The 56208-nt window shown below is 50.4% G+C and overlaps 1 protein-coding gene across 1 annotated transcript; it reads left to right on the top strand.

The window, feature by feature from the left end:
* The first annotated feature begins 2227 nt into the window (after positions 1–2227).
* On the top strand, positions 2228–54752 carry USH1C (USH1 protein network component harmonin). Its single transcript, XM_061201508.1, has 21 exons — positions 2228–2357; positions 13444–13511; positions 14974–15117; positions 15255–15393; positions 19100–19208; positions 19335–19359; positions 19553–19610; positions 19909–20003; positions 21732–21816; positions 22762–22821; positions 22982–23038; positions 23343–23485; positions 24545–24610; positions 24985–25109; positions 28218–28291; positions 46642–46683; positions 47217–47270; positions 47605–47704; positions 50510–50616; positions 51976–52031; positions 54395–54752. Exons 1-21 carry the CDS (start codon positions 2322–2324, stop codon positions 54405–54407), a joined length of 1656 nt encoding a protein of 551 aa, XP_061057491.1. The 5' UTR covers positions 2228–2321; the 3' UTR covers positions 54408–54752.
* Positions 54753–56208: the final 1456 nt, after the last annotated feature.

The following is a 56208-nucleotide window of genomic DNA, read 5'->3' as shown; positions in this document are numbered from 1 at the left end:
AGCCATGGGGTTAGATGAGAAGATGAAGAGGAAAGAGCAAAGGATGGAGCCTTAAAGAACACTGGTTAAGGAATGGGTGAAGGCAGGGCTGTCTTAGAGGAAGCTAGAAAAAGAACACTCATAATGTAATAGGGAAGGACAAATCTGACTCTGGCAAATCTGATATTGAAGCTGTTTCTTTTACTTTAACCTTTGTATTCTTTTGCTTTTGCTACAAGTTAAGAATGTTGCCAATTGCCTGAAATATACAGGATAGCCCATTCTCAAGGCTCTGACCTTTAAAGGTATAACACTTTCCCATTCATGTAGAAATAAAAAGTTTCAGAACAGAGAATAACATTTGTCTTGTTGGACCTTTATAGGAACATTGTGACCCAGACCTACCTGGACAGCTATACGAACAAAGAATTCAGGCACCAAGAAGTTTGCAACCTCACCCCTTCCCCTTTCAGTATAAAAGAAGCCTGAATTCTAACTCGGGGAAGATGGTTCTTTGGGACACTAGTCCACCATGTTCTTGGTCTGCTGGCTTTAAAAATAAAGTTGCTGGGGAGGGGGAAGGGTAAGCTGGGACGAAGTGAGAGAGCAGCATGGACATATATACACTACCACATGTAAAACAGATAGCTAGTGGGAAGCAGCCGCATAGCACAGGGAGATCAGCTCAGTGCTTTGTGACCACCTAGAGGGGTGGGATAAGGAGGGTCGGAGGGAGGCGCAAGAGGGAGGGGATATGGGGGTATATGTATGCATATAGCTTATTCACTTTGTTATACAGCAGAAACTAACACAACACTGTAAAGCAATTATACTCCAATAAAGATGTTTAAAAAATAAATAAAAATAAAAATAAAAAATGAAGTTGCTGTTCCTTGCCCCAACAACTCGTCTCTCAATTTATTGGTCTGTTGTGCAGTGAGTAGTTCGAACTTGGACTCAGTAACAATGGGAAAGGAGAACCAGGACTCAGTTTTGTCCCTAAAACCAAGAAGGAAGCATTTAAAGAAGAGAGTCTGCAGGAGGCAGTGGTCATGTAAAAGAAGGATTGGGGTGCCAGTGGATGGCATTCCCCTCATAAGGGCATTTGCTGCTCTGCCTGGATTCTATATACGAAATAAACAGCCATATGACATAGTTACGAAATGCAGAAAATCAACAAAGTAAGTTGGAGGGGAATATATTTTGTGTGTCTTTCCTGGGCCTCTGAAAATCTCACAATTCTTTTATCTCTGACTTAACTAGTTAATACGAAGGGGAGAACATGGATGATATTTTAAGGTTCTTCTCCAGGAAGGATTTATATCTTAAACTAGGCAATAATTTAGCCCAAATAAAAATAGTCTGCTGACAAAACTTCAGCTATTGGTGGTGGGCTGCAGAGGAGGGGGTCTTTAGGTGCCTCTGAAGTTACAGTTGTTCACTGATTTGGGCTGCTGTCCACCTCCTGTCCCCTGTCCCTTGACATGGTGCAAAGGGGGCAGGCCCTCACCCTGAGTTAAATCCAAGAACAAGCCCCATAATTAAAAGTGCCCACTCTTTCCATTCACGTCTGTTTTTATCACCCCTCTCCTGGCCCCCTCTTTCCTCTCAGTCTGTCCCCGGTTTGGTTCATCATTATCTTTGCACCCCAGCACTAGACCTAGGAGTCAAGCAAACTTTGGTTGAATTGAATCAAATGAACCAGATGGGGCCTGGGCCCTGGGTAAAGGTCAGCTGTAAATCAGGATGTCCTTGCCAGGCCCTTCTATGCTTCAGTGTGTGTGTGTCTGTGTGTGTGATTGGAGGGGAGCTAGGGAACGTGGGATGGGAAGTCAGTTAAGAAGGGGCACTCCCACCCACTGGTTCAGGCTCTTGTGGGCCACAATAAGACCCAGCCCCAAGGAATTCACAAAGAGAAGATTTCTTCCAAGTGGGAAAAACCCACGGAGGAATGCACACTGAAGGTGAGATGCCTGGCAAAGGGTGACAGACAGCTTCCTGAGATCCTTTCCCTCAACTGCGTGAGTTTGGGAGCCATTCCAAGAGCAGCGCCAGCCTCAAGTCCAACCACCGCTGCCACCATCACTGACACACACTCCAGTCCGTTTGCTCCAGGGCGTCAGTGAGAGGCGACGCGATTCAGGACATGGGCCTCCTGCCTCCCCGCGGCCCCGCCCCGCCCCGCCCCGCCCCGCCCCGCCCGTCCCGTCCCGTCCCAGGCCCCGCCCCCTCCCTCCCAGGCCCCGCCTGTCAGGGTCGCCGCCTCTGCCGGCTCGGGGCAACCAAGCGCCGGGCACCCGAAGGAGCTAGTTGTGTAGCAAGCGGTTTGATCTGGCCCAGCCATGGACCGGAAGGTGGCCCGAGAATTCCGGCACAAGGTCAGAGCTGCTAGGGGCCCCTCAAGCGCCCCGGACCCCGGAGTCCGGGGCGGAGTGGGTGGGAAGTGGACACCCTCGGCACCACCCCTCGCTTTCCCAGCAGGGCCTGGGGCTTTGGGTGGGCTGGGACCCCGAGGGTCATTTGGTTGCCAGCAGGGATCCCCAGTAAAATGAGGGAGGTGCAGTGGGACTCTAGGTATAAGAACCACTAAACTGATCTCCTTAAAGTGTCCTTTCTCTTTCTGCGCTCCAGGTTTGGGACTTCTCCGGGGTTAGAATTTCTTCCAGTCTTGGTCTGAGACAGGCTATTTCTCTGAGATAGCCCATAGCGAGCAAACCCCCTCCCTGCTGGTGCTCCCAGCTCTGGGCTGTTGGAACGTGTGGAGAGGGTTTGGGGTAGCGTCTGAGAGGTGAGGACTGGTAGAGAGGGGAAGTGGGTGCTTCCTTCTGTCTTTTGACCTCAAAATTCCAGTTCAAAGCACTCCAGGCAGCCCCCTCCCCACTTAAGGGCATTTCTGACGGCCTGAGAAGTAGCTGAGGACCTGGGGCTGGCCAGGGGGCAGTGGGAGGAAGGAAGGAGGCCCAGGCAGTCAGCCAGAGCCTTCGGTAGCTCTCGCCTGGTGTGTCCCAGTTAGGGGCCTCATTGGTGGCCCGGGATCCTCAGAGACCATCACGGAAAGCTACTGGATTTCACCCAGGCTTTCCAGAACTGTTTCCAGAGCTGTGCAGGAGTCACTGAGGCCCTGAGGTCAAAGAGGACCATTTGAAGAGACCCAGTGGACCACCCCACCAGGCCTGAGGATGCCTCAGAGCCCAAGGATAAAGGCAGGGGTGTCTGGAGCTACCCATAGGCCCTGCCTGAGGGATGGGTGACAGTACCTTGAGGCCTGCCCAGAGGGTCAGTGTCTTTAGACCAAGCCAACCCCCTTCCCAGGCCTGAGGGGGCAGAGGTCAGGTAGGCAAGGTCAGGATGCTTAGCCCCTCTCTCACCACACAGAGGCCCAGGGGAGCCCAAGGAGCCAGCCAGTGTGGAGGCCACAGGAGCTAAAAGCCAGGGGCTTGGGGCTAGGGGCCGACAGTCAGTTGTCCATTTAAGAAACATGTTTTGAGCACCCACTCTGTGCCAGACCCAGCCTGTGTCCTCAAATTGCTGGTCATGTGGGTGGGAGGCAGACCCTACACTAATAACTACCCACAACTGGGTGCTGAGTGTTGGAATCAAGGTTTGGTGGGGGGGACAGAGAGAGCAGCTCATACTGGTGGAAGTCTTCTGAAAATGAGGCCTTGGGATCCCAGGGGTGAGAGATAACCGTAAGTTCAAGCAGGAGTTTGGGGGCTGGCAGATAGCAAGGGGAGTGTGAGACAGTGTTCACCGGTGCATCCTGTTGCAAAGGGACGTGAGGGGAGAAATTTCAGCCGCTGAGGCCGTTTGGTGAGTGTAGATTTCAGGCAACCCACGTTGAAAGAGCACAACTGCCCGTCCCCCACCCCAAGATGACTCAGGCTTGAATTTCAGTTTCCTGCCCCTGGGCTGAAAATAATGTTGGGTCCTCTTTTGTCTTCTCCTCATGGGGTACTTTTCTCTGCCTCTTTGAGAGAATTATATCTGGGGTCCCTGGTGTCTGACTCAGCCCCTGGGTTAGCCCCTATTCCTCTTCCACAGGCCCCATGGGCTCCAAAGGGCCTCAAGCCTCTGTGTTTCCACTGCCCTGCTCTTCCGCATCACAAAAGTCATTACCTATTAATGCCCCTGTGTGAGCAGGCAGGGCATGCTGGGCAAGGCCGGGGCTGGACTTTGTGCCCTGTTGCTTCGGAGGCAGCAGCAACCTTCCCCTCCCAGGGTGCAGGCAGCAGCAACCTTCCCCTCCCAGGGTGGAGATCATCTAGGAACTGTGGAGAGAGGATGAAGCAGCAGAGGAGAGACCTTGCCTGTTGATTGCTTTCTACCATGTCCCTTCCTTAGCGTTTCAGAGCAAATTTACCCCTTGGGAATGGTTTGTAATCTAAATAAATTCTTAGTCATTGGAGGTAACATTTTAAAGGTAGTGTGTTGTCATGGAAAGTGCTGTGTGACCTGGAGCAAGTTATTAACCTCTCTGTGCCTCAGTTCTCCAATTTGTTAAATAGGGATAACAATAATATTTAACTAGTAAGTTCATTGTGAGTACTAGATGAGATCTACACATGTGTAGGAAGCTTAAATAGACCCTTTTACTTAGTGAAGCCTCAACAAATGTCCACTGTTGTCTATTGTCTGGAGTTAGGTAGAACTGGGGTCAAATCTCGATCCTGTCACTCAATGCCAGTGAGACCTTGGGCAAGCCACTTAATCTCGCCGAGCTTTAGTTTCCTTAGCTTTGCGATGAGGTTCGTAGTGCTTACCCCACAGGACAGTTAGGATTAAATAGGAATTCAAATACTGGCTGCTCTGGTCATTTGGTAACCATTTGGTAAATGACCACACTGTTCCCAGCTGATACCTGCAGAGCATCCTGTTGGATGAGCCAACAGTCTCCAGGCCATTGAGCAGGGACTGTTGGGCTTGTGCAGTTTCCCCAAGACCATCAGCAGACCAGCAGTACTTGCATGCCCTTCCCGGTCACAGCCTCGGAGTCAGGATACCAAGGTGAGGGGAGGGGGCATCAGAGACTAAGACTTCTACCCCAGAGAACCAGCTTTTCATAAGAAGGCTGCCCCTATGCTCACTGCATCTGCATGTTGCAGGAACTCGGTTACTCATTTGCTCAAAAAGTATTTATTGACTGTTCAGCAATCATGCATTTATGGGCATCTATACTGTACCCTGCCCAAAGCTAGGCATCTGGCAGAAGAGGTTGGGGGGATAAATAAGAAGATCAGAAAGAGCCTCTACATTCTAGGGATTTGCTAATCATTCATTCAGTCATTCATTCATGCATGCAATAAATATTGACTGAGCTACTAATATATGCTGGGCAGTACCATTGAATAACAAAACAAAATCTCTGCCCTCTTAGAGAGCACTTTCTAGTGGGGAAGACAGACAGTTAACAAGTAAACCAAAGTATCATATATGAAAGTATCATATAATGCCAAGTAGTAATGAATGCTATGAAAAAAATAAACTGGGGTGAGGGGATAAAGAGTGACGAGATAGTACTTTTTATAGGATAGTCAGGAAAACCTCTCTGAAGAAGTGATATTTGAGCAAAGACATAAAAGAAATGAGGGAAGGAGCCATGGGGATATATGTAGAAGAGCATTCCAGGAAGAGGGAACAGCAAGTCCAAAGGCCCTGAGGCAAGCATTTGCTTGCCTTCTTTAGGAACAGCAAGTAGGATGGTGTTTCCGAGAAGAATTATGGAATGAAGAGTGGTAGGGCGTGGATCAGAGGGGTGGTGGAGCCCTGATAGGCCATACTCAGGATTTTGGGTTTTGTTCTAAGTGAGAGAAGCCAGCTGGGGAGTGACGTGACTGAATTACATTTTAAAAGAATTGCTCTGACTGCTGGTGGAGAACAGACTGAGAGGGCCAAGGGTAGAAAAGGGACCCTCACTTAGGAGGCTTCTGAAGTAGCCCAGGGCACAGGGAGGGGAGCGGGGGTTGGACCAGGTGGAGTGGCCAGACCGAGGATACATGTTCAATGTAGACCTGACAGGCTTTGCTGATGGGATTGGCTGTGGGTGTGGAGAAAAAGGTATCAAGGGTGAGACTATGTGTTGGGAGGAGGAGCAGGTTGGTGGGGCAGAGCGGGAGGTGGTGGAAACCAAGAGTTCCATTTTGAATGTTTTATGTTTGAGATGCCTTTTAGATCTCCAAGTACAGAGGTGATTAAGAATGCCCTCTTGCACTGTTGGTGGGAATGTAAATTGATACAGCCACTATGGAGAAGAGTATGGAAGTTCCTTAAAAAACTAAGAATAGAACTACCATATGTCCCAGCAATCCCACTCCTGGGCATATACCCTGAGAAAACCATAATTCAAAAAGAGTCATGTACCAAAATGTTCATTGCAGCTCTATTTACAATAGCCAGGACATGGAAGCAACCTAAGTGTCCATCGACAGATGAATGGATAAAGATGAGTGGCACATATATACAATGGAATATTACTCAGCCATGAAAAGAAATGAAATTGAGTTATTTGTAGTGAGGTGGGTGGACCTAAAGCCTGTCATACAGAGTGAAGTAAGTCAGAAAGAGAAAAACAAATACCGTATGCTAACACATATATACGGAATCTAAAAAAAAAAAGATAGTTCTGAAGAACCTAGGAGCAGGACATGAATAAAGACGCAGACGTAGAGAATGGACTTGAGGACATGAGGAGGGGGAAGGGTAAGCTGGGACGAAGTGAGAGAGTGGCATGGACTTATATATACTACCAAATGTAAAATAGATAGCTAGTGGGAAGCAGCCGCATAGTACAGGGAGATCAGCTCGGTGCTTTGTGACCACCTAGAGGGGTGGGATAGGGAGGGTGGGAGGGAGACGCAAGAGGGAGGAGATATGGGGATATATGTATATGTATAGCTGATTCACTTTGTTATAAAGCAGAAACTAACACACCATTGTGAAGCAATTATACTCCAATAAAGATGTTTAAAAATATATATATATTAAAAAAAAAAAAAAAAAGGTCAGTAGCTGCAGGAGTGTGAAAATCAGGGGAGAGGTCTGTGCTAGGATAAGCCTCAGTGAATCCTTGGGGAATACATGGTATTTAAACCCCAGAGACTGATGAGGTCACTTAGGGACACAGGGCAGATAGAAGACCCAGAACAGAGCCCGGAGCACCCCAATCTGTAGAGGAGAGGAAGAGGAGAAGAAACAGCAAGGAAGGCAGGAGAACCAGCAGAAGAAGGGCGTGATCGGCTGTGCCCAGCACTGGGTCAAATGCTACCAACTAGGTAGCATGACACGAGTCTCTTGAAAAGATGAAGGACAATAAAACAGGAGTCAGATAAATCCAGTACTATCTGGGATGCACAATGTGAAGCCCTGGGCAGAAGTGGAGCTAGATCCATTCATCCCAGCAACATTTATGGAGGGTCCACTCTCTGCCAGCTGCTGAGAACATGGAATTTGTATTCATTTATTTTTACTTAGTTTAATTAACAAACACTTAGAACTTGCTACTTTCCAGGCACTGTTCTAAGTATTTAACAACTATTAACTCAATGAATAATTTAAAAAACAATTTTTAATCTCTCATAGAAGGATGAAGTCCTATGAGATACTTTTATCCCCATTTTACAGATGAGGAAACTGAAGCACAGAGACGTGCAAACTCAGATGGGGAAGGGGCTTGTGGCCTCACTCCCCACCTTCCCCTAGGCCTGTGTCGGGACCAGATACAGATTAGTGAGAGACAGGCAGGTGAAGAAAGAAAGTCCGACACAGCTTGGTGAGTCCCATGGCAGAGGTGGGGACAAAGTGCCATCCTATGCAGAGAGAATGACAGGACAGGCTTTGTGGGGGAGCCTGAGGAAAGACTTCACCAAGGAGAGCTGGTATTTGAGGAGACTTGCAGGTGGAGGAAAAGCTCCAGAGAAGAAGTACTGCTGGTACCACCAGTACTAATAGCTAAGGTTTCACACCAGCCAGGGCCGCAGCAGGAAGCAGGTGGCTCATCCAAATGGGAAACTGAAGAGTTTTATGAAGGGACTGCATAAGGGGAAGGGCAGGGATGGCTGAGCTGACAAGGTGTGGTAACACAGCCTGGGAGGAGCAGCAGCTGGAGGCCAGGGGCTCCTGAAGGGGCAACGGAAGAGGGTTCCAGAAAAAGGGAGAGCATGGCTGCAAGAGAGACGCCCAGTCAGACGCTGCAGCCTCAGCTGGGGGCACCTGTCTCGTGGTGGTCCAGCATGGAGGGAGCCGGGAAATCAGAACCCCACTCCCTTTCTCCCCAGGCCCTCTCACCACCCCCTGGCTGAACACAGCAGGGAGCAGAGGGCAGGGGGCCCATGCAAAGCTTCCTGGGACGTAAAACCAGGTGGAGGAGGCTGGGTTGTGGGTCTGGGGGCAAAAAGGAAGAGATCCAGCACACATTTTAGAGCCCTTGAAATTTTGGAGCCCTGGGCACTGTCCTAAGTACTTTATATACATTCATTCATTTAATCCCCACCACAGCCCCAGGAGGGCAAATGTCACCCAGTGGAACAACATTCATTATTTAATTTGCTTCTTGCTCTCTTTCTCCATCTTTGGCTGGGTGCATGCATGGAGTTGAATTTGCATAAGCTGAAAGTTGTGTGCTTCCCCTGTGCGGCTGTTCTGAAAGACCAGTCCATATGCAGGAAGGCGGGGAGATGAGGCTGGAGAGGGCTCAAGGCCAAAGCCAGAATTTGCCTCCACTGCCCCAGACACGGGGCCTGAACCTTATGAGGGGGGAGGTGCACCTCCCCCCCCCCCGACCATGCAGGCCAATAACACTGAGCCAGCTGAGCATCTGTCAGAGAATGCCCATGCTGGATGGAGGGGACCAGACACAAGGTGGGTGGGAATGGGGGATTGATGTGATAAAGAGACCCCCACACAGTTTTTTGTAGATGGTGGCCTCCTTAGGACTTCTGTGCCCATCATCAAGGGGGATCCAAGAAAAGGAAAAGCTTTCTAAATCTAGCTGTAGAAAGAAGACATGGTCTTGCACACAGTAGGTGCTCAGTAAACGTGTATTGGACAAATGCAAACAAGAAAGTTCTATCTGTAAGTGGATATCATGTGGTAGTTAGAAAACAAGCAGGGGTTTTGGAGCCAGCAGGCATCTCATCTCTCCCACTTCTCTGAGCCTCGATTTCCTCATCTGTCTAATGGGGATAATAATATCCATCCACTTACAGGGTTATTGGGAGGTTAAAGATAATGCAAGTAAATTTCTTCAGACTTGGTGACCAGTCTGTAAGCAGAGTCTGTACTGAATGAGGGAGCCGGGCAAGAAGGGCCTCGGGCTGGGAGGCCCGTGAGGAGGCTCTGGGCTGGGCACGGTCAGGAAAGACTCTAGAAGAGGGGGCTTGGACTCCCCTTAAATGAAGGCAAGGGTCAGGAGGGAGGAGGGAGGGCAATCCCTCTTGCTTGGGTCTGGGACCTACTCTTTGTGAGCAGTGGGAACTGAGCTGAGAGAAGACAGATCCAGGAGGCTGTGTACTGAGGAGTGATGGGAAGGTGACTCGACTGGGCAGAGAGGAAGGAAGGAAGGCTCCAGTCTAAGGCAGAAGGAGTTCATTCGTCATTCAGCAGACACACTGAGCACTGTGCACCTGTGTGCATGGCACGGTGCTGTTGAAGACCTACTTTGTGCCAGGTGGGTTACAGGTACCTGAGCTCAAGGTTTCAGGAGAATGGTACAAAGGGCCCAAGGGCAGGGCTCCCTGAAGCTGATCCTTGGACTGGTGCTGGGCAGACCCTCCTGGGGAGTTTGCTTGAACCCAGATTCCAGGAGGAGGGGATACCATATACATTTTTTAAATATTTAAAAAGTGAAATTTGAATTACAGTGGTGAGGTTACTGCATGTTTGGGCTTCTAGAGAAAGTTCCATGCTTCTCAGTTGTCTTTCTCGGTGCCTTTTAAAGCCCAGAGACTGAGGTGTGACTGTGTGTTTTCACTCGGGTGTGGTCAGAGAACAAAGCAGTGCTGTTATCCCTGAGTCTCTCTGGAGACATTCCCGGGTGGAGACTGGTCAGGGTCACGAGAGTACCACCATTTTGATTTATCACTTACATTGTACTTAAAGAGCATTCTACATAAACCGGATATGTTTTCCCAGATATAATGGTATGTGGATAATTTTTTAAATGGACGAGTTGAATTTCTGGGGGTCGATGAAACATTCTGAGTGAGGATGGGAAGGTTCCAATATGTTGGGGGAAGGGTCTGTTCAGCTGCAGCCTGAGTCCCACTTGGGGAATGATGGAGATGACCCTGGAGGAGCAGGTAAGGGCAGAACTGAAGGCCAGGATTGGAGTGACCTAAGCGGTGAGAGTGGATGGGCATCAGGCTAAAGAGCTGAACTTTGCGGGCTGCCTCAGAAGGAGACTGGTAGGATGTGGTTTCTCAGTGGGGCCTCTGGATGCAGTGATCAGCATTGGAGGGCTGCCCACAAGGACCGGGAGCCTGGGACCCCCGGGAATAGGCTGTTTCCACAAAGAGCATCTCCAGGCGTTCTATGCTTGGCCCGGGAGGGCAGAAAAGCAGAACCCTAGACTCTAACATTGGAAATTGCCCTTGTCTTCCATTCCCACTCTCCACCCAGTGCCTAATCGCTGTCTACCGAGGACAGTGCCTCACTTCTTACATTTAATGATGCAGCAGGAGGCATTTCTGCAAGGAGGGGTGGGAGAGAGCTTCAGTCTTAAGGCCTCAGTCAATAAGAGATTTCCCTTTGTCTTATGTCACCACCCATGGCTGGAATTGAGCTAGAAGCCCTTTGGTTGGGCTCTCCTCACTGCAATCAGAGCAGATGGGATTTTTATGCTTCCTTAGAGAACAGAACATCTGCGGTTCCAAGAGTCATCCAAAAGATGTTGTGTTTTCTTTCTTGTTATGAACCAAACCCAAAGGGTTTTCTTAATAGTACAGAGTAGAGTGGTGGGGATTAGAGATAAGGGAGATCTTCTTGAGAGCAAAGCATTTGAAATTTTGACCTAAAGAGGCCTTGGAGTTATTTTCTCTGGAAGGCCTGACTCACCCACGCAGTGGTGCCAGCAGGAAGAGCATAGGCTTTGGAATCAGATAGACCAAGGTTCAAATCTTAGCTCTGTCTCTTATTAGCTGTGAGACCTTGAGTGAGATGGCTTAACCTCTCTGGTCTTAAGTTTCCTCATCTGCAAAATGGTGTGAGAACTTCGGCCTTGTAGGGCTGGTGAGATAAACAAATGGAATAAAGCCCAGAAAAGCTCCTGGTGCCATCCCATGATGCAAATATTATTTCCCTTCCCCTTCTGTTCCAGTGATTCCCTTTCTCCCATCTGATTGTGGATGTACCAGGAGGCAGGGGGATGGACGAATCCATTTGATGCTTATTTATTGACCACTTACTATGCATTAGGCACAAGAGATTTGGAACAAACAGACCTCATCTTTCCCTCATGGGGTTTTCTGTCTGATGAAGGAAACAGACCAATTCACAAAAAAGCAAGCCTTTAATTACAAATTGTGACTGTTACGGTGAAGGAATTGAAGCATCTCTAGGGTGTGGGAGTGGGTTCTGTTTAGGTAGATGAGCAGGGAGACCTCCCTGGGGAGGAGGCCAGCCATGCAGGGAAGAGGGGAAGCAGTCCAGGCAGAGAGAACAGCACATGCGATGGCCCTGAGGCTAGAGCGAGTGTGGCCTGTGGGAAGCACTGAAAGGAGGCCCCATGCAGCCAGTCAGGAGCTGAAGTTGGGCTTTGATAAGTTAAGGTAAGGAATTTGGATTTGAATTTTGTTTTGAGTACAATGAGAAGCTCTTAAGTACTCAAGTGATATGATCCAATTTATTTAAATATTTCTGGCCCCTGATCCTAGGGAAATTCAGAATTTTTCTCTGCTCAGACTCCTCTTCCACAGCCACATGTGGGCAGCCCAGGCCTATCTTGGTGCTGTTCCCCACCCCTCTCTTGCAGGCCCAGGCAGAGTAGGGAGAGAGAGTCCAGGCTGGGTCCTCATAGAGATGAGCTTTTGGAGGCACCCACTTCTGTGGTGTGTGTAAAAGCCCAGGCTACCACCTAAGATTCAGTACCACCCACTGTAGCTGATGCTTCTGTCCCCCATCTCTGGCTAGCTGGGAGCCCCTGGCCTGGAGGAGAGGGGCAGTGAAGTAGGAGAAAGCAGCAGTGCCCTTCTTGGAGCAGGTGGGATAAACTTCTATAGCTGCTGAAGCCCAACTGTGAGTCACTGAGTGCAGGGCAAGCCTCCTAGGTTATTCTCATCTTTAATGAAATGCTCAGCCTAATTCTAGAGGGAAGGGGGTACAGCTAGGTGGAGACAAGAAATCTGTATTCTGTACCCCTCCTGTTCAGCCCAGAAATCCCAAGGGCTGGGCCCAGTACGTCCTCTCTGTGTTGGGACAGACAGATTTCCCCCAACCTTCCAGAATCCTTAAGATACCCATAGAAAAAGGCAAAGATGCCCTGGCCCTCCTCTGAGGACCAATCAGGTGGGAGCTTGCAGCTTCCAGCAGCAGCTTCTCCCTCTGTGGGCTGAGGCCCTGGACCATGCTGTTGGGCCTGGAGGCTGGAGGAGGGAGGGGCCCAAGGACCCCTCGAGCCTCCACCCTGCCCTCTTACTCAGTCCTGGGCTGGAGAGAGAGCTAAGGATATAGTGCACAGAGATTCACACTGAGCTGTCCCAGGGAGTGGAATCTGGGGCTCCTGGCCCACCAGCTCCCCTGGGATTGAGGTGCTAATGAAACAGCTCTTGACCCTGACCTTGGACTCCCAGCCATTGACGTCAGTGAAGTTGAAATAATGTAACCCGATTCTCCCCTTGGGGTGGCGGGGGGGAGGCATACAGGGGCCTGGGAAGGGGAAGGAGTGACCAGAAGTCAGGGCCAACCCAGCTTAGGCCAGGACTGGACAAGGAAGAATTCAGTGGTCGGGTGCTCCCGGCGGGTGGGATGTGCTATCTGAGCAAGTGGCCTAAATCCTTTCTGAAAGCAGTTATCCGGCACTACAGCCACCATCAGGTAAGACAGTGGGCTTCTTCCAGAGTGGGGAGCTGACATTGGTGTTGCCACACTGGACACAGGTGACATAGCCATGGAGGTGATCGGCAGCACGGCTGCCATGGGAGTGCATCGCTGTCACATGGGGGTTCACATGTATGATATTCGTTCACATGTATGATGTGCACACACTGTCCCTGTGTGCACACACATCACTGCACCTGGGGACGAGGCTCAGCCTGACCACATCGGATGCTTAGAGGTACTCCTGGGGCCACATCGGGGTGGTCTGCACAGTCTGATGTGTTGGAGTCAGGGGGCCACCCTGGCTCTGGCTTCCTTCCTCGTCTCACAGCCCTGAGGAGATGTGGAGGAGGTCCCCCAGCAGGGGCCTCCCCTTCCCTGGGATCTGCTATCGGGGTGCTGGGCCTGGAGCTGTAATTCTGCCTTTGGGTTTTCCAGGTGGATTTTCTGATTGAAAATGATGCAGAAAAGGACTATCTCTACGATGTGTTGCGGATGTACCACCAGTAAGTGTACTGGGTCCAGCTCCTGTGGGCCACCCCGGATACCTCTGTCTTCAGGGAATCCTGGGATGGATTGTTCTGAGACAGGAGGACCTCCCCTTCCTATCCTGGGGGGCTCAGGGAGGCTGATGCTCGGTGTTCCTGGGAATCAGATAGACACGCCATTCACTTGTCTCAGCAAATATTTACACGAATACACTGTGCATGCCTCTGTGCTAGGGGATGGGGTACACGTATAAGCAAGACAGGCTGGTTGCTGCCATCGAGTTGCTTACAGTCTGATGGGGGAGGCTGTAAAGTAGCCAGATAGGTTCAACAGAGTGTGATTGCTGGGATAGGACAGGAAATGCCAGCTGGTCCCAGTGCCAGCGTCAGATGTCTGTTATCGCTCACCCGCTTTTTGATTCATTCAGCAACGTTTATAAGCTCCTGCCACTGGCCGGGCACCATGCAGAATCTGGAAATGAATATCTACTTCCTTTCCTCAACTAACTTGTGGCTTAGTTGGGGGAGATGGACAGACACTAGCAACTAATACAAGTTAAATAATACAAGTAACACAAGTAACACAATAATACAACTAATACAAGTAAAATAACTGCTGAGTAGAGGTAAAAGCAGGAATGTAAAGAAAGGAGGTCTCAGTTCTAACTGTGGAGGGAGGATCAAGAAGGCTTGAGCTAGGTTTTTGAAGGGTAAGAAGGATTTTGCTGGGTGGAAATATCAGGGAAGGACATTCCAGGATGAGAGATCAACATTAGCAATGGTTTAGAGATGTGAAAGCACAGGTTGTGACTGGGAGGTGATGAGTGATCTGGGGGAGTAGAACTGGGACACACAGAGACCATAAGAGCCACCAGCCTGGGCAGTTCCACAGAAACAGGTCATGGAGGCCCTGAGCCTGCCAAGAAGGATGGACTGTGTCCTCTGGGCAGTGGGGAGCCATCGAAGGGTTTTGAGAAGGGGAGCAATTTACATTTTAAAAAAAGATGGGCTGAGAGTGAGCCAGTCAGCTGGCAGCTGGAGAAGTGCTGGCCCCAGACGTTGAGGGTCTGAGCGGTCTGAGGTGGAGGCTTGTGAGGGATAGTATGAGGCTGCAGCTCAGAGCAGGAAACAAGGGGATGAGAGGGCTCACCGCCATCTCACAGAGGTTTCCTGTCTGGAAGGATGCTGGGCTTCAGAACTAGGCAGAGCTGACTTTGAATCCTGGCTTGATTTCATCCGCAGGACGGGTTAACAACCCCTACTTCGATGGTTTCCTTGAGATACTTACATGGGAGAACAAACTCTTCTGAGGCACCCAACCCATCGTTAGGGGCTCTGGGCTTTTCAGGAGAGTTCTCCTCAATTCCAAGGCCTGGGCCCAGTGGGTGGGGACCCAGCCCAGGGATGCTTCCTCTGGGGATCCTTGGGTCTCAGAGGTCATGGCTAAGGGGGAGGCTTCAGGGTCCCTGTGTCTCTGCAGAACGATGGACGTGGCTGTGCTTGTGGGAGACCTGAAGCTGGTCATCAACGAGCCCAGCCGCCTGCCCCTGTTTGACGCCATCAGGCCTCTGATCCCACTGAAGCACCAGGTGGAGTACGACCAACTAACCCCCCGGCGCTCCAGGTGCGGAGGGAGCCACAGGCTGGAGGCGGGGGTGGGAGAGGTCACCCTGGGATGGACAGGGTCGCTCACGAGTGGATGGGGCAGCGCTGGCCATCAGGCCAGAGCTGGGCCGTCACCGGCCCCTCCTCCCATGGCAGGAAGCTGAAGGAGGTGCGTCTGGACCGACTGCACCCCGAAGGCCTCGGCCTTAGCGTGCGTGGCGGCCTCGAGTTCGGCTGCGGGCTCTTCATCTCCCACCTCATCAAAGGCGGCCAGGCAGACAGCGTCGGGCTCCAGGTGAGTGAGCAGAGCTCGGGGGATGTGGGGACCAAGCCCTCAGGCTTCCTGCCTCCTCCTCATTCACTCACTAGGCTGTGTGGTGTAACGTGGTCACCTCGCCCTTCTGAGCCTTTGGGAGAGGAAAAGGGTGACGTATCCTGACAGATTGTCCTCGGGCCTATAGAAGTCTGGCTGCAGGCACTTGCCTGTTTTCTTTTTTCAATTTTTATTGGAGTATAGTTGATTTACAATGTTATCTTAGTTTCAGGTGTACAGCAAAGTGAATCAGTTACACATATACATATATCCATTCTTTTTTAGGTTCTTTTCCCATATAGGCCATTATAGAGTATTGGGTAGAGTTCCCTGTGCTGTACAGTATGTCCTTATCTATTTTGTATATAGTAGTGTGTTGCCTGTTTTCTTGAGTGGATCTGAGAACCTGGCTCCCAGCTGCTGCTGCCCCTGCTGCACTGCACCCCACCTCCCTTATGTCTGAAGGAAGAGCATAATTATGTCCTGACACCTGAAGTTCTGGACACATAGCCTTCTCCCTGGAAGGGAAAAGGAAATACTGGCATAGTGCAGTGCTTCAGAGCATAGACTCTGGAGATGGACTGTCCTGGCTTTGCTATTCATTAGCTGTGTGACTTTGGTGAAATTACTTAACCCCCTGCCTCAGTTTCCTCATCTGTAAAATGGGATGTTGATAATACTACTTACCTCATCAGGTTGTTATGCTGGAATAAATGTATTCATATTACAAAGTACTTGCATCAGTATCTGGCACATAAATGCTGTGTGTTAGTTTGCAGAAAACAACATGTATTTTACGCTCCCAGAATATATATGATTTCTGTTTGTGTTTGCTTAAGGAAACACACACACAGACACACACACACAGACACACACACACACACACAATGAAAAGCAGTTACTTGTTGGACGGGGAACTGGAGTGGATGGGGGATAAGGTGAGATTGAGTCTTTTAAGGCTACGTCTTTTAATATTATTTGGCTTTTGAATCATATGAATGTATTATTTTTTTCTAAATGTATTCTTTTTATTGAAGTGTAGTTGATTTACAATGTTGTGTTAATTACTGCTGTACAGCAAAGTGACTCAGTTATAAACATATATACATTCTTTTTCATATTATTTTTCATTGTGGTTTATCACTGGATATTGAATATAGTTCCCTGTGCTATACCATAGGACCTTGCTGTTTATCCATTCTATATATACCAGTTAATGCTGCGTGTTTGTTAAGCAAGCAGAGAGGGAGATTTAATAAACACCTATAATGTGCCAGGTAACATGCTGACAACCAGTTCTCATTGTATGCCTTGGCGTTATCATCCCTATTTTACAGAGTTGATAGAAGATCAGGGACTTGACTAGAGTCACACAGCCAGTAAGTGGTAAAGCCAGGATTTGAACCTGGGTCTCCTGACTGCCAAGTCCAGGGATCTCTCTTCAGCACCCCAGGGGCCCCTCCCTTGGGGTCGCCACACCTCAGTGTCTGGGCAGAGATGGGCAGACCTCCAGGTCTCACTCCTGCCAGAGCCCAGAGCTGTGTTTTTATATGTCCAAACAGAAGAGGCCCTCCCACCCCCGCCCAGAGCTTCTAGCGTGTTTGTTACCAGCATCCCAATCTGGGCTGCCAAGCCAGGGGCTTCAGGGCCCCTGAAGGCTAATGGTACAAGACACCGTGGAGTGGGAGGTGGAAACTGGGAGCTGACAGACATTGCTTTGTTCTAAATCCCTGTCTCACGGCTCACTGGTAGCGTCTGAAATTTCAGCCCGTTCATTATTCCTCTCCTGTGCCGCACATTTTCCAGCCCAGAAACACAGCCAGAGAAAAAACATAATGAGCTCTTCTCTTGGCGTCAGCTGAGCCCTCTTTTTTTTCCAGGGTGAGGTCTCCTCCTAGGACAAGCATTTCTCAACGACTCCTCCATGATTGGGGCATCAGGGCATTTTAATGAAACTTAGACTTTTACCTTCCTGCCTGTTTCTCAGGCTTACGAATTATCAACCCTTTCTCGGGTTAACGGGCTCATCTCTCCTTTGTGCCGCTGTCCCTCAGATCGTCATTTCACTGTGGCCCTTGCACAAAGGGCCTTTTGCAGGGCTCCACGCGGGAGCGAGAGGGAGAGGAAAGCCAATCCTGCAAGCTGAGCTGGGGGTTGTGTGGGAATCATTCCACTGGGGTCCCGGGCAGGTTCCCTTTAGGAACAACACAGGGAGCTTCACTCAGAGCAGCTTGGGGAAAACATCTGCATCCATTCACCTGTCTGGGTGGGGTTCATGTTTCTGGGGAGATCGCATGTCTGAGGGCGGGGGAGGGGCACGTTCAGATACAGCCTGGCTCAACTGAAGGCCCCGCTGATTTGACCTGTGAGGCTGGACCCCAAGTGGGGGGCTTGGACCCAGCCCTGGGACTCCTCCATCTCTGCACTTGTCCCCCTACTGGAGTTATTTTAGATTTTTGTCCGAGTGTATCCTGTCTGAACCTACATCCTCTGCCCTGCACAACTTGCTGTATAGTCCAGGGCTAGAGAATAATTCTGTGTGCCTTGGCTGTCCCAGCTGTAAAATGGACAGAGTTATCCCTGCCTTTCCTATGGGACTTGAGGGCTCTGTCAAGTGGCAAGGATCCAGAGAGGACAGGACACAGGGAACTGCAGCCAAGCTTGGCCAGATTCCCTTCTTTTCTGCTTCCAGACACCCAAGAGACAACAATTGTCTGTCAGGGAGCCCTGATGTCAAATCTCAGCAACACTGTTTACTAGCTGGATGACCTTGAGCAAGTCACCTCACCTCTCTGAGCCTCAGTTTCCTCATCTGATTAACAGACACGCAGAGTTGTTGTGAAGAACTGGTGCAAGGAGGCCGTCCAGCCATTCTCCTTCCATGAGAAGTCCCCAGAAACCTAGAGGGGTCTTTAGTGACCGCCCCCCGCCCCGCCCCCATGTCACCTCTTTGAGCCCCTTGCCAGACCGCTGAGAAGACTGGGGTCTGGGTCCAGGTGTGGAAGGGAAGTGTTCGGGTGACAATAGGGAGAAGGTGACTCGGGGGGGTGTTGTAAAGGGTAGGTGTTGGCCTGGAGGACCCCTCAGAGGCTATGTGCCCACCCAGCCCCCAGACCTCACTGAGAATCAAGCTGCGTCCCCTACACATACCAACAAGTCTCTAAAGGGTCAGCATGTGTGGTGTGAGGTAGGCCGCCAGCTGACCTGCACTGGCTTCAGGCTGGAGAGGGTTGTCCACGATCCAGTCCCTGCTCTGTAGCTAATGACTGTGACTGTGGACAAAACATCACCTCCTGGGCCTCAGTTTCAACTGATGTCTGAGGATCCTTCTGGCCCTGTAGTTATTAAATGGGGAGCTTCAGGACTGATCCCCAGGGCCAAGGTGCTCAGAGGACAAAGACCAGGGAAGAGCTGCTTGAATCTTGTTGGAGGGTCGCCCTTCGCATGAATTCCAGAACCTGATGGTGCCCCAGTGGGTGGAAGGGACAGAGTGAGGGTACAGAATCCTGACTTCTCCTCCCAGCTCTGCTACCCGCTCTCTGTGCCCCTCGCCCCCGTCTTGGTTCCCCCATCTGTAAAATGGGCAGAAAGACTCCTGGAGAGCAGGCCAGGAGTATCTGGCCATGAGCCTGCCCAGCTGCCCAATGCTTCCTCACCCTGGTGCGTCTTCTCTCTGCCTGTGGTTAAGGTAGGGGACGAGATCGTCCGGATCAATGGGTATTCCATCTCCTCCTGCACCCATGAGGAGGTCATCAACCTCATCCGCACCAAGAAGACTGTGTCCATCAAAGTGAGACGTGAGTGAGGCCAGAGCATGGCGGTGCTGACGGTGGGGCAGGGTGGGGCACCTGGTGGTACCCAGCTCCTAGGGGAGGAAGGGAGGGCAGAGGAGCCATCCTAACCCTCATGCCTTTCTCCTGCAGACATCGGCCTGATCCCTGTGAAGAGGTGAGCAGGACCCTCCTCTGCAGGCAGACTCCTCCCTATGGGCTCAGGGTCCTGGGATCAGCCTGGGGTCTGGCCAGCACTGCCCCTGGGCCAGTGATGGTGGAGGCTTCACATGGGGAAGATTTGGATTTGGGGCCTGGTGCCTCAAACATCTCTCCCTAATGACCCCCCTTCTACTTTCCCCTCCCATCAGCTCTCCCGATGAGCCCCTCAAATGGCAGTATGTGGATCAGTTTGTGTCGGAATCTGGGGTAAGGGTCAGGACCGCCGGTGATGGCGGCTGGATGGGGTGGTCTTCAAGGAGGGGTAGCTGGTCCTGAAGGAAGGCCTGCTCTAGGGATGTGTTCTCAGGGGCTTCATATAGGCCCCCAGCACATCCAGAATGCCCCTGTGGGTGGTGGCCCAGCTGGTATAGACACACACTCCCAGGGACAAAACGGCAGTCGGGCTCATGTGGGGACAACAATGCTCGCCCTGAAGGCCTTATGAGCACAGGAGATCCCTTGCACAATGCGGACACCCAGTGACCTTATCGTCTCCCTCCCTCAGGGTGGGCGGACCAGCCTGGGCTCCCCCAGCAGTCAGGAAAACAAGGAGAAGAAGGTCTTCATCAGCCTGGTGGGCTCCCGGGGCCTTGGCTGCAGGTGGGTGGCAGGTGCGCCCTGGGGCTCACTCATGGCCAGCAGACCCCAATAGGTCCCTCACACCACTCCCTTCTCACTGCTGCTTCTGAGGAGACTTTTGTCCACTAGTGATGACACTTCTTGGTGCTTGATTTCCCCTCTGAGCTTCACAACAGCCCTGTAGGGCCAGAGGGACAGCTCTAACAGGCCTATTTTACAGAGGAGGAAACTGAGGCCCAAAGGCAGAGCCATGTTCCTTTGGTGGGCCCTCGAGTCATGCAAAAGGAGCCTGTCAAGCTGGTCATCTCTGTCACAGTTCCCTTCTCACTTATTACCTTGTGGCTTCCTTAGGAGGCAGCCAGGGAGTTGCAAACAGGCATTGGGTCTCATGGGGCATTCTTGTTAAGCACACAGGTACTGCAGTTAGAGATCTAGGTTCCAGGCCCTACTGTGCCACCTATGAGCTCTAGAACCTTGGACTAGTTACTTAACCACCCCGACCCTCAGTTTCTTTTATTTATTTATTTGTTTGTTTGTTTGTTTTGGTTGCATCAGGTCTTAGTTGCGGCAGGTGGGCTCCTTAGTTGCAGCTCACCAGCTCCTTAGTTGCAGCACGTGGGCTCCTTAGTTGTGGCATGCGAATTCTTAGTTGCGGCATGCATGTGGGATCTAGTTCCCTGACCAGGGGTCAAACCCACGCTCCCTGCATTGGGAGCACAGTCTTAACCACTGTGCCACCAGGGAAGTCCCCTCAGTTTCTTTCTCTATACATCAGCAGTAATAGTCCCCATATCACAAGGCTGTTGTGAGGAAGAGTGAGATGACAGAATGAAGTACCAAGCTTAGTGCCTGGCAGGTAGTAAGCAGTTCGTAAATATTAGCTATTATTATTTGTCTTTTTTTTTTTTTTTGACCGCACCACGAGGCTTGTGCAATCCTAGTTCCCCGACCAGAGATTGAATCTGGGCCCTCGTCAGTGAAAGCGCAGAGTCCTAACCACTGGACCACCAGGGAATTCCCTAAGTTATTCTTCTTATTTCCATTCCATCACAGTTATTCAACACTTTTCTGACAAGCATAAGTGATAAAAAAAAAAAAGTCCCTCCTTTCTAAGAAATTATAGCTTAATATAGAAGCCAACCACATAAATAGTTACAGTATTGAGGGACTCTGTCATGGAGCTGCATTCTGGGTCAGGCATGGCAAATAAGTTTTCTGTCCTGTGCTATCTCTAATCAATTAGTGGTGGCCGCCCTGGAGTACTATTTTGAAAAGAACTTTAATGTTGTATCTAGGCATAGGTGGAAAAGAGTGTTGTGATTGATTAGTGATATCAACCACAGATCTGGGAGGGGAGATTAACAAACAGTACAAGTGCCATCCTTGCTTTAGTTGTTTTAGGAGCACTGGGAAGGGAGCAACCAGCTTAGTCAGGGGATAGAATAAGGAGTTTGGTTAAAACCTTGTAGAGGAGATAACATTTAAGTGTTGAGGAATGCATAGGAAAATGCTAGAAAGAGAGAAGAAACAACATATGCAATATGTTGGATGAGAGGTTGGGTAGGGGGAATTAGAAGTAGCTTTCTGTGGTTATTGCCACAGGGAAATGAGGCTGAACAGGTAGATGACAGAGGGCTTGGGTACTGAGCTCATGCGTGACCTGGACACACAGGCATGGGGGGGCTGGTCATTGGAAATGAGCAAGCACTGAAGAGCAGAGGCTCACCTGATCTCCCGTCTCTCCCACAGCATTTCCAGCGGCCCCATCCAGAAACCCGGCATCTTCATCAGCCACGTGAAGCCTGGCTCCCTGTCTGCTGAGGTGGGGTTGGAGGTGAGTGACCCTGGGCCTGCCCCAGTGGGGCCCCTGTGGGGTGCAGGGTCAGACTGTGATCACACAGGGATGGAGCACGTGCTTTCCCACACAGCCCTCTCTCAACACTCACTGGCTGATGATTCCTACTAACCCCCAAAGGGAAGGCTTCACGGGGGTGACATTTGAGCCTTTCTACAGCCCTTCTCCAGCTCTGAGAGCCTTTGGTCCTGAGCTTGGGATATAGTAATAATAATCAGAATTGACATTCATTGAGCGTTAACTCGATTGGACATTGTTCTAAGCCCTTTAAAATGTATGAGAACTCTGAAAATTAGGTACTATCGTTAGCCTCATTTTACAGATGAGGAAACTGAGAGCCAGAGAAAGATCCTTCCAAGATCATGTACCTAGTATGGCAGGGCTGGGATTCAAACCTAGGTGGTCTGATTCCAGAGCTAGAACTCTTAACCTCTTCTTTGGACAAGTTATTTCCTCTTTCTGTGCTTCAGTTTCCTATCCTGTAAAATGGGAGTACTAGCCTTCCTTCTGGGGTCATTGTGTAGATTAAATGTATTAATACATATGCTTAGAACTGTGTCTGGTACATACTAAGGGATCGATTAATGTTAGCTAGTATACTAATTATTATTATGACTCCACACAGAATCTACTATATGAGAAGCTTAAAGGCTCCTATGTCTACAAACTGAGTTTTTAAAGCAAATATCATAAATTCAGGCAAAGTAATGAACTTCTAAAGGTGTAATATTTGACAACTGATAAAAGAGATATGGGGTGGAGGAGCCATGGGAGGACCCCATTGGAACTCTCCTCTTTCAGAAGAGTTGAGGTACAGCTACTTGAAGACCCAGCGTCTGATGCTGGCCTCCAGGGGGAGCTCTTCCAACAGACTGAGTGTACAGATAATACAAACATGCTGATCCCTCTGCATTTCTCCACCAGACAGGGGACCAGATTGTCGAAGTCAATGGCATCGACTTCTCCAACCTGGACCACAAGGAGGTGAGATGTGGGTTTTTCACCTTCTGGCTGCGATCCTCTCTGCTATCCTCTTCTCACCTACCTCCCCCTTGCCATAGTGTCTGAAACCTTCTGTGCTCTCCAGAGGCCTCAACTACTCTGATCTGTCAGGTCTCAGATGACTATCTGCCTGTCCCCACAGGCCGTGAACGTGCTGAAGAGTAGCCGCAGCCTGACCATCTCCATCGTAGCTGGAGCTGTAAGTCCAGAACGAGCTGGTGGGGTCCCATGACCCCTGACCTGCAGCCCAGCTGCTCAGACCCCTGATCTCTGCCACACACTCCTGGGAAAGGCCAAGGGGTCTCCTTCTCTGAAGCTCTGATAGCAGCTGGGGAGGATTTCTGCCCAGCCAGAAGCTTGGGTCAGACAGAGCAGGAGCCACAATGCCTGACATGGGGGGCCACGGAGATGAGAAGGCAACCCAAATCTTGGCCCTCAAACTCTGGCAGTGGACTCCTAGGTTGCCAGGGGACTGAGCAAGCCGCCCCTTTTCTCCCCATGAGGGCCGGGAGCTGTTCATGACAGACCGGGAGCGGCTGGCAGAGGTCCGGCAGCGCGAGCTGCAGCGACAGGAGCTTCTGATGCAGAAGCGGCTGGCGATGGAATCCAACAAGATCCTCCAGGAGCAGCAGGAGATGGAGCGGCAGTGAGTGTGGCCAGCCAGGATGCCCCTGCTTTCCCCCCCCAGACCACTGTACCATCCCACCCGCCTTTCTTCCTGCCCACTGCATCCTGAGCTGACTTTATTCTCTCCCCCGAGGCCTGTCTTCAGACCAGATGGGTTCAGTGATGCTCAGTGGAAGCATCCCCTGCCTCCAGACCACGAGGCTCCTCCCTCCTTGCCAAGGAAAGCCCTTGATTTCCAAGACCCAGGAATATGGAAAATGAGGATGCTACCAGCAATAACTAACATTTGTCAAGTACCAACCACGTGGCTGGCATTGTATTAGGGCCTTGTTTATATTCCTCAACTGAATTCCCATAAGAGCCCTGGGAGATAGATGGTATTAACCCATTTTATAGGTGAGGGGACTGAGACTCAGAGAGGTTACACCACTTGTGTACAAAGTCAGACACGGCTAAGCTGTGGAATTCATACCCGGGCAGTTTGGCCGCCCCATCTATGGTAATAAGAACTACCCCCCACCAACCCCAGAGTGGCTGGGATGATGACTGAGAGAATTCATAAGTCAAAAACTATTGTCAAAATCCCAATCCAGATACATTCTATGAGCGTAATAAGAATTTGGGAAAGGAAAGTGGACAGGATCTTTCCATCTCTCGCATCACAGAATTTGCCTGAAGAACCACCCTGGGTGGTACCTCTGCCCATTACCCTGGCCTTGCTTAGCAGCCCCGGCTTTGCCCCTGGGGTCTGGGGCCCTCCTCTGGGAGGACCTCACTCAGTCAGTCACTTTATGCTGGTGTTTAGAGGTGGCTGCATGGCATGTGGCCTGCACTGAACTGCCTCCAGTCTCCTGCAGTGCAGAATCTCTGCTCAGCAGTGCCAGACAAAACCACACAAGAGCACAGGATCCAGACTTTTTTGGACCCTCTTTCCCAGCATCCAAATTTGGTCCAGGCATCCTTGGAAAGGAGCCTGGAAGAAATATTTAAAACTTTTCTCAAATCAGAGATTAGCTGCAAGGAAGAGTTAACTTCGCTTACATAGACTCCAACATGCCAACTTGCATTTGTGTTTCAGAAGGAAAAAGGAAATTGCCCAGAAGGCAGCAGAGGAAAATGAGAGATACCGGAAGGAGATGGAACAGTGAGTGCCTTGGCCCCATGTGTCTGCACACACATGTCTGTGCGTGGACGTGAGTGTACTCGCAGGAGTGCGGCCCCAGAGGCCACCTCCAGGCCCAATTTACCTGGCCCTCTTGTCCCCTGGTGGACCGTCCTTTATTTGTAGTCATTCCATAATCCTAGTAAAACCCATCATATTAGGGTAACTGGAACACAGTCTTGTAACTGCCAGGGTGGCATTCACACCTGATTTAGAATACAAGTACCAGGGACTCGTTTTCGTCACAGCTAGAACCACGTGGCTTCTCCCCAGGCTGGTTGGCATTCCCCAATAGGCAGAAGGCAGGCCTGCGAAGGTTCTGACTCCAGTCACAGGCGTGGGGGGTCTTATTTCAGGATCGTGGAGGAGGAAGAGAAGTTTAAGAAGCAGTGGGAAGAAGACTGGGGCTCAAAGGAACAGCTCCTGTCGCCTAAAACCATCACCGCCGAGGTGCACCCAGTACCCCTTCGCAAGCCAAAGTGTATGTATCATGTGCCGGGGGGGAGGGGGCTTCCTTCTGGGGCCTGGGGGTGTCTAGACAAAGATAGAGGTCTCCCTCCACTCACCACCACCTGCCCAGGTGAATAGGCCATGGCTCTGTCTTCATGGAGGGGCAGCCAAGTGCCAGGTGCTGTCTGCCAGGGCATTGGGATGGGTGGGATCTGCCTGCCCTCCTTGTCCTGGGGGCCTGCTGCCAGGCTGTCCCCCATGACACAGACTCAGGCATGTGCCCTTGGACTTCTGAAGAGGGGCTGGAGAGCTGTGGCAAAAGCAAACTGCTGATGCGATTATCATCCTAGTATGTCAGGTGTTGTGTCCTCCTCTTGCCCGGTTCTGAATTGGGGCTGGGGTAAAACAGCAGCAAGAAAGAGGGGAAGGGGCTCAAGTGAGAGAAGGACTCTGGTGGTCCAAGACTGATGAGCAACTGTGGGAGGAGCTTACCGAAGTGCCCCTACCACCTGCATCCCTGTGTGTGGACTGCAGTCACGCCACTCCGAGGATGGAGTCGGGGAGAGAACTGTGTGACCCTCCCAGGCACCGAACTGCGGCCAATCTTGGGCCTCAGCAACCTCTGCCCTTCCCATCTCCTTTCTTCCTCTGTCCTGCGTTCCCACGTCCACTTGCAGTCCAGGCCCCCACCACCTGCTCCCCCGTCCAGCTGCTCTCCACGCCAACTCCCAGGATGTCATGTCTCTTCAAGGGGCAACTCACACCACCAGGGCAGAGTGGGGGGCTCAGTCTCAGTGCTTCTTCAGTGGGGTAGTGGTGGGGAGCCAGGAGCCAGGCAGCTTGGGGCCCGTGACAATCACAGGTCCAGGATGCCTGGTTGGGCCTTTACTCTGACTTTACAGCTGTTTTGATTTGTACTTGACACAAGGCAGATTCTGCTCCAGCTGACTGTGCTCAGCCGACCTGGGACCCTCCAGATATGAGGCAAATCTGCACCCAAGAACCAAGGTTCCCCCACTTCCCCTGTGCAGCAGCCATTTGGGATCCTGTGATTGGGTCCGGACAGCTTTGGCCCCAACTTTGAATCATACTCGAGCCCTAGAGGGACATCAACTTGCCAACCCAGACCACTTGGGTCAACAAGAGGCGCAGGGCATCTGGATGGTTCCATGTCACCCCTCCCTGGTGCAGGGCAAACATCTCCCAGCATATTTCTTGCTGGCACCGGGGCAGTGTCACCTCGGGTCCTCTCCCAAGGACAAAGCACTCTCTCATCAGCTGCCCCCATGACATTCGGTATGAGTTGAGGATGTGGCCAGAGCTAAATTCCCGGCGAATAATCTGTGCTTTAGACAGGTAGCTAATTTGCTCTTTGGAGTGAAGTAGGAGCTTCCAAAGGAGAGAAATCGATTTTAATTGCTACTCATGAAAGTAATCCTAGTCAATTTAGTACCTTCCTAGAAATTGGGTCTTGGCTTCAAAGCAAACACACCCTCTCAGGAACTGTAAAAAATAAAAACCCGTTCTCTAGCTATTTATTCAGTGCTTTTAGACCAAATCAAGCTTCTTGAATAAAAGGAGCGAAAACTTTCCCTTTGCTCGGGATATAAATGTTTTCTAAGGGAACAGGAGGAAGCAAGTGATTGAGGACCAGGCTCTGCCGGCCTGAGCTGAGGCAGCCAGGCCACCTCCATCCATTTCCATTTGCGTCGGCAGTTTAATTTTACTTTGGAGATTAGTCAGGAAGTGCAGGAATGCCTCTGAGCCAGCTCAATTCCCACCTTATCCCCGTTCCTGGGAGGTTGGAATGGGCTCTGCCGTTTAGGGCCGACAGGACCAGGCTGCAGCCAGCCCCTCCCTGACCACTCTTCCATTTGGGGGTCCAGTCAGCTGACAGGTTCTACCCGACTCAGGTGTCTGTGCCTGTGTGGAGCCAGCATTTTTGAACAGACAGGAAAGAGTGTGAAGCATCTCTTGCCTGGAAAATGAAGCCACTCATCCTAATGATCAGGGTGGGACTGACTGCTCCCCTCCCCACCCGCTTCCCAGGGGCTCCGCCTGCCTACCCATGACCGACCTAGCAGAACCCCAACATTGCACTGAGCCCTCAAAGCCAGGACGTACAGTCACAGAGGCCCCAGAATAGCTTTCCTTAGCAAAAGCAAAGGGGGGCAGAGGGGTAATTAAGGTTCCCAGAGCTGGAAGGAGGCTTGAAAGATAAGAAGTTTAAATAAGAGCTTTCCAGCCTTCTCATCAAGGACCCCATCTATTAGCCCCCAATCCCATTAGACCCCATGGTTTGGAAGTTGAGTTTTTTCCTACCACACTATTAAGTAATCATTTGTATTCACTGTTTTATTAAGTAGTCCCTCTTGTTAGCAAGAAAGCATCAGTGTTCCATTGTTGAGTAAATATAAACTGAGCCAAAAGCAAAGGAACTTACGTACAGCCTTTTCATAGGTGAATAGGCCAGCTTTTCTAATTAATATTTTGAAATATTAATAAGCAGCTCGTAGGAGACTCAAACACTACTTTCCAGGGCCCCAGGGAGGCCAGAGTCCAGGTTAGACATCACTGGAAAGGACAGTTTGCTATTCTCCACATTAGGTCAGAATTCATCTTTCTAAGCACACGTGCGCCTTTTACCCCTTGGGATCTCCTCACCTCCTCAGGATCCCAAACTTCCATCTGCTGCCCACACACACAGTTCTGACATCCCCTGGGGACCCAGAGCTCCAAGGGTGATGAGAAGAAGCTAGGAGGATCTATTTCCCATTGCAAGCCCTTGGCATCAAACGTGTATAATACTCAGATGTTCCTGTCATCAGTACTGCACCTCCTGTTTCAACCAAACACCCTGCAAAATGGTTCTCATGCTGCTGTCAGATCAGAGGCCCCTGTTGTGAGCCCATTTTACAGATGGAGAAATGAGAACTACCAAGGTTGAAAGCACTGCATGCACCATCCCAGAGCAAGAAACCTTTGCTCTGAGTTCCTGAGCCCTGTTCTTGCCCCTGACCTCCCAGCTCTCCCATGGAGTAAGCTGGTCACAGGCCCCCAGGCACCCCCAAGCACCTCTGGCCTCTTGATCTCCCAAGTCCTTCTTGGTTCACCAGCTTCCTCCTCTTTTCCCGGGTAGATGATCTGGGAGTGGACCCCGAGTTTGACCCGGCAGATGACCTGGACGGAGGCACGGAAAAGCAGGGAGAGCAGGTTTGCGGCCCCCGCTTCGCTCCTTGGCCTTGCTGCTCTGTTTTCCCTGCCCGCCTCCTCCTGCCAGCCCTGCAGACACCCAGCTCTGAGGGGCCGATATGTGGTAGGGACTCCTGGAGTCCGGGAAGCTCCTCCAAGCCCCGGCTTGGTCCAAGCACTGCATACAATACCTTAAGGACAAGACTCACGGCCAGGCTGGAAATGTCAGCTGGAACTGCTGGTTCAAATATTTAATACTACCCAAGCCTAAGTTCTTCCTCTGCTGCTCTGGCCTCTCCCCCAAGACTCCCTAGACCTCCCCAACATCCAGCAACTAAGAGGGTAGTGCCGGGTCTAGCAGGGGGCTTTCTAGATCTTGTTCCAGAGCTCAGGCTGGTCAAGGGTGGGTATTTAAGCCATCACTTCTGGCCAGGGAGCTTCAGCCTTGAGGTATTAGCCCATCCGTCATGCTGTTGCCTGGGGAAGGCATGGGGCTGGTGATCTGGCCTGGGTGGAGAAATGCTTTTCTGGGGGCAGATCTGCCCACTGCTGCCTGAGCGTCCTTCCCTGAGCTGACCCTGCCAGGGCCTTCTCTTTCGACGTTGAAAGCAGAGGACGTGGCCTGCTCTGTGAGACAAGACAGTTTTGTTCTGTCTGACAGTCGTTCTAGGCAGAGACCCAGGCTCCCTTTTGTTTCAGGTTGTTTCTTGGATGGAGGAACCTGACGCCAGTCAGGAGAGGCCTTGTTCAATGGGGCTTTGTGTTTGCAGACTGTGGCTGTGATGGGGAAAAGCTCATCCTTCTACAAGGGGCTTTCTCTTTGACTTTCTGGCACTGACTTCTGAAGCCAGTGTCCTGGGGGAGACATCTGACAAGTGGCCCTTTCTCAGGTGGTCTTGGGCCTGCTTTACAACGCAGGTGAGGCCAGGTAAGTGGAGAGTCAGACAGAGGGTGCGGTTCTGCTGTTGAATTTGCCAAGGCTGCTCTTCATCTCACAAAGCCACGAGTTCCTTGGGAACCCAACTCCTCCTGGCTGCTGCCCATGGATGCTCTGGCTGAGCTGAACTGCATCTCATCGCTTTGTTCTCTGTGTTCTTATAGCCTTTGGATGGTTTTATCGCTACGATGGCAAATTCCCAACCGTCCGGAAGGTAGGCCAGGACTGAGTGCTATTTGCTGCTGAGTTTGCCGTTGGTTTTGACCTTTTCCAAACATTGTTTCTTCTCCTGTCGCCTCTCAACAGTGTGCCCGCCTGTTCACTGGGGGGGCTAACCCTGTCTGTGCCTCTCTGTCAGACTGATGTCAGATGGCAGGGCGCTGTCACAGCGGCATCGTGGGGGAGGTATTCACGGGCTGAGACCTGCCCAGGGACCATCAGGCGCTGCTGGGTCGGCACCAGCCCCACTGGGCACAGGACAGGGCAGAGCCATGGCAGGAAACTTCTGCTTTGTTTCTCTGTCAAGTAGAACCAGAGGCCAAGACCAGAAGCCAAGGTCAGACAGAGTGAAAAATCAAGTTGGGTGCAGGTTATGAGACACGCACGTGTGCACACACACACACAGAGGATTTTATTTGAAAAAATAATAAAAGGAGATGTACAGGTAAATTCTTTTCCAGGCACTAATAACTAAATAAATGTAAAAGAACTAGCATCTCCTCCACACACACCTCCCATCAGAAATCATGTCACTTGAAAATCGCTGTTGGTGAAGAGAAAAGCTTATTTTCCTCTATTCTTTAGTCCAGTCATTCCAGAAATAGCTGGTATTTTGGTTTTCATTTCATTTCCAAAAGAGAGAAAAATTGCATCTAGGTAGAAGCAAGAGCACATCCACCCCATCTGCCTCTCCTCTCAGTCTGGACCAGAAGGAATATTTGCCATGAATTTAACTGACAGCTAAAGGACAACAGAATCCTGTCCCTCATGCTGGCTCTGAAAATCCATTGACATTTTTTCTAGCGTCATGTGAGGTGCTTTGTCTCCCAGTAGCTGGAACGAAGTCCCCAGGTAATACAAGTGGCCCTCTATGGCCGTGATCAGCAATGCACAAAATTCCCCTTATTTGAAAAGATAACTATTCAGTGTCTTCTTGAGCCCTCTGGGTCTCAAGGCGCCCAGGCCTGTGACCTCACAAAGTCTATTCCAGCGCCTGAAGGATTCATGTTTCTGACTGAATCCTTTCCCCAGGACTGCCTGAGTAAATCACGCAGACCAACCCTACTTGTAGGAGCCCGCCATCTGGCAGCGCAGGCAGATTCACACACAGCTAAGTAACATGTATGGAGAAGGCTAGTGTGCGATCAGTAGGCAATGCTATGGGCCAGCTTGACTTTCTGCATCAGTAAGCAGGTGCTCTTTTCTTGGAGATGGGACAGAAACTGTCATATCTGCCTGCCCCACCCAGGAGCCCTAGCTCTAAAATCTTAACACTGGTGGTTTTTTTTAAACCAGTAGAATGGCCATGCGTATTATGATGGTCCCTGTGAGAGGCCATGCCCTTAGTCTAGCAAGCTGCCATTGGGTAGAATGTTTCTGGCTCCTCTTGGGGAATTGTCTGAATTGATAATATGATAGCAGGGATTCATCTATCAACTGAGCTGAGAGTCTAGTGAACAGGGTAGGAAGGAATCAAGCAGAACTCTGAAGTAGTGAAAACCATTTTCTCAAGTGGCTCACAGACTGCCCCGGGGGTGAGTCCCCATATCCTAGATGGGGGACCATCTCCAAAGCACCTGCGCACAGAGGTGGGGGTAGTCTTTAGGAGGGGAGGCAGAATGACTCGGTCACATGTCCATAATGACCCATCATGCCCCTCCAGCTGTGGACAAAGTTGTGTGTCCATTGCTGGGAAACTCAATTCCTCCTTCCTGGCCTTGGATGCTGGGATGATTCAGGAATTCTGAGAGCAGGCCCCAGGAAGGCTTGTGGGTTTGGGGGTGAGCTCAATGAACGTGCAGGCTTCCTCCTTCCCCAGAGTGTTGACTCTCTCTGCTGGCCCCTGTCCTCCATGCTGTGTGATGGGGTCTGACGCTCCCTCCTGCCATGCTCCATTGCCCCCAGCTCATCAGAGCACCGTGGGGAAACTCAGGTCCAAACTCTGGCACCACCACTTACTAGATGTTTGACGTCCAGCAAGGGACTTCGCCTCTCTGAACCTCGGCTCTTTCATCAGAAGGGGGATAATACCTACTTATGAGATAATCAACTTTCAATCCCTTGGCACATAGGCAGTCCATAAATCTTAATTCTCTTCATTCCTTACTCCTTGGCTTCCCTGCAAGCCCATGGGAGAAGCAACCAGGAAAGCAGACGTTGTGGTCTAATTCAAACAGGAAAAAGAAGTCTGTTTGCCCTGCATCTCCCTCCCCCAGTCCTCTTCAACCCTGATGGCCAGTGAAGAGCAGTTAGGCCATCCTCCCTACCTTCTCCTGCCCACCATCTCCCAGTCCTGTAAATTCTGTCTAGTCCTCAGTTCAGGAGCCTAGTTCAGAGGGAACAGTGGATTTGGACTCTCCAGGATGAAGTGGTCTGGAGTTTAAGCATCAGGACAAAATCTGATGTCCCTGGCTCTGGGCTCCCAGGTCGGAGGCTGACACCCTTCTCCTCTAGCTCAGGACAGGAGATCTCTCCCAGATTTTCTCTAGAATCTACCAGGATGCACCTGTGGTGTCTGAACATCCAGTTGTTGGAGAAGGCATATGCCCAGATACTAAGAAGTAAATACAATGCTTTTTAAAATACAGCACTTTGAAGCTCACGAAGCTCTTTCATAGATGTTATTTCATTGGCTCTGAATGGCAAACCTGTGGGGTAGGTATTTCCCCCATTTTGGAGATGAGATAAACCAGGCCCAGAGAGGTTAAGGAACTTAACCAAGGTCACACAGCTTGTTAGTGAACTAGTAAGCCAGTTCTTCTGGCTGGCACAGGGAAATGTGTCTCACTCTGTGATGGGTAGAAGCGTCCTGCCTGTCCTAAACCTTAAGTCCAATGCCCAGTGTGGTGGGGCAGAGCTAGGAGAGGGGCTCACCGTGGGTTGGTTGCCTGCTGTTGTCTGAAGACTGAATGCCCTGTTTGCTGTGCTGTGCCAGTGTCAACACTACCTTGTAACCCTTGTCATATAAACAATGCCACATCTGCTCAGAAAGGAAAGGATAAGAAGAAAGCCAAGTATGATAGCCTTCAGGAGTTGAGAAAGAATAAGAAGGAACTGGAATTTGAGCAAAAGCTTTACAAAGAGAAAGAGGAAATGCTAGAGAAGGAAAAGCAACTGAAGATCAACCGGCTGGCCCAGGAGGTATGTGTCCTGCTCCCAGGCCAGGTGAGCATCCCTGGGACAGTTTGGTTGGTCCCCACCGCGCTCTCAGGGAACCAGATGGAGTTGCTCTTCCCAAATGCAGTCCAAGGATGGAGTGAGCCTGGCCCCCTCCCCAGGCTGGAGAGTGACATCTTCCTACCTACCCAGAGTCATCTGAGACTAGCCTCTGGCTTAGTGTATGTTTGGGATCGAGACAGGCCCCCTTGCTCAGGGGCTGGCCTCTCTGCCCAGATTGTAGGTCTCAGGTTAGCCTCTACACATGTGGCTAGAGATTTGAGTCTGTCCTCTACTCCCACCACCCCCAACCAGAGTATGAGCCCAAGGCTAGGCCGCTCCACCCTCCGTGTGGCTGTGAGGCTGCCCTCCCTGCTCAGGGTTTGAGTCGGAGGCTAACCCTCTGTTCAGCTGTAGATCTGAAGTTAGCCTTCTACCCACCTGTCATTAGATCTGGGTCAGTTTGACACCCCCCTCCCAAACCCAGGTTATGAATCCAAGACCCGTTTTCCCCAATCTGCCTTGTGTCTGAGGGTATGGGTCTGAAGCTAACCCCTTTAGGCAGGTGGGGTGTCTTGAGGTTATCCCCCAATTAATCAGGCTATGAGTTTGAGGCTGCTCCCATCAACATGAAATGTGTCTGAGGCTAGACCTCTTCAACCCAGGAATATATCTAAGGCTGTCCCCTTCAAGACATGTCAAAAGTAGTCTTCCAGCATAAGTAATTCCTATCTCCTAGGTAACTCCCTAGCTGTTGGAGATATTACTGGTTTCGCTTCTCTTTAATGCTTCCATGAATCAGAATGCCAAACTGATTAGATTACAAATCCAGAGAAGTCCTGGAAAATGTGAAGTGCATTAGATCTCTCATTAGGAGCAAATTAGCTAAAAAATTAAAGATAAAATTGTGCTTGTGCTTCTGAGGACAAGGCGGCCTGGAGGGGGGATGAAAAAGAGTACAGTTGAACTCTTGGAAGGTGCTGAGAGCCTATAAAAGGACCATACTTGGAGAATCATAAGAGACTCAGGGTTGGTGGGGATCCTGGGGGCCAGCTAATCCCACGCAATGCACGAGCCCCTTCTCAGATTTTGCCTGCACCTGCCGTTAGCTAGCCCAACACCCTAACACCCCCTCGCCCTTATTTCCACCTCCTCTGGGGCCAGGTGGAACAAGCCCGGGGCTTCTTCTAGGTAATTGACACACCCAACAGTACTCTGGGTTTTTTTAAGAAGTGCTTCTGTTCTACTGATTTGAGTGTGCCGCCCACATGTGACTCACGTGTGCCCTCTGTCCTCTCCATTTTGCGCCGGCCTTGGGTCCCAGGTGTCGGAGACAGAGCGGGAAGACCTTGAGGAATCAGAAAAGATTCAGTATTGGGTGGAAAGGCTCTGTCAGACGCGCCTTGAGCAGATTTCCTCTGCTGATACTGAGATTTCAGAGGTAACAGAGCCCTTCTTTCCACATAGACCCTCCTGCTGCCTTCAGGACCACCCACCCTGGGGACAGCGGCAGGCAAGATGGCCACTGGCAAGCTTCACTGTCCAGGGCCGCCGACCAGCCCACTCCCCCTTCCTCTCTTGAGGAGGGGGGCATATCTGTATTTCTGGGATTATCTCCAGAGTGGCCACTAAGTCCCAGCTCATCTGAGATGATCCCAGTTAGGCCTGTTGTCCTGGCATAATTACTCAGATGTCCTTTTCACTGTCAAGTGTGTTCCAGTTGAGATGACTATTGGTCATCTAATTGGTCATCTAATGGATTATATGGTCGCCTTCTTACCACCCACATAACTTGGGGCTCCTCCTGCATTTGGGCACTCCCTACTGGCCACCTCGTATGGGATCAGCTGGGCACCCAGGTGGCAGAGAAGTGACACCCCCGTGGTTCTGGTTTGAGGGTGGTGGGTCTTCAGCAGCAAGAGAAATAAATAGATGAGCATTATACTCGATGTATTGTGAAGTGGGGCACTAAGCAGTTACGGAACTTCCTTGCAACCCCCCAGATGACCACAGGGCCCCCGCCTCCCCCGCCTTCTGTGTCTCCCCTGGCCCCACCCCTGAGACGCTTCGCAGGTGGGCTGCACCTCCACACCACTGACCTGGATGACATCCCCTTGGACATGTTCTACTATCCCCCCAAGACTGCTTCTGCCTTGCCTGTGATGCCCCACCCTCCAGCCTCCAACCCACCCCCCAAGGTCCCCGCGCCCCCTGTCCTTCCCTCATCGGGCCGCCTGAATGCCTCATCCTCACCCTGGGTGCAACGCACTCCACCCCCCATTCCCATCCCTCCCCCACCATCCATTCCTACCCAAGATCTCACTCCTACCCGCCCGCTGCCCTCGGCACTAGAAGAGGCACTAGGCAACCACCCCTTCCGCGCTGGGGAGACAGGCAATCCAGCAGAGGACTGGGAGGCAAAGAACCACAGTGGGAAGCCGGCCAACTCTCCCGTCCCTGAACGGAGCTTCCCACCCACCGCAAAGGTACTACCTCTGTTCTGCATGCTATGCTGGGAAGCAGGAAGAGTGGGCCGGGCTGCTGTTTCCCAAGTCCTCCTCTGTTCCTGTGAGTGGAGACGGGAAGAAGCATCCCCCACCCCATTTTCCAAGAACGAGCTCCCCAGACTGCGTGTTGTGGCTGTCCTGCATGTGTGTAGCTTCTGCTGATTTTGAAGTGCTGTATTGTATGGTGAATTGCCTGTGATACTTGGGATGAGCAACATTGTATCAGTGTTGATTGCTCTCTCTTTGCTCTGCCTGGCTAGTATGGGCTGGTAACATTCAATGTAGTATTTGCAAGGCTGTGTTAATGAAGAGCCAGAGCTCTATTTATATGACAGCCAGTTGTTTCTTGATGTTAGCTCAGAAAGCCTTGAATATGGGAAATGAATTCTCTGTTTAACAGGGGAAAGGGGGAGTGAGAAGCAGGGGAGCAGTATTAGGCTCTGTAAATGAGGTGATAACACTGTCCAGTTATTAGGACATTACTGTGCCATTTTCTATGGCACTTACCAACTACGTTAGCTTGAAGCATAATGCCCATAAATTTCTGGCCAACCTCCAGCTACAGAAAAAATGAAAATGGATAGTTCCTAGAAAACTCCAAATTTACTACTAAAAGATTAGGGATCTTTTTCTTGGATGTCAGCAGGGAGAACAGTGATCTTTCTCAAAAAGACATATTTCTCATTAATTGTTCTTAACCCAAGGGCTAAGAGACGATCCCCAAGGAAGAGATGGAGCTTTGATCCTTTGGAGGGAAAAACAAAATATTTCTCTGCTCCAGTAGCTGTGAGGCTAAGACTCCAGTCAGAACTACAGCAGCTCATGTCAGCTAAGAGTGGGGGTTTGGGGGGAGGGTAGTCAGTAGTACCCGATCAGTTGTTTTTATTAACCTTTCCTGCATGGATTTGAGTTCCTGCATGAAGTGCAGAATAAGCATCTCAGAGCATTCAGGAGCGCTTAGGGGAAGGGATGTGGGAATGAAGAAAGTGCCAGATGCTGACGAGGCTGCAGCTGCCAGCAGGGCACTCTCAGAGGGACTCCCGGTGGGGTCCTGAGCTCTGACAGAGAGAAGTCTGTCTGTTCCAAGGATGTCTTGCCCCAGAGCCCAGGCAGCGCATTTTGCAGGGGCTGAGTTAGCCTGGCAAAGAGGACCACATCCTTCTTGTGAGTGGCCCCCACCAAGAGGGGCAGCAGCTTTCCCTCAACAAATTCGACTCAGTAATCAATTGAGCACCTTCCTTGTGCTTCTGTGTGTGGGAGCGGGGAGCTGTGCTGAAGCGGACACAGAGGCAATTGGCACACCTGTGCTCTCCAGGACTTTGCTGTCTGAAGGATTAGCAGCTGACCAGGCAGGATTCAGCTATAAAATTGGCATGGGCTAGGTGCTGTGGGAGGGATTCATTCTAATTCTCTGTAGAGCTGAGCCTTGAGGGATGGTGATACATGGAGAATGGGAGAAGGGCATTGCAGGTGCAGGGGACATAATGATGACAAGAAGGAACTACCCAGGTTTGAATCCTGGCTCAGTCACTGGCTAGATGACTTTGGGCATGCATTATTTCATCTATCTGAACCTAGGTATCCTTGTCTGTAAAATGGGAATACTGACGGCACCTACTTATTATGAGGATCAAATGAGTTAATACATGAATTCATTCTAAGTTAATACTTGGGAGAGTGGCAGGCACATAGGAGGTGCTCAATAGACATTACCTATGCTCAGTGACAGATCAGGGTACAAGACAATTTGGGTGAAGCTGCAAACTTGAGATCAGAGGTAAACTGCAACCTTTTGAGTCAGGGTCAATATTCAAAAACAGGGTCCAACTTTCTTGGATTTCTCCAGGCATCACGAAGTTCCCACTGTTAGTTCCTGATCAGAGCAGAGAGAAGGTTAAAAGCTCTCCCCACACAAGGAGCCTCTGAAGAACCGGACCCTAAATCTCTTAAGTGACATCAAAGCCAGTGTTGTCCCTGACGTGGAGGCCAGGGGTCAGCTGTTTTGGTTAGCTTCATCCTGCTCACGTCAGCACTTTGGTCCATGCAACGCTGACCCTGCCCAACCTTCTCCTCCCTGCATGCTACTGGCGAGTGTCATCAGTGCTGCAGTAGGACATGTGGACCATCACACATCTGCACAGTCAGCCCCACCACCAGCAGGTCTCAGGTGGTGGAAACAAACACCTGTGTCAGGTCGGCACCTGTGCCTGCCACACAGGCACCTGCCAGGGGAAGGTTTTCAGAGCCACATGTACTCCCAGGCACTGCCCCATGCACCCACCATAATACTGAGTCATTTGTTTACTCATGTATCATGTTTAGTGAGCACCTACTATATGCCAGACACCGTGCTGGGCACCAGAGAACCACCACAAAATAGGCAGCCCAGTCCCTGTCTGAGACTGTCTGGTGGGAGGACAGACAAGTAAGCAGGAAACTCCCACACTACCAGGGCAGATGAGGGAAGCACAGGTGCTGTGTTGAGGGGAGGGGGTGGAGAGGAAAAGCTCAAGGAATGATCCCCAAAGGTGGTGATACCCAAGCTAACACCTGGGCAGGTAAAAAAAACCTCAAGGCAAGAAAACCGGGCATTTTGGAGGCTCAAGTTAGGCAGTGTGAGAAGGGCGAGGAGTGAGGGATGAGGCTGCCAAGGAAAGTAGAGAAGCTCATGGGAGTCGAGCCAAGGAGTTTAGTAGTCAGTGGGGACCCATGAAGGGTTTGGGGCAGGGCTGTGACCCGATTTGTCTTGCCCAAGATGATCAAGTGGGTTAGAGCAAAGCAGACGTGTTGCATCAGCTCTCCTGGATGCCGCGCTTACTGCTCCTCCCTCCCAAACCCCCACCCCTGTGCCCACCCACCAGAAACAGCAGATGCTGCATGCACAGTCCGGGAACTGCAACGGTCTCCTTTGGGAGAGAGGAAGCTGGATGGCACCCGTGGCCACTGAGAGAGAGCCTTGAAAGTATCCTCTGACTGACAGTGCCCGCTGGCGCCCCCATAGCAGGCTCTGGCTCGAGTCCCTGATTCCTCAGAACCACCCAGTAGTTTCTGTGGCCTCAGGACACACTGTGGCCAGTGGACTTCTTGTCCCTGTCCGTAGGACATCTGGCAGGGTGAACGGACCAGGCTGGCTCAGTGCATGGTGTGAATTTGCCTGTGTGTCAAAGTGCCGTGGTTGGCCTGGGCCACCCGGGCCATGACCTCACATGGGTCTCTCTTTAAACTAACCCCGTAGACATTTTGCCCAAGCCCACAGCCTCCACGAGGCCCTGGCGTGTCCACCATCTCCAAACCTGTCATGGTCCACCAGGAGTCCAACTTCATCTACAGGCCAGCTGTGAAATCCGAGGTCCTGGTAAGCCCCTTGGGTCCCCTCCAGGGCATCTCCGGAGGAGCAGACATGGACTGTCTCCCCTAGCTGCTACTGCCTCTAGAGTGAGGTGGGATACAAACTCACATCAGATGCCATCTCGTCACCTTCTCATTAGCCAAGAGGTGAATCCACATAGGTATAAGTGGATGTTGCCACAGCCAGAGAAATGCCTGTTTCTCACTTGACCAAACAGCTTAGAGCACCATCTAGAAGTAATAATATTGTTCCTATTGTTAGCCCCGTTTAACACTTGAAGAAACTGAGCTTAGAGAGGTTAAGTAGGTTGTCCAAGGCAGAGCCAGGACTGACAATTTACTCCAGTCTTTCAGACTCCAAAGCCCAAACTCCTACCTACTTGCCATTTTGCCAAAACCTACAGTGATTCCAGTTGCCCTGGCCTGCGCCCCTAAGGCCTGTCGAGGATCACCCTCAGATGGGGAACTGGCCAAAGCAGATCCACTTCCCTTCTCCACTTCCTGTCTCACGCCTCACTGTGGCTAGGAAAGTGGGGTGTGGCCCTGGGAGGGGAGGGTCTGCCCACCCCCAGTCACCCACGCCTGAGCAAGCTGGGACTCAGGTGCACCCCCTGCAAGGGTGCTGGCCCCTGACAGGCCTCCCACCCACAGTGGGAGGAGTCATGCCACAGTTTATATTCCCCTTTCAAGGAAACCCTATCCAACTGTTAGGGTGGAGTAGCTCAGATACTTATTTTGAGCTTTAGCTCTCCAAAAAGCAAAGTTCACGCTCCTGTGACAGCCTGCTGATGTCTCTGCATTGTGTTTTCAGGCTGATGACAAGGGATGGTGTCTTCTTGACTAGGACTAGGTAGCTGCTGCATCTGGGGGCGTTGAGGGGCCCCTCACATAAATCAGGCTGCGTCTGCCTGGGGAAGGATGTTGGCCAAGCAACCCCAGGCTGGCAGGCCCAGGGTTTGGCACCAGGGGGCAGACGAGACCTATTGGTAACATCCAGCGTGGAACTTTTTTTTTTTTTCTGGCAGCCACAGGAGATGTTGAAGAGGATGGTGGTTTATCAGACAGCGTTCCGACAAGTAAAATGATACCCGTCGTGTGTCTGTGGTCCTCCCCACCACCCTCTGCCCCTCCCACTCTGACCTCTCTGGGAGTGCCTGTCAGCTTGGAGGTGGCCCCAAGCGTCATCTTCCAGGAGCCTCAGGCCAAAACTGTGTCCTGTTACCCGTGGCCAGGGGTTTGGGGTGTGTGTGTGTGTGTGTGTGTGTGTGTCTCATATCAGGTGGGGATCCTGGGCTTGTGAGACCCCATGGCCAAGCTGAGAAAGCAGCAGGGTCCCTGGGGGCTGGCCTCTTTTGCTGCTGTTTGTTCATAGAGGAGCAGCAGGGGGACCCCTCAGAGGGTCACAGAGGCCAAGATAGGTGCTTGCTGCAGCTCTAGGAGAGAAAAAGGGGCTGCCTGAGGTGTTTCCCTGCCCCGCCCCATGTCTTGCCTCCTCAAGGCATATCACAGCTTCACCAAACCCCACTTGGCCCCAAACCACCATCAGGGAGGAAGTGGTGGCCCAGGTCCTCCATCTGCAGGGGGCGCTCCTGTGCACAGGGCCCCACAGAAGTCCTTGCTGGTCCATGAGTGGATTCAGGCAGGCAGCCACTTATCCTCCCACCTCCTGGGGCTTACATCCTCAGAGCCAGCCATTGGATTGGCTGTCTCATTGCTGATGAAAGAGACCCCAAGATGGAGATCTTGCAGCCAGCATCCTCACCAATAACCAAATATCTGACTACAGGCTGATTTGACTGCAGGCAGGGAACAAAGGGGAGGTGTCAGCTGTACAGTGAGATGGGGGGGGTCTGCAAAGGAAGCTGCCCCCCAACGCAGGACTGAGCAGTGACAGGTGACAGCTGACACTTAGCTGTGGTGTGCCAAGCACTGTTTCTTTTTTTTTTTAAGTTTATTTTTGAATCTAAAATTTCAAACTAATTTTTAAATTTTATTTACTTATTTTTTTTAATTTTTGAATTTTATTTTATTTATTTTTTTATACAGCAGGTTCTTATTAGTCATCAATTTTATACACATCAGTGTATACATGTTAATCCCAATCACCCACTTCAGCACACCACCATCCCCACCCTCCCGTGGCTTTCCCCCCTTGGTGTCCATACATTTGTTCTCTACATCTGTGTCTCAACTTCTGCCCTACAAACCGGTTCATCTGTACCATTTTTCTAGGTTCCACATACATGCGTTAGTATACAATATTTGTTTTTCTCTTTCTGACTTATTTCACTCTGTATGACAGTCTCTAGATCCATCCACGTCTCAACAAATGACTCAATTTCGTTCCTTTTTATGGCTGAGTAATATTCCATTGTATATATGTACCACAACTTCTTTATCCATTCGTCTGTCGATGGGCATTTAGATTGCTTCCATGACCTGGCTATTGTAAATAGTGCTGCAATGAACATTGGGATGCATGTGTCTTTTTGGATTATGGTTTTCTCTGGGTATATGCCCAGTAGTGGGATTGCTGGATCATATGGTAATTCTATTTTTAGTTTTTTAAGGAACCTCCATACTGTTCTCCATAGTGGTTGTATCAATTTACATTCCCACCAACAGTGCAAGAGGGTTCCCTTTTCTCCACATCCTCTCCAGCATTTGTTGTTTGTAGATTTTCTGATGATGCCCATTCTAACTGGTGTGAGGTGATACCTGATTGTAGTTTTGATTTGCATTTCTCTAATAATTAGTGATGTTGAGCATCTTTTCATGTGCTTCTTAGCCATCTGTATGTCTTCTTTGGAGAAATGTCAATTTAGGTCTTCTGCCCATTTTTGGATTGGGTTGTTTGTTTCTTTAATATTGAGCTGCATGAGCTGTTTATATATTTTGGAGATTAATCCTTTGTCCATTGATTCACTTGCAAATATTTTCTCCCATTCTGAGGGTTGTCTTTTCGTCTTGTTTATGGTTTCCTTTGCTGTGCAAAAGCTTTTAAGTTTCATTAGGTCCCATTTGTTTATTTTTGTTCTTATTTCCATTACTCTAGGAGGTGGATCAAAAAAGATCTTGCTGTGATTTATGTCAAAGAGTGTTCTTCCTATGTTTTCCTCTAAGAGTTTTATAGTGTCTGGTCTTACATTTAGGTCTCAAATCCATTTTGAGTTTATTTTTGTGTATGGTGTTAAGGAGTGTTCTAACTTCATTCTTTTACATGTAGCTGTCCAGTTTTCCCAGCACCACTTATTGAAGAGACTGTCTTTTCTCCATTGTATATCCTTGCCTCCTTTGTCACAGATTAGTTGACCATAGGTGCGTGGGTTTATCTCTGGGCTTTCTATCTTGTTCCATTGATCTATGTTTCTGTTTTTGTGCCAGTACCATATTGTCTTGATTACTGTAGCTTTGTAGTATAGTCTGAAGTCAGGGAGTCTGATTCCTCCAGCTCTGTTTTTTTCCCTCAAGACTGCTTTGGCTATTCGGGGTCTTTTGTGTCTCCATACAAATTTTAAGATTTTTTGTTCTAGTTCTGTAAAAATGCCATTGGTAATTTGATAGGGATTGCATTGAATCTGTAGATTGCTTTGGGTAGTATAGTCATTTTCACAATATTGATTCTTCCAATCCAAGAACATGGTATATCTCTCCATCTGCTGGTATCATCTTTAATTTCTTTCATCAGTGTCTTTTAGTTTTCTGCATACAGGTCTTTTGTCTCCCTAGGTAGGTTTATTCCTAGGTATTTTATTCTTTTTGTTGCAATGGTAAATGGGAGTGTTTCCTTAATTTCTCTTTCAGATTTTTTATCATTAGTGTATAGGAATGCAAGAGATTTCTGTGCATTAATTTTGTATCCTGCAACTTGACCAAATTCATTGATTAGCTCTAGTAGTTTTCTGGTGGCATTTTTAGGATTCTCTATGTATAGTATCATGTCATCTGCAAACAGTGACAGTTTTACTTCTTTTCCAATTTGTATTCCTTTTATTTCTTTTTCTTCTCTGATTGCCGTGGCTAGGACTTCCAAAACTATGTTGAATAATAGTGGTGAGAGTGGACATCCTTGTCTTGTTCCTGATCTGAAGAGGAAATGCTTTCAGTTTTTCACCATTGAGAATGATGTTTGCTGTGGGTTTGTCGTATATGGCCTTTATTATGTTGAGGTAGGTTCCCTCTATGCCCACTTTCTGGAGGGTTTTTATCATAATTGGGTGTTGAATTTTGTCAAAAGCTTTTTCTGCATCTATTGAGATGATCATATGATTTTTATTCTTCAATTTGTCAATATGGTGTATCACATTGATTGATTTGCATATATTGAAGAATCCTTGCATTCCTGGGATAAATCCCACTTGATCATGGTGTATGATCCTTTTAATGTGTTGTTGGATTCTGTTTGCTAGTATTTTATTGAGGATTTTTGCAGCTATATTCATCAGTGATACTGGTCTGTAATTTTCTTTTTTTTTAGTATCTTTGTCTGGTTTTGGTGTCAGGGTGATGGTGGCCTCATAGAATGAGTTTGGGAGTGTTCTTTCCTCTGCAGTTTTTGGGAAGAGTTTGAGAAGGATGGGTGTCAGCTCTTCTCTAAATGTTTGGTAGAATTCACCTGTGAAGCCACCTGGTCCTGGACTTTGTTTGTTGGAAGATTTTTATTCACAGTTTAAATTTCATTACTTGTGATTGGTCTGTTCACATTTTCTATTTCTTCCTGGTTCAGTCCTGGAAGGTTATACCTTTCTAAGAATTTGTCCATTTCTTCCAGGTTGTCCATTTTGTTGGCATAGAGTTGCTTGTAGTAGTCTCTTAGGATGCTTTGTATTTCTGCGGTGTCTGTTGTAACTTCTCCTTTTTCATTTCTAATTTTATTGATTTGAGTCCTCTCCCTCTTTTTCGTGATGAGTCTGGCTAATGGTTTATCAATTTTGTTTATCTTCTCAAAGAACCAGCTTTTAGTTTTATTGATCTTTGCTGTTGTTTTCTTTGTTTCTATTTCATTTATTTCTGCTCTGATCTTGATGATTTCTTTCCTTCTGCTAACTTTGGGTTTTGTTTGTTCTTCTTTCTCTAGTTCTTTTAGGTGTAAGGTTAGATTGTTTACTTGAGATTTTTTTTGTTTCTTGAGGTAGGCTTGTATAGCTATAAACTTCCCTCTTAGAACTGCTTTTGCTGCATCCCATAGGTTTTGGATCATCGTGTTTTCATTGTCATTTGTCTCTAGGTATTTTTTGATTTCCTCTTTGATTTCTTCAGTGATCTCTTGGTTATTTAGTAACGTACTGTTTAGCCTCCATGTGTTTGTGTTTTTTACGTTTTTTTCCCTGTAATTCATTTCTAATCGCAGAGCGTTGTGGTCAGAAAAGATGCTTGATATGATTTCAATTTTCTTAAATTTACTGAGGCTTGATTTGTGACCCAAGATGTGATCAATCCTGGAGAATGTTCCGTGCGCACTTGAGAAGAAAGTGTAATCTGCTGTTTTGGGATGGAATGTCCTATAAATATCAATTAAATCTATCTGGTCTGTTTTGTCATTTAAAGCTTCTGTTTCCTTATTTATTTTCATTTTGGATGATCTGTCCATTGGTGTAAGTGAGGTGTTATAGCCCCCCACTATTATTGTGTTACTGTCAATTTCCTCTTTTATAGCTGTTAGCAGTAGCCTTATGTATTGAGGTGCTCCTATGTTGGGTGCATATATATTTATAATTGTTATATCTTGTTCTTGGATTGATCCCTTGATCATTATGTAGTGTCCTTCCTTGTCTCTTGTAACATTCTTTATTTTAAAGTCTATTTTATCTGATATGAGTATTGCTACTCCAGCTTTCTTTTGATTTCCATGTGCATGGAATAACTTTTTCCATCCCCTCACTTTCAGTCTGTATGTGTCCCTAGGTCTGAAGTGGGTCTCTTGTAGACAGCATATATATGGGTCTTGTTTTTGTATCCACTCAGCAAGCCTGTGTCTTTTGGTTGGAACATTTAATCCATTCATGTTTAAGGTAATTATCGATATGTATGTTCTTATGACCATTTTCTTAATTGTTTTCGGTTTGTTTTTGTAGGTCCTTTTCTTCTCTTGTGTTTCCCACTTAGAGAAGTTCCTTTAGCATTTGTTGTAGAGCTGGTTTGGTGGTGCTGAATTCTCTTAGCTTTTGCTTGTCTGTAAAGCTTTTGATTTCTCCATCGAATCTGAATGAGATCCTTGCCGGGTAGAGTAATCTTGGTTGTAGGTTCTTCCCTTTCATCACTTTAAGTATATCATGCCACTCCCTTCTGGACAAGCACTGTTTCTAAATACTTTACGTACTTTAACTCTTTTAATCTTTACCAGAACCTAGGAGGTAAGTGCTTTTATCACCCCCATTTTATAGATGAGAAACCAATGCAGAGAGATTAGGAATCATGCCCTTGATGGCACAGCTAGTGTCAGACCCTGGATTTGAATTTGACCCAGGAGGCCAGGCTCCATAGTTGGGCTCCTAAATCCGACACCATCCTGCCTCTCAGGATGAAATAGACATTTAAGGGTTTTGTTATTCAAGGCACAAATAAGTCTCGAGGAGAGATAGGCAGGAAGGTGAGGAATCCAAGGGCCCAGACTGGGAGTCAGACCTTCACCTCACTGCCCACTGCCGGGGTGACTTGAGCATGAATGTCACCTCTCCGGGTCCCAGTGTCTCCATCTGTTGGACGAAGGGCTGGACTCCCTCTTCAAGGGCCGACCTGCGATAGTGGCTTATAGGTCCCTAATCTAAATTCACATAAGACACAAGTCCTTGCCATCCGGCCTGTTGCTGAGAGCAGATTCTCAGAGGGAAGGAGAGAGGGAGGCCCATAGCCAGCCCTGCTCACTTTTCCAGAAGAAACAGCCAGGGGTAGGCAGGGTTCTCTCCGTGAAAGAGAATTGACTCCACATCCTGCCTAATGACTCCCCTTGCCCGTGGATTTGCTGCATCCCTTCCTCTGTCTGCTGCCCTGACACCCACACACCGACCTGGGGGTGGCCTCAGAGCTGGGCCAGGCTGGAGACCCCCAGGCTTTTCGGGGTTGAGCCAGGGAGATGAAGGCGAGTGAGGAGGCAGGGCAGGCAGATGCCCAGGGATCCGTCTGCTGATATCTGGCCCCCGTCTTGAGCCCAGAGCTTGGTTGCTGCATGCTGGGCATAGAGGAGGATGTGACCTCCCCGTGATGCCAACCACAGGCCCCAGGGGACACTTGGTGTGGCCCAGGTGACTGTATGCTGGGGGGTGACTCCACTCAGTCCAGCAAGGCTGCATGGGCACCTGTCACAGGGCTTCTCCTTTGCTTCCACCTTCCCGTGGGGACTAACTGAGGCTTTGCTGCCCTCAGGCTTAGCATGCCTGGCCCCTCAATCCATGGACCCCGGGCTCTTGCTCTCTGTGTGTGACTCCTGGGAAGACAGTGCTTTTCCAACTCTGCTCCCCCTTCTCCCTTCTCACCACCTCACTTGGTGAGAAGGGCATATTGTTGGGGATATTGTTCCCACAGCTCCCACCAAGCCAGGTCCCCGGAGCTGAGCGTCCCCCTCCTCCTCCCCTGGCTAGGTTCTGGGGGGAGCCTTACCTTCTAGATAAGCATTACATTAAGAACGGTGCAGGCGCTGGGCAAGCACAGACAGCCCTCCTTTTCCTCTGGGTGCCTGATGTCCCTTCCCCACGCCCATCATGTTGTGACTGGTTTCCCCAGGGAGTCTCTTGAGCAGTATTGTCCTTCTTTGGAGTCAGAGCACTGGGTGGAGAAAAGCTGGGCTTCACCCCCAGAGCCTGGACCTGGCCTCAGGTGGGCACTTGGAGGAACTGAGAAAGGGCCTAAAAGACCTGAAGCTGTGGGCAATGAGACCTTCAGCAAGGCTGCCCAGACCACCTAGATGTCAGCAGGTGCCCCTGCCAGCCACAGATGCCCAGCCCTCTGGAACAGTGCAGGGTCCAGGGCCAGGGTCCTTCAAATGCTTCCCATAGCTTCCCGCTTCTCCTGGGCAGGGGTGCTCTGGCTGTCAGGGCTGCCAGCCTCCTCCCCGAATCCCCCATGCAGTCCACAACTGCCCCCTCACCCCGCCACTCTCTCCCCTACCTCCTAGCCATTCACCGTCTTCCTCCGCCCTAAGCTTCTTTCCTGCAGTGACTCTCAAGGGCCTCTGCTCTGAAGCCCTAACACCCTCCCTTTGCTTCCAGGATTTCCGGAAATACGAGGAAAGCTTTGACCCCTACTCCATGGTGAGAGATAGCTCTCCTCCCCTGGGGAGTAACCCCAGGAGTGGGGGGTGGGGGATTACGGTGTGTTTGGTGCTGGTGCATTGTGGGCTCTGAGGGCCCTGGGGATGAGGCAGAGCATGTGAACAGCCCCAAGGAGGCCCCAGCTGCTCTTGCCTGTGTAGGCTCCTTTCAAACAGCATTCCGTTGTGAACTCTGTGTGTGTGTGTGTGTGTGTGGTTTACAACAACAGTTACACTTGCTGAGCACTAACTACGTACCAGGCACTGTGCTGTGTGTTTACAAGGCATGCTCTCGCCCAGTCCTCACAATAATCCCAGGGAAAAATGATCTCTGTGTGTGCGTGTCCATGGGGCCCCCATGCGGCCTGGGACCTCCAGCTGAGGACTGATGGGGATGAGGCTGTGCAAGGTCCCCTTGACCATGTGTTCTGTGGGGCCCGATGTCCCACAGGTGCCTGGCTCTCCCTCCCACCCCTGCCCCCGCCTGCATCCTTCAGGCAGGCATCCTTCATCCCCACTGTCTTTTCCCTCTAGTTCACCCCGGAGCAGATCGTAGGAAAGGATGTCCGGCTCCTGCGCATTAAGAAGGTACCCGGGCACACGGAGGTCAGGTGGGGACCACGCTTCTTTGTCCGTGCCCCCTCGCATCTTAGTCCCTTGTTTCTCCTACTCTCAAGGTGACTCCTGGTGGACCCCTCAGATCCCCACTCTCCTCTTTCCCCTTGGGAACACCCCTTCCTATTGCAGGACCACACCCCTAGGCCCCACTTGGCACCCATGCCCCATTTTCTCCCTGACGGCACTGCCATTGCCCCATGGCTTCTCCCGCCCTGTCTGTGGCCCCGACAAGAGGCTCCTGTGTGCCCAGGTGCCCACAACCTGTTGTCTCCTTGGCTCCAAAGGCCTGTTTTCTTCTCACCAGGAGGGAGCCTTAGACCTGGCCCTGGAAGGCGGTGTGGACTCCCCGATCGGGAAGGTGGTCGTCTCGGCTGTTTACGAGGGCGGAGCCGCTGAGCGGCACGGTGAGTGGGGACCAGCCATGCCCCGGTTTGGGGATGGTGTGATGGTTATACAGGATCCTCCAGGAAAGCAAACAGCAGCCTTCTGGGAGTGGGCTGACCATTCTCAGGAATGCCCTCCCACCTGGATCTGCCCACTCATGCATCAGTCCCACATGTGACCTGCAGGCATATGACAGTGCCAGGATCTGCAGGCACACAGCAAACCAGACACCACTTTGCCCTCCGGGGGCTCCCCGTCTAGTGGTGAAAACATCCTCAGAATTGCCAGGTGCTGACGATAACAGTGTGGTCTGCTGTGGGGTGGCAGAGGACTGAGAGGGTGGAGGGACGCTGTGGGAACCCTGAGGCCCCTAACCTATCAAGGGAAAGAGGGCTGCTGGGAGGGCTCCCTACAAGGGTGATACTGAGCTGAGCCTTTAAAGATAAGTTGATGCTAGCCTTGCAAAGGAGGGAAAGAGCTTTCCAGGCAGAGAGGACAGCACAAGTAAAGGCAAGAGAGAAACCATCAAAACGTTACCCGTCCTTTTCATAATGATAAGAGCCAACATCTGTCAAGAACTAACCTCGTGCCGGGTGTTATTCTAAGTACCTGCACATAACCTGTGTCTGAGTAATCATGTGTATTAACTCATTTAATTCTTACAATAGATACCGTTATCACTCTCATTTCACATCTTAGGAAACTGAGGCACAGAAAGGTTAAGTATAATACTTGTTCAGGACCCACAGCCAGTAAGGGATGGAGGCAGGACTTGAACCCAAGCAGTTTGGTCATTCGCTTTACTGCCCAGCACAAGTGCCACCCCTGCTTGGGACCTTCTGCAGCCCTGCCCCCTCCCAGCGGGGCAGGGGCCCCCTCCCACCCTGTGTCTCTCCTGTGGCATGATCTTCTTGCTTTGCCTTGATCCTCTTACCAACAAAAACACCCCTGCTGATGAGTGAAGCCTTTGTGGACCCAGCACAGACTTGTGCCTCAAACGATCAACCCATTCACCTGACAATGTCTGAAACTCCACCGTTAGTGATTCTTCTTCCAAGTCTGGGCAGCTTTTCAGTACTCCTGAGTCCTTTGTGGAGGAATAGGTGCCCTTGAAGGAGGAGCCCCTCACCTTTGCAGGCCAGAGCAGGGAATCCCAGAGTCAGATCCCTTCTCTGCAGCGCTAGGCTGGAGTCTCTCCCACAAGCCAAGGTGGTAGAATGGAGGGTGGGTGTGGGCCTGAGGCAGGAGGTGGAGTGATGGCAGTCACCTGGGCACACTGGCAGCCAGGCTTCTGTGGGTTGCTAGGGCGAGTCCAGCTCTGCCACCCGGGGCCTTGGTGACCTCGGCCCCTCACAGCCGCACTTGAGCCTTCATTTCCGCTATAGAAGGGGGGCCTGCTCAGCTAGGCAGCTTCCATGGCCCACCGCTGCCCACCTGGCCAATGCGCTCTACCTCTGTCCTCATTTCCTGTGCCAGCTGAGGGAAGGGTTGATGCTGGCCCCACCTGTCTGCCATGTCTAGCAGGGAAAGAGGACCAGGATGGATGGATGGCTTCCTGGGCCCTCCCCACCTTACAAAGCCCCAGCCCAACCACTGCCTTATTGGCCCTGAGGCTGCATCTTGGGTTTGTACAAAGTGAAAATGTGGAAGCTACCTCTCCCCAGGCCCACTGTCCAGAGGAAACTGCTGTCTACAGTTTGGTTCCACACTACTTTGGACATACAAGCAGCTGGTGAAAGTTCCTCAGGAGCACATGTGTTTTAAGCCACCATAGCCACCATCTTCAGCAACACACATCATAATCCTGTGGACCTTCATGCCTGCAAGGCTCCTGAGTAAACTCTTTCAGCATAGCACAGAATGTTCTGTGGACACCAGAACTGGGAGAAATTGCTCAAAAAAAAAAAAATAAGAAAGGGTTCTGAAGTTGAAGATGTGTGTTAGATCTACTTCTCGGAGAGCCACAAGGCATATTAACATATTCAAGGTTCTGACAAGTCCTGCAGTGAGTAGCTCTGTTTAAGCTTATAACGTCAGCTTTTCTCAAACTACTTATTAGATCACAGGTCCGCTTATCCAGGAACACCTCCAACATCACTCATTTATTCAAGAAACATCTATTGAATTCCTATTTTGTGCTAGGTATTTTGTTAAGTGCTGGAGATATAGTGGTGAATTAAAAAGACAATCCCTGCCCTTATGGAGCTGACAGTCTGGTAGGAGGGACCACCAGTCAATAAATAGATATATGGTTACAAATTGTGAAAAATGCTGTGCAGAAAAAGACCAGGATACTTTAATAGAGTAATAGGAAAGTTCTACTTGAGATTGAGTGGGCAGTCAGAGAAGACCTCTCAGAGTTTTATCTCAGACTTGGAAGAAGAGGGAAAGAGAGCGAGGGCAAGCGCACCAGATGGAACAGCATGTGAAAGCTCTGAGGCAGGAAAGAGCTCAGTCTGCTCAGGGACCTAAAGCCGACCAGCATGGCTAGAGCACAGAGAGGGACGGCTCATAGAACTAGCTTGTGTTTCTGGTAACCTCCCTGGAAATGCAGGTTTGCTTCCCTCTGCAATCAGAGGCCCATACAAAAGCTGGGGTGGCAATAATTCATCACTGGTGTCCCGATTCTACTGAGCTGGGGTGAGGGTGTGTGGATGAGGTGGGAAGGAAGTGCCCTTTGAGCAACCTGGTCGATTGTTTCCCCTTGTGCTTTCTGAGCCCATATGAGCTTTCAGAATCCAAGTCAGGCCCCTTCTGCAGCCCTACAGTCACTCCCCGTTTTCCATATACAGCCCAGTTGGTCAGTCAGCCTTATCTTCCTGCAGGTGGCATTGTGAAAGGGGATGAGGTCATGGCCATCAATGGCAAGATCGTGACGGACTACACCCTGGCTGAGGCTGAGGCTGCCCTGCAGAAGGCCTGGAATCAGGGGGTAAGAACAATCCCCCTCCCTTTTTCCCTCCCTTGCCTGCCTGCCTCAAACCCTGGCCTCTGCAACCAGGCCTTACAGTCAGGGTGCCCCATCCCAGGACCGATATCCAAGGTCCAGGTAACTCCTGGGTGACACTCACATACCCTATCCAGCCAGTGGTCTTAATCTGACAAGATAGAATTCAGAAAGTCAGTTTCCAACCTTGAATCCAAAAAACAAGTGGCACAAATAGACTCCAGAAGACCAGATGTGGCAACCCACCCAAGAAAAAAACTTAAGGTCTTCTCTAAGTACACACCAAACAGGAATCAAGAGAGTGCTTGAAAGCATTAACAGAAGTAGCGGGCCCAGAATGGAGGAGGGACTGGTGGTAGTTTGCTCTGGCTCATTAGACACCCACCTGGGTCAGGGCCACCACATAAGGTCTCCCAGGCTGTGCACTGCACAATCCGAGGGGGTGCTCTCCTACAGACTACAGTGTGAATGGTGCTCGCTCATGTTGTGCAATGCACAACCTGTGCAACTGTATGCAGGCAGCCGAGCCTGAGGTATTAAGTTCAGTGCCGAGGATGCTGACCAGATGGGCCTGGGACCCACATGAAGGGATGTGGAGAAGAGAAGACTCACGGGTAACATGATGACTGTCTTTAACTATCTCAAGTGCTGCATTAGGGTAGAGGGAGCGAAAGTTTTCTGTGATCTTGAGGGCAGAACTGGATTGGATGGAGGGAGGTCCTGAGGAGAGATTTCAGTTCAATATTAGGAGCTATTGCATGGTAGGGGGGCCTAGTGATATTTCACAAAATTTTTATTGGATACACCCAAGCCAAGGATGGACAATGATGGACAAGCTAAGGATGGCAGTGATGCCATTGAGGGGATTCAAATGTTAGGAGCAGAAAGCTAGGCCTGAAATTCCCCAATTGGCTGTGCATCAGAATGACCTAGGGACTTTGTTAAAAATACTGTTTCCCAGGACCTAACCTCAGATTTCCAGGCACCAAGTCCATGAATCTAGAATTTTAAGGAATTCCGCAAGTGATTCTGAGGTTGATGCCCGGCCAGGGTCTGCAGATCAGCATTTGGGAACTTGGTGTCATTCAAGGACCTGGCAACCCTGGCTTCTATGGTTCTGAAACCTCAGAGTCTGGAAGCTTCCCCCAGACCATGGGATTGCACAGTGAGGCCCTTCCCCACCAGGAGGACCTCCAGCCCCACCTGGGCCCACCCCACCATGGGAAGAAGGCCCCAGCCGGCTGATCCTGGGCCATGGTGCCCTGGCATGGGAATGGAGTATCAGGGGCAGACATGCCACTGACCGCTGAGCGTGCCTCAGAGTCACATGGCTTCTCCCCACAGGACTGGATCGACCTTGTCATTGCCGTCTGTCCCCCCAAGGAGTATGACGATGAGCTGTAAGTGTGTGCGGGTGCCTGGCCCCCTACCTCCTCTCCCTCCTCCTCCTCCGGGATCTTGGCCACTTTCTCCCAGCCCAGCCCCAGTCCTCATCCAGCCTAACGGAATGGCCCAAGCGCACAAAGTCTAGTAGTAATTGATCCTGGAAAGCTCCCAGGCTAGAGCAAGCCTAGAACTAAGTCACTGTCCTCAAGCATTGCCAGAGCCGCCTCCAAGTCGGTCTTGTCCGGATTCTTCTTTCCATGTGCAAAACTGAAGCCCAGAGAGATTCAAGGTATCAGGCCAAGTAAACAGTGAAGTTGGGACAAAGCCTCAGATTTCTGATTCCCCACTCAGAACTTCGTCTCCTGCCCCATCACCAGCTAGTTTAAAGACTTCTGTGTCTTTTGCTCTCTGGAGGGTCTTCCTGCTACGTAGCTGCTTTCCCTCATGCAGCCAGGACCATAGGCTTTGGCCCCATCCTGCAGGCTTTCCTTGGCCCAGTCTCTGTCTTTCTCTGCAATTCCCTGTATGGTCTGTCTCTCCCTATGTCTGTTTCATTCTTATCTCTGTATCTGTGTGGGTCTCTCTGTCTCATTCTCTCTCTCTCTCTCTGTGTCCTTCCCCTCCCTCCTGCTCCCCCTTCCTTCCTGTCAATCTCTCTCCCATCCATCCCTCTCCCCTGCATCCTTCTTCCCTTCATCTCTCTCCCTCTTCTCTTACCTCTCTTTTTCTTGCCTCTCTCCACCCCTGGCTCTGTGTCCCTGCTTCTCCATCTTTGCCACCCTGCATCCATTTTCTCTCTCTCTTTCTGTCTCTGCCCCTGTCTCTCTCTGTGCCTCTGTGTGTGCCTCTTACTGTCCCCCCACCCTCACTTCATCACATCACCTCCCCACCCCTGTGCTTGCCTGTCATGACGGTGCCTACCCACGCCCCCTCCCAGCAGAGGCTGAGTCCTGTGTACATCTTAGAGAAATCAAGGTCTTGTAGCAACTAATTCTGGAACCCAGGGCCTAGGCAGGACCTGAGGCAGGAGCCAAGTGAAGGAGGAGGTCCGGTGGAGCTCTGCCTGGAATAACCAAGCCCTGTTTCGTGTTTCCTGCTCCACTCTGTGTATGTAGCTCTTCTCTTCCCCCTCTGCAGCCGAAAGCCCCCAGCCGGTCCGAAAGCTCCTTGGAGACAATGCTCCCATACTTAGACTCGGGTTCCTCCTGCAGCTGGAGCCTGGCAGCCCCTGCGGTGAATAGGCAGGCGGGCTGCAGGGCCTCGTCTGTCCACGCTACACATCGTGGCTGTCTGCTGCCCATGCTGTCGGCAGGTTCTTGGGACTGGTGTCTGGGGATTCGCCATCCCTGAAGTGCCACCTGGGCCTGCTGTTGGTGACGCTGGAATTCTGTTGGACTCAAAGGCCCTCCCGCTCAGGGAAGCCAAGCAGAGCCCAGTGTGCGGCATGCTTGGGACCTGGGTGTCCTGACTCACCACAGCCCTTGGGATCTGCCCTGGGTCCCACATAGCACCCCAATGAGCAGGATAGAGCAGTGAGCGCCATTCTCGGTTGGGCACAGGCAGTGCCTCAAACCAGGCACAATGGGCTGGGAGAACCCATAGGAAGCGCAGCCTGGGTTTCCCCTTCCCTGTCAGCCCCACCCTCTGGGACCTCCACAAAGCCGCCATGCTTGGCCAGAGCCAGGGCAATTAAGAGGCAATTAAAGCTGGTCCAGAGAACCAGGATTGGCCTATCGGAGTTGTCCATGTCCTGTTGTGACCTGCTGTGGCTGAGCCCTGCTCAGACCAAACTGTCCTCTGTGCCTTCTCTCTTCCTTGACTCTGGACTCTATCTGTGGGACACTGTGGAGCCCAGCTTTGGGATGTATTTCCTGCCCTGTGACAGGGCTGTGCCCATGGACAGAGCTGGTAGGTGGCCGTGAAACTGGTGTTTGGTGTGGCCTAAAGCCCATAGCTGGCAGCATCTGGGGCAGACCCAAGCCTGGACTTGTTGACTTTTCTGTTGCAAGTTTCTCAAACTATTAGGGCCTCATGCTCCCAAAACAGTTGGCCTCAACTGTGGCCGTGGCTTCTGGGATGGGCTCAGTGGCCCTTTGTTTTCTATCACTTGTCATCTGCTCTGTGAGGGACCTCAGTGCCTTTGCCTTCTGGTCCCCTCCTACCTCATCCCAGGTGTCCCTTCTGCGCTCTCCCTGGCCTCCTGTGTGCCGTGGCTGGGGTGTGACTGCTTGGGGCCTCCACCAAGAGGGGCATCCAGAGGTCGGCAAGGCCTTGTGCCTCCAAGGGGCAGGGTGTGCTCCCTTTCATCGGCCTTGCCCTCGGCTGAGTGCGCACCCACAAGACCTGCACCCTCCTGCTTTGTTCCTCTTCTCCACAGGACCTTCTTCTGAAGTTCAGAGGAGAAACCAAACCCACCCGTAGAAGCCAGTGAGCTCTGGACCCACCCTCCTGGACACCATGCCTGGAACCAGCTGAGCCACCGCAGCCTGCAGGCACCTGGAAACCCACAGCCAACACCCAGGGATTGCAGACTCCCTCTGGCCCTGAAGTAGGGCTGCATAGGAACACTTCGGGCCACCCCTCTGAAGGCCAGCATGGAGGGAGGGAGCAGCTAGCCGTTCTGAAGAGGCCCCTTTTGCAGGGTTATGGGGGAACCCAGCCTACACCCAGTGGATACCCAATAAATGTCTGTAATCAATTGGCTAATTGCCTCAAATACAGATCGGATCACCCATTGACTGAGCCAAGTTATTTCTCCCAAGTAGGGGAGCAAGCAAACCTCAACACCCTCCCCCCCAACCCTCTCCCACCAGGGGGCTGGATCAGCAAAGGAATTTGATTTGATTCTCCAGCTCCAATGGAAAAGGTGATGCTTCTCTCCAAACCACCTGGCTCACTCTTCCTAATAAAACTTCTCCTTATGGTTACCGGGGGGAAGGGTGGGGGGAAGGGATAGTCAGGGAGTTTGGGATTGGCATGTACACACTGCTATATTTAAAATGGATAACCAAAAATAAATAAATACATACATACATACATACATGAATACATAAATAAAGTGGATAACCAACAAGGACCTACTGTATAGCACAGGGAACTCTGCTCAATATTATGTAACAACCTAAATGGGAAAAGAATTTTAAAAAGAACAGATACATGTATATGTATAACTGAATCACTTTTCTGTGCACCTGAAACTAACACAACATTTTTAATCAACTATACTCCAATATAAAATTAAAAGTAAGTAAATAAATACACTGCAGGGAAAAAAAAACTTCTCCAGGATCTGTCCTTTGCTCAAGCCCCAGAGCACCCACATCATTAAATGACTGTCTTCTCAAGGGCACACTGGCTATACAGAGAGCTTAAAATTAAATATATTCACCAATTTGAATTTTTAATGTACTATTTTTAGCTAAAAATAGATTTTGACTCTGTACAGGGCATGAGGGGGGAGCGCTTCGGCAATGTTTCCTTCGAGCAGGTAAACATTAGGTAGTGGCTGTGGGCCTGTCTCAACACCTCTGTCTCTCTCATCCCCAACTCTCCTTCCCTCCCTCCCTTTCAGGTCTCTGCTTGCCTGAGTGAAGAGGTCATTCTTTGCCCAAGCACCAGAGAGAAGGGTCTTCTTCCCTCCTCCCCAACAGAATCACAATGGCAGGACTTCCCTGGTGGTGCAGTGGTTAAGAATCCGCCTGCCAATGCAGGGGACATGGGTTCGAGCCCTGGTCCAGGAAGATCCCACGTGCCACGGAGCAACAAAGCCCATGCGCCTAGAGCCCATGCTCCTCAACAAGAGAAGCCACCGCAATGAGAAGCCCATACACCGCAACGAAGAGTAGCCCCCACTCGCCCAAACTAGAGAAAGCCCGCGCACAGCAACGAAGACCCTACGCAGCCTAATTAATTAATTAATTAATTAAATTTAAAAAAAAAAGAATCACAGTGGCAGGCATGCCCACACTTACCTCCATTTATACACCAGGTTTTCACCAGTGCACCAAGAAGTAGGCTGTGTACTTACATACAGGCCCACACTCAAGCGGCCAAGTCTAAATAAGGACCGTGGTCTTGCTCTGCAGACACCACTTCCAAACAAGTCCCCATTACCTCCTCGCACCTCCTTCCAACTGGAAAGCTCCCACGCCCCTTTTGGCCTTCCTCATTTAGCCCACCCTTACCCCAGCC

The sequence above is a fragment of the Eubalaena glacialis genome, chromosome 10, assembly GCF_028564815.1.
Source record: "Eubalaena glacialis isolate mEubGla1 chromosome 10, mEubGla1.1.hap2.+ XY, whole genome shotgun sequence".
Lineage (NCBI taxonomy): Eukaryota > Metazoa > Chordata > Mammalia > Artiodactyla > Balaenidae > Eubalaena > Eubalaena glacialis.
The sequence above is the reverse complement of the archived record's forward strand: the minus strand, read 5'-3'. Positions and strand labels throughout refer to the sequence as shown.

Excerpts from the sequence above, each read along its gene's own strand:
- USH1C (XM_061201508.1), top strand. The coding sequence starts at position 2,322 with ATGGACCGGAAGGTGGCCCGAGAATTCCGGCACAAG. Across the intron at positions 20,004-21,731 it reads TCCCGGGGCCTTGGCTGCAG|CATTTCCAGCGGCCCCATCC; the intron begins GTGGGTGGCAGG and ends TCTCTCCCACAG. Across the intron at positions 23,486-24,544 it reads CAGCAGGAGATGGAGCGGCA|AAGGAAAAAGGAAATTGCCC; the intron begins GTGAGTGTGGCC and ends TTTGTGTTTCAG.